General features: G+C 50.2%; 1 long non-coding RNA gene across 1 annotated transcript; it reads right to left on the bottom strand.

Annotated features, from left to right (window-relative positions):
- Positions 1-37830: 37830 nt before the first annotated feature.
- Positions 37831-68716, bottom strand: LOC131569602 (uncharacterized). Its single transcript, XR_009275802.1, has 6 exons — positions 68369-68716; positions 65951-65997; positions 52675-52723; positions 46993-47079; positions 46282-46607; positions 37831-38197 (listed from the first exon to the last, which is right to left on the bottom strand). It is a non-coding gene; the product is annotated as an uncharacterized LOC131569602 (long non-coding RNA).
- Positions 68717-71707: the final 2991 nt, after the last annotated feature.

Below are 71707 nucleotides of genomic sequence, written 5' to 3'. Positions count from 1 at the left end.
ATTCAAACCTGTGTGACTTTCACATCCTTATACAAAGTGGGCAACTTGCTCCAGGGGTCAAAATCAAATCCCCAGGTGGTCTGGGCTGTGTGCCAGGGTCTCCAAGCCCCCTAATGGGGTCCTGGGCAAGTCTGGACACCCAGAGGGATGCACTGAGTTCCAACAGGGCATCTCCCAGGTTTCCTGCTGGAGGGACAGCAGGGCCAGCACTGCATCCACACCCAGCTCCCAAAGCACAGCCCAGCATGGCTCCAATGGAACACAGAGCTGCCAAAAGCAGTGCCCAGCACCAGCCCTGCCAAAACAACCGTGCCACAGCCCAACCCTCCTGTTGTGTCCTCCTCAGACAACTTCACCTGCCACTGGTGCAGAAGCAGGGAGATGCTCCCACCATCAGAAACCTGCTATTAGTGGCAGGTGCTCCGTCCACCCCTTTTCAGCTGCCGCCAGACTTGCAGTAATTCTCAGTGACCTCGTTTTCACTTCATTTTGTAAATCATTTTTGGGTTGTTGTTTTTCATTTTACTCAGTTTTTAATTTGTTGTTGTTTCCCTCTGAGCTGGAGTTTGTCATTTAATCAACTTAGACCCAGATATCCTGGAGGGTGTTTGGGGAAGGGGGGTGGGGGGGGAAGAATGAAAACGCTAATGTCACATCACCTCCCTAAAATGAGTTTTAATTGTAATCCTTTAATCCCTCTCAGATGGCCCTCTCTTCACTGATGTTTTTCATAATTATTCCTTGCCATTTTCCCATCGGTCTAAGGAGTGTCTTCAAGAGGGAGGGGGTGGAGAAAAGGCCCTTTTATAAAATAATAATAATGGGCCAAATTAAGACACAAAGAGGGAAATAACAAGGGGGCAAGGGCTGCAGAGACAGAATGGGGATTATTAATGCCTCCCCCCTCAGAAATTTCAGCGATGGTGCTCTCAGCCACCCCAATCAGTGGGCAATTGAAGCTTGTTTGCTCGAGTGGCTGCATCCTCCTACAATGACCCACATTTAGCCAAGTGGCTGCATTGACAGAGTACCAGGTGCGCAGGGTTGGGAAAGCGCCTCGAGGCAGAGGCGGCGTCTGGGCAGCCCAGCCCCGAGGGTCTGCACGGGCCTGTGCCCACCTCGGGGACAGTGCCCACCACTGGGGCAGTGCCCACCACTGGGACGGTGCCCACTCTGGGACAGTGCCCACCTTGGGGACAGTGCCCACTATGGGGCAGTGCCCACTCTGGGACAGTGCCCACCTCGGGGACAGTGCCCACCACTGGGGCAGTGCCCACCACTGGGGCGGTGCCCACTCTGGGACAGTGCCCACCTTGGGGACAGTGCCCACCACTGGGGCGGTGCCCACTCTGGGGCAGCGCACACCTCGGGGACAGTGCTCACTATGGGACAGTGCCCACCTTGGGGAGAGTGCCCACTATGGGACAGTGCCCACTATGGGACAGTGCGCACTCTGGGACAGTGCCCACCTCGGGGACAGTGCCCACCACTGGGGCAGTGCCCACTCTGGGGCAGCACACACCTCAGGGAGAGTGCCCACTCTGGGGCAGTGCTCACTCTGGGACAGTGCCCACTATGGGACAGTGCCCACTCTGGGACAGTGCCCACCTTGGGGACAGTGCCCACCACTGGGGCAGTGCCCACTCTGGGACAGTGCCCACCTTGGGGACAGTGCCCACCACTGGGGCAGTGCTCACTCTGGGACAGTGCCCACCTTGGGGACAGTGCTCACTATGGGACAGTGCCCACTATGGGACAGCGCCCACTCTGGGACAGTGCCCACCACTGGGGCGGTGCCCACCACTGGGGCAGTGCTCACTCTGGGGCAGCGCACACCTCAGGGACAGTGCCCACTCTGGGACAGTGCCCACCTTGGGGACAGTGCCCACTATGGGACAGTGCCCACTATGGGGCAGTGCCCACTCTGGGACAGTGCCCACCTTGGGGACAGTGCCCACCACTGGGGCAGTGCTCACTGTGGGACAGTGCCCACCACTGGGGCAGTGCTCACTCTGGGACAGTGCCCACTCTGGGACAGTGCTCACCTGCCTGAGGATAGGGGCAGTAGGTGTTGGAATTTAGGACATCCTTCTGGCTGCCGTGGATTCCAGAGGGATGTCCTAAATTGTCCCAGCTCCAACCCCTGCCAGGGGGTTCAGAGACCCTGGCACAGAGCCCAAAATGCCCCTGCGGGTTTGATTATGACCCGTGGAGTAAGTTACCAACCTTAGATGAAGATCTGCAAGCCACAACAGTTTAATAGAATAATAGTGAAGTTGTCACAGGGTGAAAAATAGATTTTAGGGTTTTCAGAATGGGGGTTCAGGGGGCAAGATGGAGGGAACTGGGTGTGCCCAGCCTTTCTCCTTCTTCTTCTTGGCCTCCATCTTCTGCTGTGATGGTGACACTTTTGGATTGGGTTACAGTAGAAGCTCACTGTCTAACATAGGTGATAGGTATTGGGAAGTAATTGTAAATACTGTACATGTAGTTTTTAGTATAAAAAGATAACACCACCCTGCAGGCAGGCAGAGTGCCTCTGTCTGTCTTGCTGAGCAGACCTTGGCTGGACAGGAGAAAAAAATTTATAGATAAGAAACAATAAACAACCTTGAGACCGAGAAATGAAGAGCTGTGACTCCTTACTCGACTGTCGGGCTGGGAAAAGAGACTTTCTAACATATCTTGGGGTCACTCTGACCAGCAGAGACCCCAAGAAGGGGGAACCTCCCCTGCAGAACTGGTGAGCCGCAGGGCCCTCTGCCACTCTGGAGGGCATTGAAGGGCATGGTTCCCACTGCTGCTGCCAGTTCTCAGCCCCATCACCCTCTCAAACCTGTTCTCACCCGGCAGGATCCTGAAGGATGCTGAAGAGGGGAGGCACTGACTTCCCCAGCAGCAGCACAGAGGTCATGCCTAGGTTGGGGAGGAGGAGGTCAGAAAGGGTTTTCAAGATGGTCCCAGTCCTGCCAAGGGGCACTGAGCCCTCCATGTGTGGCATTCACATTCTCTGAACACACAGAAACATAATTCTCTCTCTCAGGTTTTTTCCTAAGGGAGCACAGAGATCAAAACAATTATTATCTTATTTGCTGCTCCTGTGTTTGTGTCCATATAGAATGTGTTCCAGAGATTGTTTAACTGAGGTGACCAATTGGAGTATAAATCAAAACTCTCAAGCAGACAGTCACAAGTTTTGAGTAGTTAGAAGTATAATGCAATACTAATATAGTAGAATATAATGTAATATATAGAATATCATGGAATATAGATATAGCAGAATATAATGTAATATAGATATAGTAGAATATAATGTAATATATAGAATATAATGTAATATAGATATAGTAGAATATAATGTAATATATAGAATATAATGTAATATAGATATAGCAGAATATAATGTAATATATAGAATATAATGTAATATAGATATAGCAGAATATAATGTAATATAGATATAGCAGAATATAATGTAATATAGATATAGTAGAATATAATGTAATATATAGAATATAATGTAATATAGATATAGCAGAATATAATGTAATATATAGAATATAATGTAATATAGATATAGCAGAATATCATGTAATATATAGAATATCATGGAATATAGATATAGTAGAATACAATGTAATATATAGAATATAATGTAATATAGATATAGTAGAATATCATGTAATATATAGAATATCATGGAATATAGATATAGTAGAATACAATATAATATATAGAATATCATGGAATATAGATATAGTAGAATATCATGTAATATATAGAATGGAATATAGATATAGTAGAATATCATGTAATATAATTTTAATATAATGAGTGTTCAGCGTTCTGAAGCCTTGGAGTCAGATGCCAATCATTCCCAGAGCTGGGGTCACCTGATTTTACATTATCCATGCCATCTCAGTGCTCTTGCCTGCACCCCTCGGGGGATCCACTCCAGTCCCCCTGCAAAGCTGAGCCAGCAGGAGACCAAAGCAACCCCTGTCCCTGGCCAGAGCTCTGAGCACCCACCCCCACACAGGATTTCAGGGTCTCTGCTGCTCTGGAATGCCAAAAAGCATTCAAGTGTCCACGTCAATGTGGCACTCGGGGCTCTAAAACACAGGGGTGTTGGTTCAGGGCAGTTAAAGGAGCACAAAGAGGAGCTGGGATGCTCTGGAAGTTGGGTCTCTAACACAAAGTGCAGAGCTTTCATTCCAGAGCTGCTCCGGGGAGCGTTTACAGCCCACTGAGCTTGTGTTTAATCTGGGAAACCTCTTGTACAGGTCTGACAGGGGTTAATCCAGCCCTAACGTCTCTTTCACCCTCTCTCCTCCTCCCCAGCCATCAAGCTCAGCAATCCTTGCTAATCATCCCATTACTTCAATGAGCTTGACCCAAAAGGCACCAGCAGTGCCTCAGCTCCCGTTCCAGCTTTCCCCCTGCTGCCACCTGCCCCATCTCAGCCTGACCATATTCCAGCTTCCCACCTGCCCCATCTCAGCCTGACCATGATATTCCAGCTTCCCACCTGCCCCATCTCAGCCTGACCATGATATTCCAGCTTTCCTACCTGCCCCATCTCAGCCTGGACATGACATTCCAACTTCCCACCTGCCCCATCCCAGCCTGGCCAGGACATTCCAACTTCCCACCTGCCCCATCTCAGCCTGGACATGACATTCCAACTTCCCACCTGCCCCATCCCAGCCTGGCCAGGACATTCCAACTTCCCACCTGCCCCATCCCACCCTGGACATGACATTCCAGTTTCCCACCTGCCCCATCCCACCCTGACCACGACATTCCTGTTTTCCACCTGCCCCATCCCACCCTGGACGTGACATTCCAGTTTCCCACCTGCCTTATCTCACCCTGGACATGACATTCCAGCTTCCCACCTGCCCCATCCCACCCTGGTCAGGACATTCCAGTTTCCCACCTGCCCCATCCCAGCCTGCCCAGCACATTCCACCTTTTTCCTTGCTCCACCTGTCCCATCCCAGCCTAACCATGATATTCCAGCTTTCCACCTGCCCCATCCCAGCCTGGCCAGAACCAGGCATCTGCCTGAAAGTGCAGGATGACCCTTGGGGACAGCAGGTCCTGGCCGCAGTGACCTCAGAGGGCAAAGTGATTCTTGCAGGAACAAAGAGCCCCTGTGTGCCAACAGGCCAGAGTTTGTGTGTAATTAACTCAGGACAAACCAAACAGAGCGAGTTGATGAGCACAGAGGCCGGGAGAGGCTCGGGGTGTATGGACTCCCAGCTCCCATGGAAGGGGGATCAGCAGCCCCTGAGCTGCATGAGCTGAGATGAAGAGAGCCCTGCACACAAAGGAAGGGGAGCAAAACCAGGATTACAGCAGGGTTGGGCTGACAAATAGTGTCAGGCACCAGGAGCAGGAGGGGGAAGAGCTGGAAGAAAAGGATCTCTTTAATTATTTGAGTGTCAGAGGAGGAAGTCCTGCATGGCTGAAGGGGATGAGATGGTCAGTGGGAGCTTCTCCTCCACCCTGGAGGGCCACCACTGGAGGTCAGCTGGACACGGGTGTCTGTCCTGCAGCCTGACTCAGGCGCAGGAATGGGAAAGGTGGAAAAACCTTGGCTGTGCCACAACCTGGGGCTGGTCAGGGTCCTGAGCTTGGCACAGAGGGGCTGTTTTACCTCTCTCCAAATCCCACCCTGCTGTGGGATCTCAGCACCTCAGGATGGAGGTGCAGAGAGGCCGAGACCACCCCTGGGGGGCTCAGGAATCCTGGAATGTTGCCAGAAGTGTCTGGTGGCAGGATTTTGATCCTACACAGGAGATGAGACCTGTATGAGGACTGGGAGGAATTCACTGGGTGAATGGTGAAGGGATAAGTTAATTAGAGTGTAAAACACAGGGTTTAGGATTTTGGTACAGGGGGGTCTAAAGAAGTAAGATGGAGGAATTGGGGCGTGTCCTGTCCTCCTTCTTCTTCTTCTTGGCCTCCATCTTCTGTGGTGGAGGTGGCACTTTGGGATTGGTTATTACTAAAAGTGCACCGGTTAATAAGGGTAGAAGGTATTGGGGAGAAATGATAAATATTGTACACGTAACTTAGAGTATAAAGATAGGTGACCGTCCAGGGGCTTCGGCAGTGTGCCCATGGCTGACTTGCTGAGCAGACCTCTGTCGGGCTGAAAGAAAATCTTTTAGATAAACAATTAATAAACACCAAGACCGAGACAAGATCAGAAGTCTCTCCTCGTCCTTTGAAGCGCCGGGCTCTTCAAGGCCATCCCTGGGCCTTTCCAGGCCACCTAAACAGCTCACAGAAAACCTTACACCCTGCCAGGGAAAAAAAGAGGAGCTCAACATCACAAAAGGTCCCCTTCCTTCCCAACACATCTCCCTCAAACAGCATCTGTTCCTCCTAACAGAGAAGAAAAAAAAAAATTAAAATTGCTGAGTGGAATTCCTCAAGAGTTCCCACGCAGGAGCAACAAAGTGTTTGGGTTTGAATTGAACTGGAACATGACAATTACATGCAGAGTTTTCAATTATTTGTGCAGTGCAGTGTCACTGGAGAGGTAACAGACAGCAGAAATTTACTGAAAGTGAAGTACTAAGGTACTTTATGGTATGTTATGTTACCAGACCTCAATAAACACATTGGAATATCATATTAGTGGGGTTATTCTGCTGCTGACAGAGAAATATTCTCATAAAATACATCAATTTCAACAAAAGTGTGCTTTCCTGTTGATGTATCACCAACGATATGAACACATCCTCTCCTGTCAGCCCTGAGCTGCTGCCAGGCACAAATGAGCTCCACTGGGCTGCACCCAGAGGCCTCAGACCCCAAAAATGACCACAAATCCCCTTTTCCCCCCTTCTCTCACATGAAATTCGTGCTCCACCTGCAGCTCTGTCCACCCCCTGCAGCACCCTTTCTTCAGGTGACACTTTTGAACAAAGCCACACCACCAGTGATTCCAATCCCCAGCCTCAAATATTCCCTTTGAGCTGCCTTTTTCCAGGACAAATGCCTTTTTTGACTCGTGACAACAAGATATATCCATGAAAGAAAAACAAAGGAAGAAGGAAGGCTGGAGAAAACAATCCAGTTTGCTTCTTTTTGAAGCGATTTTTAATTTTTTATTTTTTTTAACACCGATTTGGGAAATTTGGAGCTGTGGGTTCAGCAGCAGCGATGCCACGTCCCTGAGCACCGTTCCCCCTTTTCCCAGCCCCTCTGCAGCCCCCCAAATCCCGAGCCCTTCTCCCAGCGCCTCTCATTGTCCTTGGCATGGAGGTTGGCACCGAGGCGTGGGAAGCAGAGCAGCAGCTGTGTGCCCTGCCAGGCCCCTGCACCCCGAACCCGGTGCCATCCCCACCCCAGGGGCAGCTGGGGATCCTCAGGGAAGAACGGGAGCGAGGGTGGATAAAAAGAGGAGCAAAAGAAAGGGAAAACAGCCCCCTTTAAAATAAAGAGGAGGAGGAGAGAGCAAAGGAGGGGGGGGGAGTGTAAAAATCGTTAGCACTAATTATCAGGCGCAGGGACAAACGATTAATTTGCAAGTCAATTAGTCTCAGATAGGTTCACGTTTCCTGTTCTCAGCCACTGAGGGGGAAAGAAAGAGGGAGACACAACTGCGGCCTTAATCCTCCTCAGAGGCGGCCATGGCGGGGCTGCCTGCCTGTGCCAAGGCGGAGGGAGGGGGGCACAGCTGGCACGGCCATGGCGAGGGGCGGCCGTGGCCAGGGCCGTTATGTGCCACTCATTGTGCCCTCGCAGCGGCCCTGGCACCACGCCGGGCCCTTCCCCGCCAGCCCCGGCCGCCATTTGGGAGCCCTGACGCCATTTTGTTGATGCCAGGGGAGAGCGGTTGCTGCGGTGGATTTTCCACACTTGGGGGCCACAGCCAGCACTGGGGGTGCTCCTGCCTCCCTCCATCCCTCACTGGGGGTGCTCCTGCCTCCCTCCATCCCTCATTGAGGGTGCTCCTGCCTTCCTCTGGGACAGCCATCCCACCATTTGGGAGCCCTGACGCCATTTTGTCGATGCCCAGGCAGAGCAGCTGCTGCTGTGGATTTTCCACACTTGGGGGCCACTGCCTCCCTCCATCCCTCACTGGGGGTGCTCCTGCCTCCCTCCATCTTTCATTGGAGGTGCTCCTGCCTCCCTCTGGCACAGGCACCCCTCTGTGAGGGTGCCCTGGCTCCATTTGGGAGCCGTGACGCCATTTTGTCAATGTCTGGGGAGAGCGGCTGCTGAGGTGGATTTTCCACACTTGAAGGCCGCTGCCTCTCTCCATCCCGCACTGGGGGTGCTCCTGCCTCCCTCCATCTCTCACTGGGGGTGCTCCTGCCTCCTTCTGGCACAGCCACCACTCTGTGGGTGCCCAACCTCCACTGGGGAGCCCTGACACCATTTTGTCAATGCCTGGGGAGAGCGGCCACTGGGGTGGATTTTCCACACTTGGGGGCCACTGCCTCCCTCCATCCCTCACTGGAGGTGCTCCTGCCTCCCTCCATCCCTCTCTGCCCCTGCCAGGCCCGTGCAGCTGCAGGCACCATTGAGGGCATGGTGGTTGAGGATATGGAGGGACCCGGCCGCGCCTGATCGGGCCTGGGGTTATGACAGTGCTGTGGGGACAGGCAGAGCTCTTGCCACCGGGGACAGGTGGGTACAGCCACCCCATTCCTGCCCAGATCAGAAGGGTTTAGCCCAAAGTTGCCCTCTGAGCTGCAGCAAACATCCCCCGGGCTCGGGGCTCAGCTGACGATAGGCAGGAGTTGGGGGGAAAAGACATTGGTGATCAGGGTGTCCCCAGCCCAAACCCGAGTTGTGGTTGTGTGGTTTGTGAGCTGATCAAACAGTAAAATAAATATTTCTCAGGGGTGGCTTGAGGAGCCAATCAAACCTCACCCATCCCTGAGAAACATGGGTGGAAAACTGAAAAAAATACAAGCTCAAACGACGGGCAAAAGCAACAGCAGAGGGAAGCTCCTGGCTCCATCCTGCAGGACAGACAGCATCCAAGGACACACGGACATGCTGGGGAATGGCCCCTGCACCTTTGCCAGCCCAACCACCCTGCAGCTTCATGCAAAGTTGCCCTCTGAGCTGCAGCAAAGATCCCCTGGGCTCGGGGCTCAGCTGAGGATGAGCAGGAGCTGGGGGAGAGAGAGGAGGAGACATTGGTGCTCAGAGTGTGCCCATCCTAAACCCGAGTTGTGGTTGTGTGGTTTGTGAGCAGATCAAACAGTAAAATAAACATTTTTAAAAATAAAGCAGCAAAATAAACATTTCCCAGGGGTGGTTTGAGGAGCCAGTCACACCTCACCCATCCCTGAGAAACATGGGTGTAAAACTCAAAAACCAGCTCAAAGGATGGGCAAAATCAACAGCAGAGGGAAGCTCCTGGCTCCGTTCTGCAGGACAGACAGCACCCACGGACACACGGACACGCTGGGGAATGGGCCCTGCCCCTTTGCCACCCCACATCTCCGTGCCAGCCCCTCGGGGGGGTTTGTGGTGGCAATGCCCCCCGCGCATGGCAGCTGAGCGCGCCCCGCGTTCCCCACGCCCTGCCCTGCCCTGCCCTGCTCTGCGCAGGGAGATTTGTGTGCCTGTGGACACAACATGTCTGGGACCTGACAAAAGGCATCTGATTGACACAAAAAGGGGGCTGACAAAAGGCCGAGCGGGGCTGCAGAGCCCTGCACAATGCTGGGCGCTGGTACCACGCGCAAGGGTGGGCACGGGGTGGATTTGGAGGACACCTCCGCCTTCCACGGTCAAAAAATGCGATAAATATTTTAAGAATTTTTCAGTGCAGAGCGGGAGGTTTGTAAGACCATCCCCAGCAATGCCAGGGACACAGAGCTGTGAGTTTCACACTGTGCCAGGTGAAACTCACACCCAGAGACAGCTGCAGGGCACCAGGCTTTGCCGTCCATTTTCCAGCTTTTCCACAGGGTGAAATCCAGCAAACTGTGAAGCACCATGAATGTGGTTAAAATGATTTTGGATCCAAAGCAGCCAAACTCCTCTGCAGAGGGGCTGCAGCCCCCAGACCAATACCATGCCCTGCCGTGGCCACCCGTCCCCTCCAAACTCATCCATCCCTTCCAGTGCACTGGCTGCGTGATAAAAAACATTGATTTTTTTTTCTTCTTCTTCTTTTTTCTTTTGTCCTTTTGCACCCAGCTGAATCCCTGGGAATACTTGTATTTTTCTAAGAAAATTTCTCAAAACTTTTTAAAGTTTTTTTTTTTTTTAATTTTTCCCCCCTTTTCTTAATGAGCACAAAATATTTGAGATTTAACTTTCCATTGCTGGAATGGATTTGCTGCATGAGCTGCTGAGCAGGGACAGTGAAACACACTATATATCTTTAAAAAGTAAAAACTTTCCACACTTTTATCCTTTTGCTTTAATTTTTAATGAAAATTTCAACCAGCTTCACAATGGATTAATGTTTCTGAGCAGGGCTGACACACGTTTAAAAACTTTTATTCAACTACACACCTGAGATCTCCTGTTTCTGTGTATGCATGGAATAAGTTCCAAAACACAAATTCAATTTTTGGGTAATTTTTTTCTTTTTTTTTTTAACTTTTTTTTTTTTCCAAGAGAAAAAATGTGAACACTAAAAAAATGTTTAGTTCACAATAAAGAATCAATCCAAATTCCTAAGAATAATAGGAAATACCCTGGGATGATGCTACACAAAGGAGCTAAATTGGTTCCCACCAGCTCAGGACCCTGTAAAAGCCTTGTTAAAAATTTTTTTTAATGTGGATATTTTAAATTTTAATTTCAAAATACGGTATTTTGTCAAAAAAATTTCTAATTAAATACCGAAATTTTAGTGCACTCAAACATTTCTTAAATACTGTTCATTCTATAAATGAACAAACATTAGTGGCAGCAATAGTAAAGTGGCTAAAATCCTTTTTTTTTTTTTCAAACTTCTGGGGGAAAACGATCAGTGCCATTTATGCCCCCAGCGAAAAATTGGGGTTTTTTCGTTTGCTAAATTAAGAGGCAAAGTGGGAGAATTACATTTAGTAACTGGCTTAAAACGGGATCCTGCTTGACCCGACAAATCTCGGGTAACAAGACGGCTTTGTCTGAACGTGTGGCAGGAGAGATTTTACACTTCCTCCGGTACAGAGCTGGGAGCAGACCCAAAACCCCCGAAATTCCCCCAAATTTCCCCTCTTGCCTTTTAGGGGACATAATTCCACTTCAACGATTTTTAGAGGAAAAAAACCTCAAAAAATTAAAACACGGGTTAGATCAATTTAAAGAGGTTTTTTTTTTTTTTGGTCTATTTGACGGGATGGAAAATTGAGAGGAGAAAAGGCAGAAAACGAAGCTGAAGTTAGGATGGGAAGGGTGGGGGCGTGGGAAAGTTCTCAAAACCCCCCAATTCTCCCCAATCCTTCCCAGAGCCGGAGGGAGCCAATCCCACCCGGGACGGTGCGGGGAGGCTCCTCCGTGGGAAATAAATCTAAAAAAAAACTAAAATAAAGAGAGAAAAATAGAGAGAAAAGAAATGCCAATGAATATTTTAAAAGGAGGAGGCACTGCGCGCTTTGAGCCCGAGGTCCAGCGCTGCACCCCTCCCTAAAAATCCCCTTTTTTTTGCAGATTTTGGGTTTAACCCGAGATAAAACAACTCCGCTCCTGCGAGTTCAACGCGGATCTTTCCGCTGCCGGCAGAACCGTGGTTGCAAATGAATTATTTGAGTTGTTGCGAGCCGGCTGCACCCCCGCAACCTCATTGCCGGGTCATCCCCCCATTCCCAGCTCGTCCCCCCCATTGCCGGGTCATCCCCCCATTCCCAGCTCATTCCCCCCATTCCCAGCTCGTCCCCCCCGTTCCCATCACGTCTCCCCCAATCCCGGCTCATCCCCCCCAATTCCCGGCTCATTCCCCTCATTCCCAGCTCGTTCCCCCAGTTCCTGGCTCGTCCCCCCCATTCCCAGCTCGTGTTCCCATTCCCAGCTCATCCCCCCCAATTCCCATCACGTCCCCCAGTTCCCAGCTCATTCCCCCATTCCCAACCCATCCGCCCCAATTCCCGGCTCGTCTCCCCCATTCCCATCACGTCCCCCCCCCCTTTCCCATCTCGTCCCCCCCATTCCCAGCTCATCCCCCCCATTCCCGGTTCATCCCCCCCCAATTCCCGGCTCATCCCCCCCAATCCCGGCTCATTCCCAGCCCTGCTCCCCTTCGGGACCCCCCATTCCCGGCACATCCTCCCCATTCCCCTCTCATCCCCCTCATTCCCATCTCATCCCCCCCCCCCATTCCCGGGTCATTTTTCAAAATCCCGGCTCATCCCCCCAGTTCCAGGCTCATCCCCCCAATTCCCAGCCCTGCTCCCCTTCGGGACCCCCCCCCCCCCCCCATTCCCAGTTCATCTCATCTCCCCCAATTTCCATCTCATCCCCCCAGTTCCCACCTCGTCCCCCCCATTCCCATCACGTCCCCCCCCCCCCCCCAATTCCCATCACGTCCCCCCATTATTCCCGGCTCATCCCCCCCCCAATTCCAGGCTCGTCCCCCCCAATTTCGGGCTCATCCCCCCCATTCCCGGCCCTGCTCCCCTCCGGGCCCCCCCAGCAGCCGCCGAGGTGGCACCGAACGAGGGAAGAGCCGACAACTTTTGTGTCCTTTGTTATTTTTATTTGTTGCCTTTGCCTCGCTCGTACTCTGGGCTTACTCCGATCAACTCCGTACCAACTAATTTAATTTTTAAAGCTTATTTTATAATCTGATTTGGGAGGGGGAAATCTCCATTTATGATTTTTTCACCCTCCCCCCCGCCTGCTGGACGCTGTCATTATTCTTACATTTTCTAATGAAAAGCGAGATTACAAATTAATTGAATTGCTTTTTCCCCCCCTCCCCGGCCACCCCTTTCAGTCTGTCGTCTCTGGTAAATTTGGGGCTAATGGTAAATAAATTGCAAATATCCACGGCGAGGATGGAGGGTGGTTTTGGGTTTGGATTTTGGGTTTGGTTTGGGGAAATCCCGGCGAGCCGAGTCCCATTCGGGGCCCCTCATTCCCCCTCGGCTGCCCCCAATCCCTTCTGGGGAACGGCAAGAAAAACACCACGAAAAAGAGAAAAAAAAAAAGGTTTGAAGGGCTGGGAGATGGAAAATGGGTTTCTTTTTTGGTTTTTTGGGGGATTTTTTTGTTGTTGTTTTTTCGTTTTTTTTGTTTTTTTTTTTTTTTTTTGGTTTTTGGGTTTTTTGTTGGTTTTTTTTTTTTTTTTTTTGGGGATTTTTTTGAGTTTATTTTTAATAAACACCACAAACACGGGGATTTCAGCCGATTACACAAAACAAACCAGAACAGGAGCAGCAGCAGAAGCTCCGAAATTGTCCCAAAAGCCGCGACCCCCCCGAGCTGCCCCTGAAGCCGGCGCGGTCCCTCCTGTCCCCTCTCCATCCATCATCCCCCGGCTGTGTCCGAGCTGCAGCCCCCCAAAAACACCCCAAAATAACAAAATAAAATCCATTCCTCTCCTGAACCACCAGTTACAGCTGAAACTCTTGAGAAATAATAGATAATTTGTGGAGTTTAAGCTTTCCATTTGATCCTCTAATATAAATTTCATTTATTTTAATTTTAGTCTTATTTTGTTAACATACCTAAACACAGGTCCTATATTTATAATAATAGATATTAAATCTGATGTTGTTTATTACTATTATTATTATTGCTATTGCTATTGTTGTTGTTATTATTGTTATTGTTATTATTATTATCACTACTGCTAATTTTTTTTTTTTAAACAGCACAAATCTGTTAGAAAACATTGCACCTGGATTGTTTTTATTTTATTTTCACAAAAAGCTTCAAATCTGCCCATTTTTCTTGCTGGTATATTCAGTCACTATTTGATTCTACTCACTGTAAACATGGTATTAATTAGGTCGTTTTATATCACATAAATAATGGCTAAAATTGATGAAAAGTTGTTTATCTACCACATAACCCATCCCTGAAGCAAGAGTCAGGGTTGTGCCTCCTGTACAGGACTCTCCACACTCACAGCAGAGGATTTCACATTTCCCCCTGATTTATTCCATTGGCCTCGAGTGAACAATTTTTCACATTTAACCAAAACCCAGCGTGTTCCAGGCTAGAAAATCCCTTCCTAAATGTAAAAATTTCTGGGTTTTTTTGCTGCTGCTTCCCCAGAAGAGCCAGGACTGTCCTGTTTCCACTTTTTTCTTGCAAGCAACAGAAATAAAAGTTTTGTGGCAGAGCCCTCCCCCAGCAGAGACGGGAGATGTCCCCGTGCTCCCTTTGCATCCTCCCAGCTCCGAGGCTTTTTCCAGCCCCGTGGCTCTCCAGGAGCCCTTGAAATCCCTTTTTTACCCTCTCCCTTCCTCAGTACAAACTCATTTTCTACTAAAATCTGTCACCAATACACAGATTTTAGAGAGGGGGGAAAAAAATGTAAATATTCTGTGTCCTGCAATGCCAGGGGTTTCCCAGCTCTGGGATGGGGAGAGCACACTCAGGGCTGTTTTACTACACAGAAATCTTCCACTGAATATTTGCTTTGGAAGGAAATAAAACTGAAAAATCAGCAAGTGGCATTCAGGGAAGCACTGGAAAGGCAACATCTCCAAAATTTATAGGAATTTAAATGTGAATTTTAATGTTTCTTTTGGAAAGTTTAAACTTTTTTCAAGCTGAAAAAGCCCAGAAGTGACTTTGAAACCGAGCATTGCTCTTAGCAGAGCTCAGCTGAAGGCAGCCCCACATTTTCCCCTCAAATGAATTTTTAGAAAAGCCCAGACTCAAGCTCACACAGTCCCTGCCTCAGCCTGAACCCTCTTCTCCCTCTCTGGAAAATGCCAAGGAAATGTTTCACCTGTGTCAGGCAGGGATTTGGGAGGAGGCTGCCGGGCTCTGCAACCCCCCAGGACAGAGAGGAAAATCTCAGGATTAATTCAACCTCACTCCCAGGGTTTTGTTCTCCTCGGATTTCTCCTCATTTTCTGGGCTCTGAACCCCTTTTTATCCTAATTCTCCCTTAAAAGGAAATAAAATCCATTCTCATTTGGAAATAAAATCCATTCTCGTTTGGAAATAAAAAACATTCTCATTTGGAACCATTCTCTGCAGCCCCCCAGGACAGTGAGGAAAATCTCAGGATAAAATCAACCTCACTAACACCCACTTCCACGTTGTTCTTCTCCTTGGACTGCTCCTCATTTTCTGTGCACTGAACCCCTTTTTATCTTCATTTCCCCTTAGAAAGGAAATAAAAACAAATAAAAATCCATTTTCATTTGAAACAGGATGAAGTCACACATACATGTCCTTTAATCACATATAAACAATTTGAGATTTTAATTTCTTTCTAATCCTGACAACTTTGATTCAATCTTTCCCTCTGGCACCACCTTCAGCTGCAGGAGCAGCCCAGGCCTGATCCTTCCCTCCTTGCAGGTGACACCAACAAAAGCAGCAATTTTTAGAGCCACAGTTGTTAAGCAATGAGGTATTTGGGATAAATGAGCCTGCCCTGGCTCTGGCAGCTCAGGGAGGTGTCCATGAACACAGAAATTCTGATTTCTCTGCAGGACTGCTGGGAGGCAGCACCAAAACCTGTCTGGGGAATGGATAAAGCCAAAATTATAATTTAAACCAAACACAGTTCTGAGCAAGGTGCTGCTAAAGTGGATATTTCATATTTCACATCCTCTAGAGACTCCCCCTCCAGCAGCAGCTCTGGGGTTGGGCACACAAGGGCTAGGAAAATCCCTGATTCCATTGGAACAGGGAAAAAAGGGGAAGGAAGTGGGGAAAGTGCTACAGCCGCCACCCCAGAGCCAGCAAAGGTGGCACAGATGGGCAGGAGGAGCCCCAGGAAAGGTGGCACACAGGGCAAGAGGTGACCCCAGAACAAGGACAGGTGGCACACAGGGCCAGGAGTAGTCTCTGACCGCAGGAAAGGTGGCACACAGGGCAGGAGGAGCCCTGGGAAAGGTGGCACACATGGGCAGGAGGTGACCCCAGGGCCAGGAAAGGTGGCACACACGGCCAGGAGGGCAGAAGGAGGCCCTTGGTCCCTGCCCACCGACCTGCCCAGAGCTGGTTCCCAGCCCTGCCCACAGGAAAGGGACACGGGCACCCCCATGAAAGGGACACAGACACACCCTGAAAGGGACATGGGTACACCCTAAAAGGGACATGGGCACACCCTGAAAGGGACACGGACACACCCTGAAAGGGACACGGACACACCCTGAAAGGGACACAGGGCACACCCTGAAAGGGACATGAGCACACCCTAAAAGGGACACAGGCACATCCTGAAAGGGACACGGGCACCCCTTGACAGGGACATGGGCACACCCTGAAAGGGACACAGGAACACCCTGAAAGGGACATGGGCACATCCTGAAAGGGACACAGGACACACCCTGAAAGGGACACAGGAACACCCTGAAAGGGACATGAGCACGCCCTGAAAGGGACACAGACACACCCTGACAGGGACACAGGCACGTCCTGAAAGGGACACAGGAACACCCAGAAAGGGACATGGGAACACTCTAAAAGGGACACGGGCACACCCTGAAAGGGACACAGGCATCACCCTGAAAGGGACATGGGTACACCCTAAAAGGGACATGGGCACACCCTGAAAGGGACATGGACACACCCTGACAGGGACACAGGAACACCCTAAAAGGGACATGGGCACACCCTGAAAGGGACACGGACACACCCTGACAGGGACACAGGCACGTCCTGAAAGGGACACAGGAACACCCAGAAAGGGACATGGGAACACTCTAAAAGGGACACGGGCACACCCTGAAAGGGACACAGGAATCACCCTGAAAGGGACACGGGCACCACCCTAAAAGGGACACGGGCACCCCCTGAATGCCCAGGGGATCCTTTCTCTCCCCACTAACCCCAGCAGCATTTCCCAGTGCCAACACCCTGGCACACAGCACAGGAAAAGAGGGCAGCAGCTGCCAGGCAGTGCCAAAGCCATGGCAATTACTGGGGGGGGGGGGGTCGATGGGGGCAGCTGGCTGCTGATTTTTTATTTATTTATTTATTTATTTTTAATTCATCTCCCTTTAAATAAGATCGTTCCAGTGAACAAAGCGCTCGGCCAGAACAGGTTTGGGAGGAGAGGAGCAGGCGCAGGACGCGCCAGCCCCACACACAAACAACCTAAAAAAAGGAGATTCCAAATCTATTTTTATATCTCTGTCTCTCGCGTGGGCTGCTCCAGGAGCCCGGCATGGAGGCTGCGGGGCGGGATTTGGGATTTCACCTCCGGGATTTCACCTCCGGGAGGTGCCCGGCTCCTTGGCTGGCAGGGCGATGCCCAGGATGGTGCCAGCCCTGCATCCCTTCCCCACCTCGACCTGCTGTACCTGCCCCAGCCTTTTGTCTGGCGTTTTAATGCCATTAACGTGCAGAAAATAAACGGAAAATAAACACTTTATTCACAGCTGAGTGCCACATCCCACTCCTCCAGCCTGTTAATACAACACTGAGCCACTGACAAATATTCCCTTTAAAATTCCAGCGCGGCTGGGAAGGGATTTGTTTTCATTTAGGGGAGATGGGGAATTTTTACCTTAATCAATGTTTTTCCTCGTTTGCACTGGAACAGGATATTTATGAGGGGTCAGCTGTGGCAGCAGCAGCTCAGGCTGCAAAAACAGTGGAAGGGCTGTGGTGCCACAGCATCACTGCTCTGTGCCACAATTTTAAACCTCAAAACCAGCTCTGATGCTTAACTCGAAGATTTATTAATACTTCATCATATCTAAAAATTACTTTTTTAAATTATCTTACCTAGGGAGCAGAGAGAATTGCACAGCAATTGGTTATATTCAAAATATTTTCAGCTTTTATTTTTGGTGGTGTTTTTCCTATATTTGTGCCTATAAATATCCTATATAAATACTAGAAACATATCCTATATAATGCTATATATATCCTATATAAATGCTATATATATATCCTATAAAAATCCTATATAAATGCTATCTAGGACTATGTGGATATTACATGACAAAAATAAAAAATCTGGTTTACTCAAGGAGGTTTTTTCTAGTTTAAATACAAGAAACTATTGGCTTTGTTTTTTTTTTTTTTTTCCTTGACAAAAGTTTAACAGAATTCTTGTGTTCCTTTAAAAAAATTTAACTGACATCCCCCTTTCTCCTCCATGCCACTTTTTTCCTGACATTTTTTGCAGGTGAAGGCAGGGATCCACTGCCTCACCTGGAAAATTTATTTCAGAAATTCCACCAACATTACCAAACCTGCCCTGTGCAGCAGAGCCCTCCCTCCTCACAGCCAGAACAAGGGAAATAAATGTATTTTATTGAATAGTTTAGGTCGGAAAATAACTTTAAAATCAATCCAACATTAAAAATTCAGAAGTATTTGAGTCTTCACTGACAATCCCTCAGGCAGGGCAGAGCCCTGTGGCACAGGGAGGGACAGACGGACAGACAGGGACAGGATCTGCAGCCCTTGCCCCAGCAGTGCCTCTCACAGAGCCAAATTGTCCTCACTGTGCCCACTGCCCACCCAGACACCACCCCTGTTTAAATCTCCCCGAGATTTTCAGCACGAAATCAGCAATTTTAACCCTTTAAATGCTCTCCCAGCATCCTCCTGCAGCCCCAGAGCTGAATTTGGGGTTTCTTTTCCTCTGGATTTGGGGTTTCTTTTCTTTTATCCTGGAATTTGGGGTTTATTTTCTTTTCCTCTGGAATTTGGCGTTTCCTTTCCCCTGGAATTTGGGATTTCCTTTCTCCTGCAATTTGGGGTTTCTTTTCTCCTGGAATTTTGGATTTATTTTCTCCTGGTATTTAGGGTTTTCATTCCCATGGAATTTGGGTGTTTCTTTTCTCCTCACATTTGAGGTTTCGTTTCCCCTGGAATTTGGTATTTCGTTTCTCCTCCCATTTGAGATTTCTTTTCCTCTGGAATTTGGGGGTTCTTCCCTTTTCCACTGGAATTTGGTATTTCTTTTCCCCTGGCATTTGGGATGTCTTTTCTCCTGTAATTCAGGGTTTATTTGCCCTGGAATTTAGGGTTTCTTTTCCCCTGACATTTGGGCATTCTTTTCTTTTCCCCTGGCATTTGGGGTTTCCTTCCCCTTGTAATTTGGGGTTTCATTTCCCCTGGAATTTGGGCTTTCTTTCCTTTTCCCCTGGAATTTGGGGTTTCCTTTCCCCTGGCATTTGGGGTTTCTGTTCCCCAGGAATTCGGGATTTATTTTCCCCTGGCATTTGGGATTTCCTTTCTCCTGGCATTTGGGGTTTCCCCTCATTTTCCCCTCTCTGAGGATGCAGGGCTGCACTGCAGTTCCAGTTCCAGGGCCAGCAGAGGCTCCCAGAACCACCTCCTGCCCTCCCTGGGGCTCTGGGCATTTGTGCCACCTCCTAAGCCCCAAAGTGGGGTCCCAGCATGGGGGACCCCAGCCCCAGGCAGGGTGGGGGACTCTGCAGCACAGCCAGCACCTCCTCCATGGCACAAAGCCACCACTGCCGCTCTGCTCCCCACTTTTAAACCCTTTTGTTGCCAGCCAAAGGGCTCAAATACTGGGGCACAGGAAGGCCCAGCCCCATCTGCTTCCCATCTGATTTTTTGGGGGAAAACCCCGAAAATTATGCTTTTAAAAATAATCCTGTTTCTGCACTGAGCCAAGCATTTGGCAAGAAGAACTGAAGGAGTGCTGGGCCTTCCTCCTGAGAGCTGCTCCTTGCTTTCTGGAGGTGAATTATTTACAATTTTACCTTCTCCATGCCCAGGTTTGGTTTGGGCTCTTTCAGAGGACACACCTCACCTCTGCTGGGGCAGAAAAGGAGCCTCCTCTGCACTCTCCAGGTGCTCAAAATGCCCAGACAGGCAAGAAATGGCCTCATCCCTTTCACCCCAAGCCCTGGAGCACTGCTGGGTTCTCAGGTCACAGTGGGGACACCAGGAGGTGCCTCTTTGGTCACCTGGGTAACTTCAGTTGCCACAAAACCCTTCAGGAATCACCTTCCCCGAGCCTGGAGCTGCTCAGTTCTCCCCCAAACCCTGACAGAGGCAGGGGGAACCTTCATCTCCTGCACCCTGGGGTGAGTTGGGTGTTCCAGGCCGCTCCAGTGGGGTGCGGAAGTGCTCAGAGGTGAAAATATCTGAGTTTGGACACAAACACCCCAAACCCAGCCAAGCCTCAGCAGCCAGAAATGGCCCCAGCACTATTTTGTGTTGGGAAGGATGAAAGTTTGACAAGAAAGTCTCACAGATATGTGTGCTTAGCTTTAAATGTAGAGTCTGATGAAGGAATAAAGATGGAAGCAAGTTTTGATATAGAAGAAAAGAATTGCTGAGCCAATTTTACTGGATAACCAAGGAGACGAAGGGTATTTCATGTTAGTTATGAGGGGTTTTATGGCTTAGAGCAAAGGATAAACCCACCCCAAACAAGGAGATGTTTTTACCAAGCAGAAAGATGGCACGGGCAAACAAGTCAGCAAAGTTGCAAGTAGAAGAAAGGTCTCAGAATTTTCCCCTGCAAGAAAACCGAAAAACAACTTCTAGCTTAAACTGTAATGTACTGACTTTTAGTGATTGGAGAGCAGTAACATGAATATGGTAATTACAGTAGTTATAATAGGCTATAGATAAAAGTTAAGGTATAGATTGGTTCTACTGTATGAAGATGCTCAGCAAAGAAAAGTATATAGTGCATTGTAAGAAAAAGAAAAGTTTATAATGCAATGTAACCAAAAGAAAAGTTAATAATGCACTGTAACCAAAACCAAAGGGTCTCCAGGTCTACGTGCAGCTGGAGCTGACAGCTGTAGGCACAGCTCTGTCACCCATGACCCTGGACTGCTGTGATGTATTGGATACAATAAACTGCATTTTGAAGAGGCCCTGGAGTCCCACATCTCTCAGTTCGGCTCTTATGGTGGCGCCCAATGTGCGGCACCATTCCTAAGAGCCCAAATGAGGGATGCAGGTCTCCAGGCCTGCCTGCAGCTGGAGCTGACAGCTGTAGGCACAGGCTCTGTCACCCATGATCCTGGACTGCTGTAACTCTTGCATCTAATAAACTGCATTTTGGAGAGCTGCCTGGAGTCCCACATCCCTCATTTCGGCTCTTTAAGTGGCACCCAACGTGGGGCACCATCAGTAAGAGCCTGAATGAGCGACATGGGTCTTCTGGAGCTCACAGTTGTAGGCACAGGCTCTGTCACCCACAACTCTGGACTGCTGTAACACCCTTGATACAATAAACTGCATTTTGGAGAGCTGCCTGGAGTCCCACATCTCCCATTTAGGCTCCTGCTGTGGCGCCCAATGTGGGGTGCCATTAGTAAGAGCCTGAAGAAGGGATGCAGGATTCCAGGCCTACCTGCAGCTGGTGCTGACAGCTGTAGGCACAGCTCTGTCACCCATGACCCTGACTGCTGTGATTCTTGGATACAATAAACTGCATTTTGTGTACAATAAACTGCATTTTGAAGAGCTGCCTGGAGTCCCACATCTCTCATTTCAGCTCTTACAGTGGCACCCAACGTGGGGCACCATCAGTAAGAGCCTGAATGAGGGACACGGGTCTTCTGGAGCTCACAGTTGTAGGCACAGCTCTGTCACCCACAACCCTGGACTGCTGTGATTCTTGGATACAATAAACTGCATTTTGGAAAGCTGCCTGGAGTCCTACATCTCTCATTTAGGCTCTACAATTTTGGATTTTGGAGATCCAACTCTGGACTGGTGCAGGGATGGCAGCAATCTTTTAATCCTGATGAGCTCCCCTCTGCAGTTGTGCACTGAGGCTGTTGGGGATATCACCATTAGTGGGTGGAGTTGGCTGGGCATTTTTCTGATGGAAAATGAAAATTCATCAAAAGCAAGATGTCATGCCTAAACACAGTCAGTTCCTACAAAGAGCTTGTTTGGAAAGAGAAATTGTGAGGGGAGAAGCACTGAAACGAGATCAACACATTTTGCTTTGGGCTTTTCAAGAAGGAACACTGAGCTTGTTGAAAAAAAAATCACTTTTCATTTTAATATTTCACATTATAGAGTCTAAAGTAATTTACTTTGCAATTTCACTCTGAGAAAAACATTGAAGTTTCATCTCTTGTTTTCCCTCAGAAGTGGAAGAAAGGGGGGAAGGAGAAGGGAAGAAAAACTCGAAGTGTTGCCAATGAATTTAAAACATTCTCTTCCCCTTTTGGCTGCCTTCATGAGATCAGCCCTGAATCTACAGGATTCAGGAAAAATCTCATTCCAAATGTTTTCTCAACAACAACAAGAGATAAGGGATGGAAATGCCCACGGGAAAGCAGAAGGTGACCACTGGTGACCATTTTTTTGGTAAGGGAGAGGGAGCTTTTGGTGAGGAGGAGCATGAGGAGTCCCCTGGGATGGGGGAAGGGCCCATCTGGAACCACTTGTGGTCGATCAAGGGGAGCAGCAGCAGATGAAGCATGGGGGGGTGCACCAAACCTTTCCTTTGGGTGGGAACAGCCTGAACCACCCCCAAAAACCAGCCCAAACCCCTCCTTTCAGTGGGAACAGCCTGAAGCACACCCCAAAACCCACCCAGAGCTCACCCAAACCTTCTTTCAGTGGGAACAGCCCTGAACCATCCCCCCAAAACCAGCCCAGGGAACCCCGAAATCCCTCCCTTGAGTGGGAGCAGCCTGAGCCATCCCCCAAAACCCATCCAGAGCTCACCCAAACCTCTTCCCTTGGGTGGGAACAGCCTGAAGCACACCCCAAACCAGCCCAGGGCTCACCCAAACTCTTCCCTTCAATAGGAACAGCCCTGAACCCCCCAAAACCAGTCCAGGCCTCCCCCCAAGAGCAGCTCCCGTCTCTGGCTACCCTGGGGAGCTCCAGCTCCAAAGCTCCAGCCCAGGCACTGCTGATGGAATAGGAAGAGTTGGAGAAAAGCAAAGTTCTCCGGGATGAGGTGGAGCAGCAACTCAACCTGCAGCTGCTGCTGGAGAGGCACAGCTGGGCAGGGCAGCTCCAGCTGCTCCCTTGAAGGAGAATTGAGGTGCAGTCACCCTGATTTTTGAAGATTTTCCAAGCCTTCTGATGTTTACATTCTTGTGAGGAACTTTCTCATGCACTTTCTGTAAATAACTCATTGTTTTGCATTCTTTTATGGAGGAGGAGAAATTTGATGGACTGTTGGATTGTCCAGTGTCATTGGAGGGGTGGCACTGTCACCCTCCAATCCACTGTCGCTTTTGGAAATCTATAAATGTTGGAGTCAGAATTAAACTTCCCCTTTTTGCCTTGGAAAATCCAGTGTCTGCATCTTTCTGTTTTGTGTCCTAGAGTGTCCCCAGTGCCCCTGGCACAGCTTTGCACAAACAGTGGCACCACCAATGCCCGTGGCACAGCTCTGCACACACAATGGCACCACCAATGCCCCTGGCACAGCTCTGCACACACAATGGCACTGATGCCCCCCATGCCCCTGGCACAGCTCTGCACACACAATGGCACTGATGCCCCCCATGCCCCTGGCACAGCCCTGCACACACAATGGCACTGATGCCCCCCATGCCCCTGGCACAGCTCTGCACACACAATGGCACCGGTGCCCCCCATACCCCTGGCACAGCTCTGCTCAAACAGCCTTTCAGAGCTCTCCTGGCTCTCCCTGCTGCCATAGAAACCCCCGATCAGCTGGAAGTGCATTGAAGGGTGGTGCTGAGTCCATCACATTGTGTTCCACCAGGAGAAAAAAGGAGATCCCACCCCTTTGTGCCTCTCCTTCACTTGCTGTGCTCAGGGGATGGTCCCTGTGGGGTTCATTTGGTGTTGGCAGTGCCATCCCCCCTCCCCAGGCATGGCACAGCCCTGGCAAGGAGCACTTCACCCCATCAGGCCTCTTGGCACTGCATCTCCCAAACAGCACCAAGGAAGCACCAAAAGGTTCTTCAGAATAATTTCAAAAAGCAGATCTGAGAAAATGTGGGAGTAAATCCTTCCCTACTCCCCCAGCCTGCCCTTCTCCCTCATTCCTCCCCAGTGCTGCTGGACAGAGAGGGATGTGCAGCCAAGGGGTCCCAAAAGGGTTTTTTGGGAAGCAGAGACAAATCTGGGCACACACATCCCTGTCCTCACAGAACCAGGCTCAACAGGGAATTTCCAGCTTGACCAGCAGCAAAAATGCCACAGAACACACCTCAAATAGAGATTAAATCATACTTGAGGCATGATTTGAAGAGGAATAAACTCAATTTTCCCGAATTGCTGAGTGAGCTCACCCCCTCAAAAGGGACAAGGCCGTGGCACAAAGCCCCTCTGAGCTGGGCAGAGCAGCTTTGCCCACCCTGAGCAACCCAGGGGTAATTTAGTCAGTTCAGAGGTAATTTAGTCAGTTCAGAGGTAATTTAGTCAGTTCAGAGATAATTTAGTCATTTCAGCACGAGCTGGGAATCCCCGATTCAAGCAGATTTCGTGCCCTGCCCCTGCCTCTATCTCTCTATGACATATCTGGGCACACACATCCCTGTCCTCACAGAACCAGGCTGAACAGGGAATTTCCAGCTTGACCAGCAGCAGAAATGCCACAGAGCACACCTCAAATAGAGAGAAATCATACATGGGGCTTGATCTGAAGAGGAATAAATTCCATTTTCCCAACTGATGAGCAAGCTCACTCCTTCAACACGGACCAGGCCTTGTCGCCAAAGTCCCTCTGAGCAGCTTTGCCCACCCTGGGCAGCCCAGGGGTAATTCAGTCATTTCAGAGGTAATTTAGTCATTTCAGCACGAGCTGGGAGTCCCCAATTCAAGCAGATTTCATGCCCTGCCACTGCCTGGATCTCTCTATCAGGGAGGCCAGCAGAGATCCTGCAATCCATGGGAGACCTCCAGCCTGCCCTGCTCCACCACAGCCAAGGCCTGCTGAGCCCCAGGACCTTCCATGGTCATACCAAGTCCAACTGTGCCAGTCCCAACCCAGCACTTTGGGGCTACAACCTCAGTTTTACCTCTAAAAAGGGAAAACCTCCCTGTTTCTTGCAGAGTTTTCTTGTGTTTTTTAACAAATTCTCCTCCAGGGTTTTTGTGTCCAGTTCCACCCCCACCCCTCCCCACCCTGAGGATTTAATTTTGTTGGGTAATTCCTCCCAAGGCTTTCCATTCCAGCAAAAAGGGATCAGTTTTGCTCCAATTGATTGGCCTTTGTTTTTAGGCAGAGCAGTGCTCAACCCTAAACTGACCTCACTCCTCATTGCTTCACCCACAGAGGTGCCTGAGCACAGTCCCTGCCTCAAATCTGCCATGAAAGCATTGCTTAAATTTAAAAAAAAAACCCTCGCACCAATTTAATTTTTAAACCATTTATTTTACCTCCACTGCCAATAAAAGCAGAAAGGATCAAAGCCAAGGCCTTTTGTGGCTCGGGGTGCCCCTTCCATCAGCGTGCTTTGTTCGAAACACCCTCAAAGAAACTCTCATTTTGGTCAAGAGCCAATTATAAAAATTGGGTTGGGGGGTTTGCTTAGCTTTAGAGGTGCTAAAATTGTCATCACATCTGTAAAGCTCTCAAATGGGCCTGCACAGGCTGTGCAGGAGGCAGAGGGAGGGGAGGCAGGGGATGCTCAAAGGTTGATGCAGGAAGGCAATTTCTGCTCTGTCCTCATCCCTCTGTCCTCATCCCTCCTGCACAGAAGCATCTCTGTGTCAGTTTAGGGTTGAGCACTGCTCTGCCTAAAAACAAAAGCCAACCAATTGGAGCAAGACTGATTCCTTTTTGCTGGAATGGGAAGCCTTGGGAGGAATTATCCAACAAAATTAAATCCTCAGGGTGGGGAGGGTGGAATGGGACATGATCTCCCCTTCCAGGCCTGGCTCCTCAGGATCACAGCAAAGGGTTTCTGGCCTCTCACAGCTCTGTTGGTCCCCACACACACCCTGGGGGTCTCAAGGTGAAAGGAGATCCCACATCACCCCACACAGATCCCAGCAGGAATTGGAGCTGACACCAGTGCTGGAAAGAAAACCCCAAAGCCCACAGACCCACCCGTGGGCAGGGGGTGCCCAATGTCCCATCCCATGGCCAGCTGTGCCCCAAATGTTTGTCACCTCACCCTCCTTGTGCCCACACCTGCAGCCCCCACCCATGAACCCTCAGGGTCCACAATTTCAAAGTAAATTGAACTTCTTGCTCGAAAAGTTTGTGGGCAGGCCAATGGATAGAAATCTGTCCTGAGTAGGAATCCAGAGCAAACTGCAACGCCTCATCTTCCTGAAGCAAATGTTTCAACATTTTCTTAGTAATTTGGCCCAATTTTAACTCAATTGGAATGTGAATGCACTCAAATCACATCCTGCCAGCTCCCCGATCTGGGTCCTGGCTTTCCAGATCAGCTCTATCAGCTCTTGGAGCTTTGTCATTCTCTTGGACCTTTGGTGACTGAGGAAAACCCACTCTATGATCAAGAGAGGGTCCCTCTGGTCTTGACCCTTTTTAGGTGTTTCCTTTTTAGGTGTTTGTTTTTTCTGGCAACTCACCTGAGATGATAAATTTGAACGGCAGCTCAGGCCGACATCAGTTGGTCTGTCTTGTGGACATCTCCATCTGAACTTTTTCTAGAGCTTTCTGAGCCCTATTTCAACTCGATTGGAATGTGAACGCACTCAAATCACATCCTGCCAGCTCTCTGATCTGGGTCCTGGCTTTCCAGATCAGTTCTGCTCTTGGGGCTTTGTCATTCTCTTGGACCTTTCGTGACTGAGGAAAACTCACTCTATGACCAAGAGAGGATCCCTCTGGTCCTGGCCCTTTTTAGGTGTTTCCTTTTTAGGTGTTTGTTTTTTCTGGCAACTCACCTGAGATGATAAATTTGTTGGTCCCCACAGACATCCTTGGGTCTCAAGGAGGAAAAAGCTCCCACATCACCCCACACAGATCCCAGCAGGAATTGCCTGCACCAAGCTGACAGCGATGCTGGAAAGGAAACCCCAAAGTGCCCTTTTTATTGGTGTTTCCTTTTTAGGTGTTTGTTTTTGCTGGCAACTCACCTGAGATGATAAATTTGAACGGCAGCTCAGGCCAGCATCAGTTGGGCTGTCTTGTGGCCATCGCTGTCTGAACTTTTTCTAGAGCTTTCTGTGCCTCTCTGGGGTGACAGCCCCAGGAGAACCCGGGTCCCCTGTCACCGTGGGGGGACCCTGCCACGCTCGTCTGGCCGCTCTGGGCCCATCTGCATCACAAAAGCTCCATTCTTGTGAACTTGGGCGACCTCCCGACCCCGCCAGCTCGGGGAGTGAATGGCTTTAGTCTGCCACGACCATCATGTCACTTTGATTAGTGCGTGAATAAACTCTCAATCCCGGCCTGCCCGGGGGAGGCAGGGCTGACAGCGGCAGCAGCTCTGCTCCTGCACCCCGGGGTGGCCCCAGGGTCCCCCAACCGCAGCAGCGTCACCCCCGTGCCAGGCAAACCACCCTGCCCTGCCCTGCCTGTGCCCATCTCCAACCCTGCCACCGCTGCCACCTGCCCACGGCACCTTCATCTGGGCAGAATGAAACGTTTAAGGATGTTAATTTTAATAATTTATTTAAATTAGCCCTGCCCTGCCTGTGCCCATCTCCAACCCTGCCACCGCTGCCACCGGCGCATGGCACCTTCGGGTGGGCAGAATGAAACGTTTAAGGATGTTTATATTAATAATTTATTTTAAATAGCCCTGCCTGTACCCATCCTCAACCCCTGCCACCGCTGCCACCTGCCCATGGCACCTTCAGGTGGGCAGAGTGAAATGTTTAAGGATGTTTATATTAATAATTTATTTTAAATAGCCCTGCCTGTACCCATCCTCAACCCCTGCCACCGCTACCACCTGCCCATGGCACCTTCATCTGGGCAGAGTGAAATGTTTAAGGATGTTTATTTCAATAATTTATCTTACATAGACCTGCCCTGCCCTGCCTGTACCCATTTCCAATCCTGCCACCTGCCCACAGCACATTCAGGTGGGCAGAGTGGCAGAATTCAATGTTTAAGGATGTTTACTTTAATAATTTATTTTAAATAGCCCTGCCTGTACCCATCCTCAACCCCTGCCACCACTGCCACCTGCCCATGGCACCTTCAGGTGGGCAGAGTGGCAGAATTCAATCTTTAAGGATGTTTATTTTAATGGTTTATATCAAATAGCCCTGCCTGCACCCATCCCCAGCTCACCCCAACCCCTGCCACCACTGCCACAGCACCTGGGTAGGTGGGCAGAGTGGCAGAATAAAATGTTTAAGGATTTTTAAAAAATAATTTATTTAAAATCAATTCATTTATTAAAAATAAATGTATTTATTAATATAATTTATTTAATCAATTTATTTGTTAAAATCATTTATTTAATCGATTTATTTATGAAAAATCAATGTAATAATTGAAATAATTTCTTTAATAAATTTATTAAAAATCAATGTATTATTTATTAAAATAATTTCTTTAATCAATTTATTTTAAAATAAAATGTTGAATTTTAAGGGAAATACTGTGAGTCTTCCCCATTAACTCAGCGCTCAAAACTCAGGCAGCAGCTCCAGAAGCATCGAGGGAAGCTCCCTGTGCAAGCACTGCTGGATCAGACAGGGCTGGAGCCACCCAAAAGTGCCATCAGCACCTGGGGGGGTTTGCAAAGGAGCCTCTGGAATTCCTCCCAAATTGCACAGGGAGAGGGCAGCAAGGGCAGGGCAGGATCTCCTGAGCTCTGGGTCTGGGTGAGGTTCAGTTTCTGTGCCAGCGGGCACCCAGGGCAGGGATGGGTGCTGTGGGCACACCTGGGTGCCCCAAGGACTTTTCAGCTCCTCCACATCCAACAGCCATGAGCAGCTCCACAGGAAGGGCCACACAATCCCCTGCAGCAGCTCCAAGCATCATCCAGGGCATAAAAAATTCCTCAAGAGCTGTTACAAGCTCCTGGGCAGGCAGAAATTTGTGATTTTGGGGGGAACCTGAGGAATCTCGTGTGCCAAGAGGAGTGTACCTCAATTCAGGAGGCAAGCTGGGGTGTGGAAAAGCTGAATTCCTGCATTGAACTCCAGCTTCAACTGAAAAATCAAGCATCAACCATGGGATCAGAAATTCCCCAAGAGCTGCTGGCAAGCTTTTGGGCAGGCAGAAATTTGTGATTTTGGGGGAAAACCTGAGGAATCTCATCTGCCAGGAGTGCGGCAGCAGCTTTTGAGGAAAAGCTGAACTCCTGCGTTCAACTCCAGCTTCCACTGGAAAATCATCCAGGGGATCAAAAATGCCCCAAGAGCTGCTGGCAAGCTCCTGGGCAGGCAGAAATTTGTGATTTTGGGGGAAAACCTGGGGAATCTCATGTGCCAAGAGAATTGAGAAGGCAAGCTGCAGTGTGACAGCAGCTTTTGAGGAAAAGCTGAACTCCTGCATTCAACTCCAGCTTCCACTGGAAAATCATCCAGGGGATCAAAAATTCCCCAAAAGCTGCTAGCAAGCTCCTGGGCAGGCAGATATTTGTGATTTTGGGGGGAAACCTGAGGAATCTCATCTGCCTGGAGTGTGGAAGCAGCTTTTGAGGAAAAACTGAACTCCTGTGTTCAACTCCAGCTTCCACTGGAAAATCATCCAGGGGATCGAAAATTCCCCAAGAGCTGTTACAAACTCCTGGGCAGGCAGAAATTTGTGAACCTGGGGAATCTTATGTGCCAGAAGTGTACCTCAATTCAGGAGGCAAGCTGGGGTGTGGCAGCTTTTGAGGAAAAGCTGAACTCCTGCATTCAACTCCAGCTTCCACTGACAAATCAAGCATAATCCAGGGGATCAAAAATTCCCCAGCGGCTCCTGGGCAGGCAGAAATTTGTGATTTTGGGGGAAAAGCTGGGGAATCTCATGCGCCAGGAGAATTGAGGAGGCAAGCTGCAGTGTGGCAGCAGCTTTTGAGGAAAAGCTGAACTCCTGCGTTCCCTCCCACACCACAACATCCAATAAACCCCGAGCTGCTCGACACCCATCAAGCCTGCCAAAACATCAGCAGCTTTAAGCCTAAAAAATGCAAGATCCGTAGAAAAGAGTGAGGAAGACAGTAAATTAGGCCCTGCACGAAGGGTTCTACATGGGAAGCTAATGACCTTTTGTCTCTCCTGTCTGCAGACGGGCCTCATTTGCATGTATGCACTTGGAATAATCTCGTCCATATTTCAGCGTGTGGCTGCATCCCCGAGTCCTCCTCCAGAGAGGTTCCCTCCCGCTGTGCATCCATTATCTGAGTGCAGCCACTTCAGGCTGCCTTTAAAGCCACCTAGACACCAGGCAGCCTCTCCCTGGGCTGGAGAAAAGAGAGATTTGAGGCCCCAAGTGTGGTAAAATAGAGAAATCCCGGTGGGGTGGATGGGGGACGCTGTGAGATCCCAACATCTCGGCTTTGGGGAGCATCCCTGGGTTTTGGGGGAGCTGCTCCAGCCCACGGCCACCCCTCTCCTGCCCTAGGGACCAAGGTTTAGGCTGATCTCAGGTTTATGGGCTGCAAACATTGCACCAGATCCCTCTGCTGCAAGCTGCCCTTTATTTGGTGCTTTAGGATAATTTTGGTGCAATTCCCGAAGACAGCAGAAAATCCAGGTGTCACTTGAGGTCTCTCCTCACCTGTCCCTCCTCACATTGCCCCTCCTCACAGCCTGGGGGTCTCAGATCTGGTTTAGGAGCCCAAGGGGAAGCTGTGACCCTGCCTGGGGGCACCTGGTGTTTACTGGGGCCAAAACAGCTCCTTGCAATGCCCACAAACCCCGGGGGAAGGGCAGCCAGGTCACTTTGGCAGGGCACACCATGCCCAGCACAACCAGGGGCAGATTTTGGCCTCACCCACCTTGCCCAGTACAAGCAGGGGCAGATTTTGGCCTCACTCACCTGGCACACCTTGCCCAGCAGAACCAGTGGCAGTTTTTCGCCTCACCCACCTTGCCCTGAAGAATCAGTGGCATTTTTTTGCTTCACCCACTTGGCACACCCTTGCCCAGCAGAACCAGGGGCAGATTTTGTCCTCACCCACCTGGCACACTTTGCCCAGCACAACCAGTGGCAGATTTTGGCTTCATCCACCTTGTCCAGCACAACCAGTGGCAGATTTTGGCTTCATCCACCTTGCCCAGCACAACCAGTGGCAGATTTTGGCTTCATTCACCTTGCCCAGCACAACCAGTGGCAGATTTTGGCTTCAACCACCTGGCACACCTCACCCAGCAGAACCAGGGCCAGATTTTGGTGTCACCCACCTGGAACACCTTGCCCAGCAGATCCAATGGCATTTTTTTGCTTCACCCACCTGGCACATCTCGCTCAGCAGAACCAGTGGCAGATTTTGGTCTCCCTCACCTGGCACACCTTGCCCAGCAGAACCAGCAGCAGATTTGGGCTTTACCCACCTGGCACACCTTGCCCAACAGAATGAGGGAGAGATTTTGGCTTTACCCACCTTGCCCAGCAGAACCAGTGTCAGTTTTTAGCCTCACCCACCTCACCCAGCAGAACCAGGGGCATTTTTTTTGCTTCACCCACTTGGCACATCTTGCCCAACAGAACGAGGGGCAGATTTTGGCTTTACCCACCTTGCCCAGAAGAACCAGTGGCATTTTTTTTGCTTAATCCGCTTGGCACACCTTGCCCAGCAGAACCAGTGGCAGATTTTGGCTTTACCCACCTGGCCCAGCAGAACCAGTGGCAGATTTTGGCTTTACCCACCTTGCCCAGCAGAACCAGTGGCAGATTTTGGCTTCACCCACCTGGCCCAGCAGAACCAGTGGCAGATTTTGGTCTCCCTCACCTGTCACACCTTGCCTGGCAGAACCAGTGGCATTTCTTGTCCTCACCCACCTGGCACACCTCACCCAGCACAACCAGGGGCAGATTTTGGCCTCACCCACCTTACCCAGGGAAGGATCAGCCCCAGCTCAGAGCACCCTGGGCTGCAGGAGCCAGAGAAATGCCACCCTGTGTGCCAGCACCCCAGAACTCTGAGCCCTGGTGTCCCCCCAGTTCCTCCCCAGCCCTTTCCAAGGCTTGCAGCAATAAAGATAAAATCGCTCCCAGGGTTTTGGGGTGCTCCAGGGAGCCCCAGGAGCTGAGCCCAGGCGCGCACAGAGCACCCTGCTAACAATGACTCCTCCCGTGCTGGGAAGGCAGAGCCGTGGCAAACACAAACCCTCAGACAGGCAGAGCTGTCAATCCAGCCCCGAGCTCTCAAAAGATTGATTAAGGACCAAAAAAAAAAAAAAAAAAAAAAAAAAAAAAAAAAAAAAAAAAAACAAACAAAAGAGAAAAGAGAACTTATGGGCATGAGCTGAGAGGCGGGGAAAGAGGGGAGGGGAAACGAGCCGGGCCAAGTTAAAATTCCGACAGAGAAGTTGCAGCTGAACTATAGAGTCTAGACAAGCATTCACAGCCCCGGCCCCGATTGTTAGAGAGCCTCTATTGTCTTAATTAACCATTTTAGCCGCAATGGAAGCAGACAAACCTTTTCTTCTCCATCCCACCCCTCCTCTGCCGCACACTCACGCAGACAAACAGCACCAAGTCAAGTGCTTTGATTTAAAAACCCCTCGGCATATCCACACACACCTTCTTTGGGGCAGAGCTTTGCAGGGCTCGTTGAGAAAATCACTCCCAAACAAGCGGAGGGGAGAGGGGCGAGCTGGAGGTGGGGGAAAAAAAGAAATGCAAATCCTGACGCAACGTGAATGGGAACAAATGGGTTGATTCTTTTAATCTCCTAATGTGCTTAATAAAGCATTATTGCAATGCAAATTTTATTTTAATGCTGTACATATTTTATTTGACATGCTGGTAATTTTAGTTGGCTGAACAGTCCGTTGCTTTGTTTTACTGAGTTATTTCTGGTTTTGGGGGGTGGGATATTTTGGGGGGTATCATGGGAGCTCTGCCAGCCAATACCTCCTGGGAATCTCTGCAGCACTCTCTTCAGAGGCTTAAGCTAAATAACAAATAAATAAATAAATAGATAAATAAATAAATAAATAAATAAATAAGAGGGCCAAATTCTCCTCTGGTGACTCTGATAGAAATGCAGGAGCAATGCAAAAGCTCATCTCACCCCCCTTTCTGAACCCTCATGAGCTTCTCAGCCACTTTTCACTCATCCCACCTTGCACTCCTGCCATCCCATCCCATCCCATCCCATCCCATCCCATCCCATCCCATCAATCCCATCAATCCCATCTCATCTCATCCCATCAATCCCATCTCATCTCATCCCATCAATCCCATCCCACCAATCCCATCCCATCCCATCCCATCCCATCCAATCCCATCCCATCATTTACACTCATTAAATGGTTTTACTGTGAAAAGAAGGGGTTTGAATGAGGCATTCCCACTCCCTGCCCATATTTTTATTAATATTATCCCTCTCCCACCATCAACCAAAATTTGGCATCAGCAGGAGCTTCCCTGAAGGAAATCAGGGGGATACAAACATTTCAAAAGCCAGCCTGGAATGGGGGGATTCTGCCTCGTTTTATGCCACAGTGTCAAGGTACAAACCTGATTGCTAAAGAAAGAAATTAGTGACAATTATAATCACCGTGCTGGGCTGCAGCTCTCTAATAGAAAACTGTCACTTTGGAGGATAAATACAGCTCGGGAGCTCTGTGTGTGTGTGTGCAGGCCTGGGAGCGCTCCTGAGTCCACTCAGGCTTTTATTCAGGACAGCTGAGCATGGAACAGCCTCCCACATATCACAAGAATTTTGTATTTGTATTCAAGACCTTAATATTTGATCTAAGGAAGGAGGTTTAACAATGAGGGTGGTGGTGAGGCCCTGGCACAGGTTGCCCAGAGAAGGCTGTGCCACCTCTGGAAGTATCCAAGGCTTGGTTGGGACAGTGGAAGAATGAGATGGGTTTTAAGGCACCTTCCAACCCACACCATTCCATGGTTCCATGCAGTGAACCCAGGGATTTTTGCTCTTCTCCCCTTTAAGATGAGCTGAAGGTCAGAGAGAAACCACATGAGGCACTTTAGGAGACACAAAGTGGACAAGCACAGAAGAAAAGGGAGGGAAAAGCACTCATGGGGTCCCCAAGGCAGAGTCTGCAAGCCCTCCCTGTGTCACTGAACTGCTCCTCAGGGCAGGGGGAAGCACAGATTTGATGGTTGTGGCTGGGGAGAGGAGGGAGACAAATCTTTTGCAAAAACCTTGAGTGCAGAGGGAGAATTCCTTGCTGCAAAGCTGGAAATGCAGCCCCCGAGTGTGTGTGGCAGGTTTGGGAGCAGTCAGGAAGCTCTCCCTGTCCCTCACTCAGACCCACAAGTGCCCAAGGCTTTGCAGCAGGAGGTGCGGCAAGCAGAGGCACAAAAGGGAGGCAGGGCTGGTCCCCTGACTCTGAGGAGCTGGGATCCCTCTTCAGGCAGCTGCAGCACTTGAGAGATGTGTCAGGAGCCTTTCAGTGCCTGAGCACCAGCAGGGAAGGGCCGCAGGAAGGATTAAGGGGATTAACGTGGTCTGGGAGCTACTTCCAGGAGATTTGCCACGTTGGAGAAATCTGGAGGGCTGAGCAGGGAGCCTTGCCCTTGCTGAGGGAGTTTGAGAATCAAAGGAGGTCCAAAACACATCCTGCCCTGCACTGGTGCTCCCTCAGGACCTGGCACAGCTGTTCCAACCCACTGAGCTGCCCCTGGTGAGCCCAGGATTTCAGCATTTCTGGGGAGGAAAAATCAGTTCTGACCAGCCACGTTCAGAGCCAGGGCTGCAAACTTGTGAATTCCCACACACCTCGTTCCTACAGGGGCAAGGACACCACAGAGAGCCCTCTGTGGAGAGCTTGGCCTCCAGCCTCCCACCACAGGGTGGCCAACAAGCCCAGTTGGCGCATCCCACCCACACCACCTCCTCCGGGTGGTGACCACACCAACCAGAGCAAAAGGAATTTCCTGATGGTCTTCCAGAAGTGGAAATCCTACAGAAATGATTGGGGTCACCAGCACCCTCAGTGAAACCTTTGACACCATCCTCAACATCAGCCAGAGCTTTTAGGTCATAGAAATAGCAGGGGCAGAGCTGCATGCAGGACAGGCTATGGCATGGAGACCCACCAAGGCATGGACACCAGCCACAGCACGGACACCCACCATGGACACCCACCACAGCATAGACAACCATGGAAAAACTCTTCAAACCACAGCATGGACACCCACCATGGCATGGACACCAACCACAGCATGGACACCCATGGAAAAACCTCTTCAAACCACAGCATGGACACCCACCACAGCATAGACAACCATGGAAAAAACTCTTCAAACCACAGCATGGACACCCACCATGGCATGGACACCAACCACAGCATGGACACCCACCATGGACACCCACCACAGCATGGGCACCCTTGGAAAAACCTCTTCAAACCACAGCATGGACACCCACCATGGACACCCACCACAGCATAGACAACCATGGAAAAAACTCTTCAAACCACAGCATGGACACCCATCATGGACACCCACCACAGCATAGACAACCATGGAAAAAACTCTTCAAACCACAGCATGGACACCCACCATGGCATGGACACCAACCATGGACACCCACCACAGCATAGACAGCCATGGAAAAAACTCTTCAAACCACAGCATGGACACCCACCACAGCATGGACACCCACCATTTACAATCATCATGGCCTTGACACCCACCAGGGCACGGACATCACCAGGGCATGGACATCCACCATGGCCTGGGGACACTCACCATGGCATGGATGCCCACCACAGCCTGCAGCATGGCCAAGGACCCCCCATGCCTTCCTGGCAATCAGGCTGGCCCCTGCCCTGATGGCCCATGGGTCCCAGGTGGCATCTCCTCAGGCCCACAGGTGGGATCATGGTGTTTTTCTGCCACCCAGCTGCTGGCACTCTGCTCAGTGACCACCGAGAGGGTGGGGTGAGAGGCCTGGAGCAGGTGGACCAGCTATCACATGCCAAGTCCATGTTGTGCATACTCCAACCATCACCTGTGTTCTACCTGTGTTCTACCTGTGTTCCACCTGTCCCATGTGTCCTCCAGCCATCACGTGTGTGCTCCATCCATTACAAGTTCTCCACTCACCATGAGTGTTCTCCAGCCGTTACACGTTCCAACCGTCACGTTCATGCTCCATCCATCACCTGCACTCCCCATCAATCACATCCTCCAACCATCACATGTGTCCTGCAACCATTGTGTGCATCCTGCAACCATCACATGCGCCCTTCAACCATCACATGGACCATCCAGCCATCATGTGCATCCTGCAACCATCACATCCATCTTGCAACCATCATGGGCATCGTGCAACCATCACATGGACCATCCAACCATCATGTGCATCCTCCAACCATCACATCCATCTTCCAACCGTCATGTGCATCCTTCAACCATCACATCCATCCTCCAACCATCATGTGCACCCTCCAACCATCACATGCACCCTTCAACCATCACATGGACCATCCAACCATCATGTGCATCCTGCAACCATCACATCCATCCTCCAACCATGTGTCCTGCAACCATCATGGGCATCCTGCAACCATCACATCCATCCTCCAACCATCACATCCATCCTGCAACCATCACATGCACCTTCAACCATCACATCCATCCTTCAACAATCGTGTGTCCTGCAACCATTGTGTGCGCTCAGCAAACATCATGCACATCCTCCAACCATCATGGGCATCCTCCAATCATCACATTCATCCTGCAATAATCACATGTGTGCTGCAACCATCATGGGCATCCTCCAACCATCACAACCATGCTCCAACCATCACATACATTCTGCAGTCATCACATCCATCCTGCAATCATCACATCCATCCTCCAACCATCACTTGCATTCTCCAACCATCACATCCATCCTCCAACCATCACTTGCATTCTCCAACCATCACATCTATCCTCCAACCATCACATCCATCCTGCAACAATCATGTGTCCTGCAACCATTGTGTGTGTTCTGTAAACATCATGCACATCGTCCAACTATCATGGGCATCCTGCAACCATCACATGCATCCTCCAACCATCACAGCTATCCTCCAAACATCACATCCATCCCGCAACCATTACATGCACCCTCCTGCAACCATCACATCCATCCTCCAACCATCACGTCCAACCTCCAACCATCACATCCAATCTCCAACCATCACATCCATCCTCCAACCATCACATCCATTCTCCAACCATCACATCCATTCTCCAAACATCACATCCATCCTGCAACCATTACATGCAACCTCCAACCATCACTTGCATTCTCCAACCATCACATCCTTCCTCCAACCATAATATCCATCCTGCAACCATCGTGTGCATCCTCCAACCATCACATCCAACAACAGCCTTGCCATCCTCCAACCATCACATCCATCCTCCAACCATCACATCAATCCTCCAACCATCACGTCCATCCTCCAACCATCATATCCATCCTCCCACCATCACATCCATCCTCCCACCATCGTGTGCATCCTCCAACCACCCAGGCCTGGCCTGAGGAGGGCACACACAATTCCTGTGCCCTGGAAAGGGGCAGGAGTGGCCCCAAGGATGGAAGGCTGTCGTTGGCCCTGCACGGTGCACGAGACGTTTCATCTTTGTTAAAGCCTCCAGGCATGCTCTTAATGTTACCCCTCTAATAATAATATTTCATCTGCCTTATCTGATTAGGTTAGGCTCATTTGATTTTTGCAAAACACCTTTAATCACCTTGCAAATTCCCCATCATTACAAACAGAACCACCACAAACGTTATCGGCAATCTGAGTTTTATTTTCAGCAATCTTTTTTTTTTCATGTGCAAGAAAGACAGTTGTAAAAAAATAATTTTAAAAATATGAACAAGACAGAGGCTGAGAAAACATTAACAAGGCCCTATGCTTTCTGCTAAAGTGCCTTCATTTCATTATCATTAAATTTGCCTAGTAATTAGATTTCGGTGCATGAATATTTTAAAAAAATGTAACAGACAGGCTGTCAAAAAAAAGCACGACAACATCAATTCGATAATTTTGTAGACAGAGACATTCATAAGCAATTAACACAGATTTCCTGGGGTTGGAGACTCTTTTTCTTTCTTTTCTTCTTTTTTTTTTTTTTTAATTTTTCCTATTCTTCCAGCCTTATGCTCTTCACCTGAAATTCAAAGAAAAATAAAATTACTGTAAACATCAGCTCTTTCTGCCCTTTTTCCCTGTTTGCTAACACGATTTCAGTGCCATTTCCCCCTCGCTTAGCATGCTCCAGCACTCCTCCCCCCGCCTCCCACCCCAGCCTTGCTAAACACGGGCAGGCACAAGGTTGGGTCATCCATCAGACCTCCCCACTCCTGCAGGACCAGATTAAATTAAGGTTGCATGAAGCTTCTGTCTTGATCTTCAGGCATTTCTGCTGAAAACAGTGATTTTGATCACTATTTGCATAATGTACAGTTACGTATTCACTGGCTCCCTAATTATACGATCTGTGTTCGACACCGCTCCCGACGTGGGGAGGCTTGTGCAGGGCATACCAACCACTGCTCCAGCATTCCTGCTCCTGCTCCAGCTCCAGGTGAGCCCAGGAGGATCCATGCCCTCCCCACAGCTCCTCCCTGCAGGTTGGTGCCACCTGCCAGGGCTGGCACCGCCCTGTTTGCCCTTCCCGCCTTGTTTGTGGTGCCAGTCCCTGCTCTGAGCCATTGTCCTCTCATTCTCACCCTCTGGGGTGCACACGAGGCCCACCAGCCTCTCTTGCTCATCCTGCACATTTCCAACAGCATCAAAAGGTGGATGGAAAGCAGCACAGTCCCAATTTCCCCCCTTTTTTATGTCCTAAGAAGAACCTCACATGGCAGAAGAAAACCCAGCCAGGGGCTGTTTGCTGAGATGATTCAAGGGCTGAGCTGCTTTGGAGGTGGGAGAAGGACATGGGAGTTTTAGCCCATGCCTGGAACCAGCACAGACCCCAGCCCACACTTCCCACATGACTGATGCAGCACCACTGACCCCATGGAGATGCCCAGGAAGGAGCTGGTCGCTCACATCAGCTTCTTGCACTTGCAGGGGCAAGTTCTCACTTTTTCCTGATATCTTCATTTGGAAACCAGCAACAATTGCAGGGATTTCCATAGAATTGAGGAATGGTTTGGATTGGAAGGGACCTTAAAGCTCATCTCATTTATCTCCTGCCACGAGCCCTGTCCAACCTGGCCTTGGATACTCCCAGGGATGGGGCAGTCACAAACTGTTTAATTTCAGACAGAGCTTCCCAAGTCCCTGTGTTTAGCTCTAAATCAGGTCCAACCCCTGAAATATCCAAGACACTGTGCACAGGTCCAGCCCTAATTTCAGTGGAGCCCTTGGGATTCCAGCAGATCTGGTTTTAGGGGTGTGCTCTTACAAGAGCAACATTATTCAGTGAGCCCAGCCTGCAGACAGGAAGCCAAAATTACATTTTCAGGTGCTAAAAATCATGATCCAGAGCTAAGAGGTGTGCTGAGAAGGCAATAAACAAAACCCCAAACCACAATTATTTGACCTAAACATAGGTGGATGTTTAAAAGCCATGTCTGTGTTATTTTTTTATTCTTGTTATCATCATGATCATCATCTCTGGCAAATTAGGAATTCACAAAACAGCCACACACAAAGAAAATCCTGGACCTCAACTCAGGTCATACCTTCCTAAAATCTCCTTTGCAAGGTTTTATCGGCAAGAGCAGGGAGTAGAAGCAGTTGGTACAAGCAGCTGAAAGACCAAATCAAAAGCATGTGAGCAGATTAAAGAATCAATCTCTCCGTTTGATGCAGAGGAAATCCCACTAATTATAAGGAAGGGGCTTATTTCCTGGAGTCACTCTGTTTGAAGTCATCAAAACTAGTAATACTTAATTACTCTACTTTATGGAATATATAACATGGAGGCCCTTTGCCACTCGCCAGCCCACTGCTGCCATGGCTGGTGCTGGGTTTCCAGGGGCTGTGGTGATGTTCCTCCTCTACCTGTGCCCTTATTTATTCAAATGAAGCCCTTAACAGCCCTCACGTGAGCCTGCAGGGAAGCATTTAAATGTGCTTTAAAGGGAGGTTATAATGAAAAAAAAAAAACCCAGAGTGATTTAGCCCTGTGAGTTACCTGGCTATTACTGAGATGTGTGTGTGCTGCGTGTGTGCCTCCTGCAGAATCAGGTATTGAGGATTAAAGCAGACTGGAGGTATTTGCCTCATCCTAATCCTTGGAAAGGAAAGGGAGCTGACAGGGGTGTGGCTGGAACAGGGCCCTTTGGACCTTGCTGAGCCAGCTTTGAAGGTCCAAGAGCGAGCTGGTTCATGGGCACATCCAGGTGACATCTGTGGATGGGTGGGAAAGCACAGTCAGGTGTCCTGAGGAAATGAAAGGAGGCACAGGATCTTCTCAGAGCTGCTATGAAGAGATCTAAAATGGAGCATTCCCTGATTGTCCTCATCTCTCCAGGGCAAATCTGATTGGATGTGCTTTGCCCAAGAGCCAACAACCCCCAGTCTCCTCAAACACCATGGCAGAGTTTGAGTTTCTGGGTGATTCACATGGAGGGGAATCACAGATTCCCTTAAAAAGTAGTGATAATCTTATTTTTACAGGTTGAGAGAAACCTTGGAAAATGTGACCAAGAGGTTCAGGCAGGAAAAGGCAAGTTAAGTTCCTTTTTGCCATTCCTGGTGTGGTCTCAAGCAGATCTGAGTATTCCCAATTGCATCCCTGGCCCTGATGCTGCTCCCAGCACCTGACTCTGCAAGCAAAGACTTTCCTGTAGGGAACAAAACCTCAAAACTCTCTCCCAGGTTACCATGAGGTTCCCTAAGCACAAAACTCTTCTAAAGGCAAACTCCAGGGAGCAGGTGTGGTGAAGAGCTGCCCAATTTCCATGGCTGGAGAGCACCAGAACAACCCAGTATGGATTTGATTTGCTCAGGTCTGGCTGGTCATGAGACTTTTTTCAAATTGCTCTTTTTCCAGCTAAGCTGGTAAATATTGCTGAGGAGGGACAGAGGCACAGCTCTTTCTTCATCAGCACCTGCACACACCCAACTGGGGCCACAGGAGCTGCACAGACACCACCATGAGCAATACCAATTATTAAATTATTACCAATGGTAATCATGAATCTCCTGCTCCATCCTGGACCTTCTCCCAAATAACAGAGTCCAGCAGGCAGAGCACATGGAGATGTGGAGCCATGAGCCTCTGTTGGAAATTCTGCACATACCATGGCACCAGGAATGTCCCAGGAATGCTGCTTTGGAGTCATGGGGCCTCACAGCCAGGAATTGTGGGTGAAAAGGGTTTGTTTCCCCTAAGACAGAAGGGAAAGAAATCTGCTAAGCCTTGGTTTGACCCGACTGGGAAATGCAACTGGGCTCCAGACTAGCTCAGCTGGCCTGAAAAAATCCCTTTTAAGATGTCTGAGCCTTGTAGAAGCATAACAAGTCTCTAAAAAACCCTCTGCCTGCATGAGGCCCCTTGCAATTCTGCTGCTGCTGGGAGAGCAGGTGGGTGCTGTGGTGAACAGCACCCACAGGGCAGGGATCATCAGCACCTGCTCTTGGCTGTGCCTTTCCTTGGTGGAGATCAGGCTCCAGAGAGGCCCCAGCAGTGCTGGGCGCTGGGGGAGGATGGGAGAGCACTGAGGCATCCCCACAGATCTGGGGGATGAGGGCTCAGAGTCCAGCTTGGTCTGCTCTGGCTCCCAAGGACTGCACAGCCCTACCAGGACCTTCCCTGCTCGGTGGAGAGCAAGAACCCACTTGGAGGGACACAGCTCAGAGCTGTCTTTTCTCTTTTACAGGCTTGGAGGGCATGAATCAAAATATTTCCCTGAGCAACACACAGAATTCCAGCATTTCACCCAGTGAGGGTGGTGGGAATAGCTCGAGCAGGACCTGAAATAAAACTCTCACATTTCAGTCCCTCTGCAACTGAGAAACACCCACAACAAGCCTATAGCTGGTGGTTTTGCCTCATTTCTTCAGCTCTAAGATATCAAAGGAGAAAAAGGATCTGCTGCAAGGCAAATATCCCTATCTTTGCTGCCTGGCAAGAGACCAGCCAGGAAGGGACTGTGTTTTATCCAAAGAGGTTTTCTAGGGCTGGACACGTCCTCCCCTGTGATCTATCATGGCCCAGGCTGCTCAGACCTGGGATTCAGCCCTGCATCTCCATCTCAGCCATGGCAGTGATGCCCTGCTGCAGGTGGGATCCCTCAGGGCTGCATCCCTCAGGGCTTTGGGAAGGATGGGTTTAACCCCCTGGTCCTGCCCTGTCCTAGGTCAGAGCTTTGAGCTGTTCTAACAGCAGAGCACAAACTGAACTTTGGGAGCTGCTCTGAGACCACAAGCAATGGACTTTTTTCTCTAAAACCTCAAAATGTGAGCTCAGGCAGAGGTGGGTTCTGTGCCTAAAAAATAAAAACACCCACAAGAGCTAAACCTTCCTGTAAGAGAAGGACAAGGGCTGAAATGCTCTGCTCAGAGGGCCGTGTGAGGGGGTCCAGCTCTGCTGCTGGCTGTCCCTGGAGGAAGGGGTGAGTTGGTCCCCGCTGCCATCACAGAGAGAAGACCTCACCACTGTTGCAGGTGAGAGGAGCCTGGACTGCATCTCACAGGGCTCTGGGCAGGATGGGTTTACACCCCTGGTCCTGCCCTGTCCTAGATCAGAGTTTTGAGCTGTTCTAACAGCAGAGCACAAACTAAACTTTGGGGGCTGCTGCTTTGCACACTGCTCTGTGACCACCAAAAAAGGCAACGCACTTCTTTTTCTAAAACCTCAAAACGTGGGTTCAGGCAGAGGTGGGTTCTGTGCCTGGAAAATAAACACACCCACGAGAGCTAAACCTTCCTGCAAGAGAAGGACAAGGGTTTAAATGCTCTGCTCAGAGGGGCGTGTGAGGGGGTCCAGCTCTGCTGCTGGCTGTCCCTGGAGGAAGGGGTGAGTTGGTCCCCGCTGCCATCACAGAGACAAGACCTCGCCACAGCCTGGCTGAGGTCTGTTTGTCACTTTTCCTTCATTATTTGCAGTTTGTACACAGGCGTCATTAGGGATTCATTCGGTTTCCCTAGCAGCAGGCATTAGTCTGGCTTCCCTTTCCCCCTTCCCTCGCCAGCGCCCTTTATTTTTAGTGTCTTATTTACAGTTTGACAGAGTAACTGTAACCCTTGCAAGCTACTCCAGCGGCTTTAATCGGGGGAATAATGAGTCCTGTCTGGCGATGAATAGAATTTAGGGGACAGATTGTTCCACACTCGCCCGGTGGGGTAATTTATTTATGTGCGCACTTGTCAGGAGGAGAAAGGGACGGGGGATCTGTATGCACCGAGGACATTGCCGGCGCTGAAAGGGAAGGGAGAATGGAGCCAAACGCCCCAGATCCCACTGCCCGCACCCCCGCCCCCCGCTCTTCCAACAGCTGAATGCCTCCGGTGGCCGTGAACTTGGATGGGCCCAAAGCCCCATTCCCAGGCCCTCGGCACGTCAGCGGGGCCGCCGGGCTGCGGCAGCGGGCCCGGGGCTCCAGATGGGTCCGGGCGATGCGGGCAGCCCTCCCCGGCTCTGGCCCGCATAGCGGCGGCACGGGGAGCAGCCCCATAGCAACCGTACAGTAGCGGCAGCGCCGCGGGGGGCTGGGAAGAGAGGCAAAGCCCTCGGAAAAATACAGGATGGGTCCAGACAATGGTGCTCTCTCTCTCTCTCTCATATCATAAATTACACGGCAGCCACAAAAAAAAAAAAAAAAAAAAAAAAACCAGCGGAGGATCTTGCCCTCTTCCCTCGCTCCCACAGCTCGCTGGGCATCCCCGGGCATGGGGACGGCCAGAGGGGAGGTGTGAGGAGCTGCATCTCCCAGCCCACGGCATCCCCTTCGCCCTTTCCCCGTCCCCTCAAAGCACGTTTCCTTTGCTCCACAGCTTTTCTGCTTGCTTTTCTGCTTTTTTGTTTTCAGCACCAGTCGCCTGTTGCACCACGACTCTGGTCCTTCAGCCAGAAGCAGCTCCTGGTGCAGAAGCAGGAGGGTTTCTCTTTCTGCTTGGAGAGAAAAGTCCCTTTCACTCCCTTTTGATTCTCTCTGTCTCAAGGCTGGGAGTGTTTTGCACCTAGAGCTGTCAGCAGCAAGGTCTCAGCTCAGCAACTTCCAGGAGATGGTTGGAGCTGGACCAGACTGCCCCAGAGCCATCCCTGGGCTCCTGTGCAAAGCAGAACTGGGATCCACCAAACTCCAAAGCCACCAAGCCAGGAGCTGGCCCCCATTAGCAGAAAGGATCCACCTTGCAGGGACACTAAGAGACAGCACAGGAGTGCAGGGGTCTCTTTGCACCCCCAGAGTAAAAGAGGGGAACCCAGGCTGCTCACCCCCACTTAGACATGGAGGTGCTCAAGCTCCACCTGAGTCCCTTAAACCCCTCCTGCCTGGCCCAGCTCCCGCCTACACTTGGTAACTCACCTTTACAAAATCTCAAAGTTAGTCTAGAATTACATTTGGTAACTTTCCTTTACAAAATCTCAAAGTTAGTCTAGAATTACATTTTCTACCTAAGTGAGGACTCATTTTAAGCAGCCAGTATGGCATCAGGACACTCCAGCTCTGTCAACACCCTTTTCACACCAGTGTGGCCATTCTGGCTGCAGGGGATTTGCCTTCACTGCCCTGTCAGTAGAGTCAGGAATGAGACTGATTCCCATGATGGTGCAGAGCATCTTGCTGTTCCTGGAGTTTTACCATTTACCAGCATACTGGGAGAGAACTGGGTGATCCACATGGCTCTGAGCCCAAGCAATCACCCAGACACCTCACCCAGCCTGGGTTCCTCTCACAGGTGAGGGGGCTACAAGGAGCTCTGGCTACCTGACACTTCAACCCATGGAAGCAGCAGTTAGTGGGCAGTGCAGGGGACTAAACCAGGCAGAAAGCACTGACACCACATCTCCATCCATGGGACAGAGAACCAGTCTTCTCTGCATGTCCACTGGGGTAGAACTCATGTGATGGTCCTGCATTTTGTCACCGTGGCCTGAAGTCAAAGGTGATGCTCTGGCTGCTCGGGAGCAAAGGTCTGACCAAGGCCCCTCCAGCTGGAGAGAGCCCTCAGGCAGCACAAGTACCTGAGATGCACCTGGGGTTCTGGCAAGGTGGGGACAGTGTCCCCCAGCCAGGACCTCACCCCAGGGACCCTGCAGCAGCCCCTGGCCCAAGGATCTCCAGCCCAGGAGCTGATTCAGGGCAGACCTTCCCCTCGGCAAGGAGGCTGAAACCTCTCCTTGCTCAGCCGAGCTCAAGGCGGGACAAGAGTCCCTAAAACATGCGAGAAAAGGTCTTTGCAGCAGGAACCTGTGTCTGCCCTGCCGAGTGCCCTGCCGAATGCCCTGCCGGGTGCCCAGCCCAGCCCCGGTCGGGGGCAGCCCCTGCCCTGCCCGTCCTGCCGGGGGTGCCGATCCCAGCCAAACCTGCGGCACCGCCGCGCCGGGCCCGGGGAGGGGGAACCTCCTCCGGGTACAATGACTGTCTATTCTGCTGATCACAAGCCTAATCCTCTTTGGTTTTTAATTGGCATTTGGGCTAAGCTGATTTAAACCTCTTCACCTTGTTGGGTCCCCCCCTCCCCACTTCTTTCTTTTCTTTTTTTTTTTTTTCTTTTTTTTTCTTCTTTTTTTTTTTTTTTTTTTTTTCCTGACCAAATAACAACGCTGCCATCACCAAGTCCCCGGCACAATGACAGCTTTGTGCAAGGGCGAGAGGAGAGGAAAGGGAAAGGGAGGGGGAGAAGGGAAATGTGCTGAACACACTTGGAAACAATGCAGAGTTTGTGATTCAGACTTGACCACTGGCAAAGGACCCGCTTCAGCTGCGCCTCCATAATAAACACACTGTCCCTTCCCAGCACCTCTCCCCTGGCCATCAGCTCCTCCTCGGGCCAGCTGCCCGCTGCTGTGGGCTCTACCTGCCATCCCCATCCCTCCAGGTGGATCCCTTCCCCACGCCCCAGTGTGACCCAGCATGGTGGTGCCACATGTCCAGGCTCACCATCCCTCAAGGTGGATCCTTTCCCCATGCCCCAGCATGATCCAGCACATCCCCAGGCTCACCATCCCTCGAGGTGGATCCCTTCCCAAAACCCCAGTGTGACCCAGCATGGTGGTGCCACATCCCCAGGCTCACCATGGATCCCTTCCCCACACCCAAGTGTGACCCAGCACATCCCCAGGCTCACCAGAGAGCGCCCACAGTTCAATGGGCAGGGTGGGCATGTCCTGGTGTCCTCTGCACCCTGTGTGTGCCTGCAGTGCTGCTGTGTCCCCACACTGAGGTCTGGTGCTGGTCAGCAGCTCTGGTCAGCCACTGGTGTCAATCAGGATCCACATCATGCTCCAGGCCAGCAGAGCAGGGAGAGGAGGAGGAGGAGGATGAGATGGGATCAGCCCTTCTGCTGAGGGTCTCTCAGACAAGGTCCTGCTGGCAGTTCCTCGTGGCTTTTGGATGGTGGGGTTTTCCATATAACCCCCGCTCCCGATTCATGTAATTGTGAGACAATCTGAGCTAAAATCAAACACAACAGAACCACCTTTATTATCCTCTTTTCATTTAACAGGAAATCCCCCCCCTGTTTTTGTTCCTGTAAATGAGACAAACACCTCTCCCAGGGCTTGGGCATTACCAGTTAACAAACCCACAAAAAAAAATAAATGTTAAACACAGAAAAAATCCAGATGTTTGACACTTTGGGCCAAATGGTGAGCAAGGAAGGTGCTGGTGACCATGGAGATTTTGACTCCTCTTTTTCCCCACCATGAGCTCTCACCCGTCCCCAAGCGCTTGCCATGGAGACACTCAGCCCATCCCAGCGGCCTGCTGGTACCAGACCCAGTGTAAGTTTAGGGAAATACTTTTTTTAAAAATCCAAAATTTAAAAAAATCCCCTTACCAGGATGTTCCCGTGAACTCTCACCAGGGCCAGAGACAACTTGTCAGCCAGAAAATGAGCAGCAGGGAGGGTGAACCCACATCCAGCCTGGCAAGAGAGAGAAAAGAGGATGTTAAATGTCAGACTCATGTTCTCTGGCTGGATTACACCAGGACAGGGAGATTACAGCCACACTTCTCACATGAGAGGGGAATGAGAAAGAGAATTCATCTGGAAAACTCTCAGCATCTTTGAAACTGGACTGGTTTCCTAATTTAAGATGCCTCTGTGGGGCCTCAGCCTTGTAGGGAGCAAGAGGAGCTGGGGTCTGCTCTGGAGCAATTTGAAATGGCTGTTTGAAATGAAATGAAATTTAAAATGAAATGAAATTTGAAATGAAACAAAATTTGAAATTTCTCGTTTCACCATTCCCTGTCCCTGCCAGCTGTGGTGCCAGCCAGCATCTCACTGTGTCGTGTAGAAAAACCAACTCCAGGTACTCAAAAGCCACAAGCAGGATCAAAACCTCTAAATCTAAGTCAAAAAAACCTCACTTTCTTTATTCTTTCTTTGTATTCTGGGGATCTGTGGCAAAGTTCCAGCACTGCTCATCCCTGCTTGAAAATACCTAAAGTAAGCAGCCCTGACCCTTTGGAGTGTCCTTACAGAATTGGTTTATATTTTAATATATTATTAATCTTCACTTTATGTACTTTCCATGTGTATAAACTCTGTGTAGTGGTTTTGGCTGGCTAATTTAAGATTTCTCTGCCTCCAACCATGGCTACTCACAGGCTACACATGGATTTATATACCCAATGCAGATCTGATGTGGTTTAAACTGAAGAAGAGTCAGAGAAAGAGCTTGTTCTGGTGGCCAATAGTCCCATAAATCATCTCTAACACTACAGAAACCAGAGACAATCTGTGGAAATTCAGTGAGTGGCACTGGTGGCAATGCCCAAACCCATCCTCTCCTTCCAGCCCCACTTCCAACACGTTCCTGTGCCCCATCCCAGGGAAAGAACCAGAAAAAAAGGAAAGGAAAAAAAAATCCCCCAGCACAGCCTGAAGTTTATAAATAAAAGCAGTGAGAAGTGGACTAAGTAGGTGCAGCTTAGCCCAAGAGCTAAGAGCCTTAGTGCATTTTTGCAAGTTTTAGGGAAGTATTTCCCATTCCTGACTAAGCACGTTTGGCAGGCGTAGGGGAGCGCGTGGCCCTTCCCAGCTCCAGCTGAAGGGACACAGCAGTGACATTTCCCCTTCCCCAGCCCCTGCCACCCCACAGACCCCACCGGGACCAGACCAGAGCCAAGCCCAGCCCTGTTCCCCACGGGGCTGCCCCAAACCAGGTGTGTCTGGGAGTCCAGCATCAGCCCACAAGCAAAAAAATGTGATTTGTTTTTCTTCTAGGGATAAATTTTGAGTTGGTTTTAATCTGCTTTCGAAATTCCCGTCACACCAGGGTTAAACTCACTTAGCATATTTAGGCTTTTAAGTTTCCAGGTCTCATGGCAACAGAGGGATGGGGAGAAATTAAAAAGAACAACAAACGCGGCCTCATGGAACACCAAGATTTTCACCTAAACCACACACCCCTTGCAATGGGGCTTCAGATAAAACACCCCAATATATTTCAGGTGCTGTGGTAAAATTAATCACTTCCCACTGGTTGTGTGAAAAGATTTTTTCCCCTCTCTGAGATTAACCTTAGCTTTGTGCCCATAGATCACTTGGACTAGGTGAAGCTTCTCTTGCCTCAGCCCATGGCACACAGGAGGGAATGAAGTCACTCTTGTTTCACATTTATTCTTTCCCCCCTTTCTTAAACAGCCATGAAATGGCTTCAGCCACAGAAAAAAAATGAGGCTATTGAATTTTTCTAGTCCAAAAGAAGGAGGAGGGGTAAAAAAAAATAATTAAACAGCTGTTTCGCTAATGTTATCACAGTACACAAAGAATGAAACATCATCTAGTGCATCTAAGAAAAAATTCGGCAGCCAAGCCTCAAGCCCCACAGGAAGGCACGGAGGGTACTTTGAACAACAATTTTTTTAAAAATACGGCAAAAAAATATGATAGAGCTGCCTTTGGTGGTGCAAAACCTGAAGATGAGGTGAAAATAGGCTGATTTTGGGGTGTGGGTTGGCTGGTGGGTTTTGTGGCTGAGACACCCAGTGACGGCGGGAAGAAGGAAATCCCAAATCCCAGTGAGGCCGGGATGAGCCCCTCAGGGATGAAGGCTGGGATAAGCCCCTCGAGGCCAAAGACCGGGATGAGCCCCTTGAGGCCGAAGGCTCCCTGGCAAGGCCGGGATGAGCCCCTCAGGGCTGAAGGGTCCGTGGGAGCCCCTTGAGGCTGAAGAACCTGGGATGAGGCCAGGATGAGCCCCTTGAGGCTGAAGGCCCCACAGTGAGGTCGGGATAAGCCCCTTGAGGTCGAAGACCAGGATGATGCCATCAAGGCCGAAGGCCCCATAGTGAGGCCCGGATAAGCCCCTCGAGACCAAAGGCTCTGTGGCGAGGCTGGGATGAGCCCCTCAGGGCTGAGGGCCGGGGTGAGCTCCTTGAGGACAAAGGCTCCATGGAGAGGCTGGGATGAGCCCCTCAGGGCTGAAGGTCAGGATGAGCCCCTTGAGGACAAAGGCTCCATGGAGAGGCCGGGATGAGCCCCTCAGGGCTGAGGGCCGGGATGAGCTCCTCACGGCTGAAGGCTGGGATAAGCCCCTCGAGGCCGAAGACCAGGATGAGCCTCTTGAGGCCAAAGGCCCCATGGCAAGGCTGGGATGAGCCTCTCAAGGTTGAAGAGCCGGATGAGCCCCTCAAGGCCGAAGGCCCCACAGCGAGGCTGGGATGAGCCCCTTGAGGCTGGGATGAGCCCCTTGAGGCCAAAAGCCCCGAGATGAGGCTGGGATGAGCCCCTCAAGGCCGGAATGAGCCCCTCAAGGCTGAAGACCCCACAGCGAAGCTGGGATGAGCCCCTTGAGGCCGAAGGCTCCATGGCGAAGCCGCAGCACCCGAAGAACTGCAAGCAGTTCTGTCCCATCCCACAGAAGCAGCTGGAACGCGATGGAAGCCGCTGGAACGCTCCTGCCCGCGTGGCTGGGCCCGGCCGAGGGGAATCGGCCATTTTACACAGCAGCTGCCTAAAATGGTGGCTCCCACCTTGCCTTCCCCTCAGCACGCATGCACCCACAGGGAGGGGAGGGCCGGGACCGCAGCCCCCCGCTCGCGAGGGCGCCGGGAACTGGAGCCAAGATGGAATTAGAGGCAGAAATTAAAGGAGGGGAAGGGGGGCAAGCGGGAGAGGATGCGCCTGGCCTCGGCACGGCCTAGGCAGCGATGGCTGCCTTTGTGTCCTGCGGAAGGGAGAAGGGAGGAAGGCCTCGAGGGGGGAAAATGGGGGGAAAGAGGGGAAGGAAAAGAGCGTTTGGGTGAGGATGGCGAGGGGCAGGGATGCGCGGGGGTGCGGGGAAAAAAAAATCTCTTCCGTTCTTTCTTCACCGACCCCCCTTCACCCTCCCCGCAATCCCGCTTTGACTTTTCCCACAGAAGTAGCCAACCTCCAAGAATGCAAATGACATTCATTATGCAAATGCATGCAAATCAGGTTTAACTATCGGAAGAAGGGCTCGGAATTTCTAATGGGTTAACTCTTTCCTGCACGGCCAGGATAACAAGAACCCTCATGTCTTCCTTGGGCCTTTGTGCTTCCCCATCCATGGTGGGCACCCCGACCCGCACCCCTCCATGGGCACTGAGATGGGGAGGGTGGAACAAAGCACCAGGAAAATACCAACAACAACAATAAAATAAACCCTACTGGCGTGGGAGCGGCTGGCCCTTCGTTAAACGTTCCAGAAGGAGACAAGACAAAGCAGGCTTAAGCGAGAAATTAGGGGGAAAATGGAAATTAAAATGGGAAAAGAAAACAAAGGGGAAAATATAGGAAAATCACAGCAGCAACAACAACAAAAAAGGAGAAATAAAATGAAAAGGAAATGAAATATTTAAAAGGAAAATTAAAAGGAAAACTAAAAGGAAATTTAAAGGAAAATTAAAGGAAAATTAAAAGGAAAATAAAGAAAGAGGAAAATTTTAAAATAAATTGAAAAATAAAATAAAATAAATATGAGGTAAGAAAATAAAGAAAAGGATAGAAAATAAAAGAAAAGGAAGGGAAGAGAAAGAAGGGGAGCAGGCCACTCTTGGCAGAAGGTGAAACCCTCCGGAGGTGCAGCAGAAAAGGGTCCTGGCAGCCACAAGGATTTGGCTGCTCACATCGAACCCGCTTGCTGGGCTGGCCTTGGAGCCCCTGGCTCTTCTTCTGCTGGGAACAAAGTCACAAAATGCACCAAAATCCCATTCTTCTCCCCCCCCCCCTTTTTTTTTTTTTCCTTTCCAGTGTTTTCATTGAGGAAAAAAATTAAATTACAATTTCCCCCCGTGCTGGGTGAGCCCGTGGTTCTCCGAGGAGAGAGGGAGGGAGGAGCAGAGGGTGGCAGTGGTGGCACTGGGGCCTCAATCCACATCCCTGTGACCTGTCCAGAATCCTGGCATGCCCAGAGTGTGTTCAAAACCTGTGTGGCATCAGTGCCCCACTCCTCCAGAGCTTTGTAAAAATTCTGATTCCTCATCCCTGCCCCAAAGATGGAAGGCCCCAGTGCTGGGAACTGAAACAAGGAAATTCTGGGTAGTGGCCTTGTGCTCACTGAATGTTGGGATTGCAGGAATTATGAATTTTACAGAGAAATAGATGCATGGCAGAATTCTAAATATTTTATGGCAACATTGTATTGATTCACAATAATAAAGCACTTCAGGATTATTGCTGTGTTTTGTCCAAGAATTATCTCTTATCTGTTCCAAAACCTCCTGATTTTTCTGTTCTATTCTATACCTCCTTTTACATTTGATTTTTTTTCGCAATCTGCTCAAAATCTCTTGTTATTTGAGCTATAAGATATTAAGTGCAGCAGCAATAATCTGTGCAAGGACAAGAATTTCCCACATTTTAGGGGTTTGGTTTGAGACATTACAAAGATTATTGGTTTAGAGTCACTTTGCTGTGCTCTGAATTGCACGAGTGCAGAAACTACTGGTCAGTTATAAAAAAAATAAACCCTTTTATTTCATTAAGCTGGTTCCAGCATAATAAGACCTCTGCAGAGGGTAAAATATACGTGAGGTGTGCACTTTGGCAAACCTCTTTCCTTACTAAAAATAATTTTTTAAAATTAAAAATATAAAAAGAATAATATTTTTTTAACCAGTAATTCGGTTTTCTTTATGTTTTCTGGTCTCCAACCCATTGGAGCAGGAGTCTTGCTTTGCTCCCCTCATCTTGTTTTGACTCCAAACCCCAATTTCCAAGTTCACACATCATTCCAAAAGTGGAATTTGGTGATTTTTCTCTTTTTTAATTAGCTATTGGAAAGCATATAAAAAATAACTAACAAACAAAACCACACACATTAAAAAAATTAAAATACAGAAAAAAAAATTTAAAAGGGGCTGGGGGATGCTGGGGGTGCAGCAATGCCCAGGCGTGCCCGGGAGCTGCTCATCACTGATAACCAATACTGAATTATCCTGGCATGGGGCTGACAGGACAAACTCCTCAGATGCTGCCTGATGAGCACCCAAATACCCCAAAATTGTCATTTTCTGGCCCAGAAAGGAGTCAGGGTGCATTAACACATACCTGGTGTTGTGGGCATCCCAGGATCTTCAGCAGGACAGACCTCGGGCAGCTGCAGGACACAAAACCAAGGTTGGGTTTAGCACAATGTTGGCAGAAAGCAGCGCAGAAATTGCTGGATTTAAAAACTCCAAGTGGAGTCACGTGAAAATAGGGTTTGGTTCCGTCTCCAAAAGTGATTTTTAAATTTTTGATTTCTTTTTTTTTTTTTTATTTAGAATGCCTCCTGTTCATTCAGCTCTCTTTGCCTTCATCTTCCCTCTCTATAAAATTTCACCACTCTTGTCTAAATCTGTTTCAAACCCGTTTGTTCTGGTTTGCCCTCGTCCTTGATGCACCTCTTTGGCCCCGGAAAACTCCTGAAGATACCCTTGGGCACAGGGTGAGAAAAGAGCTGCCCTGGGCATTTGCAGCCTCTACATCACCCCATTAAAAATACAATTTTCAATACATTTTAACCCCTTGTTGTTAGATATCAAAATCCACACAGGGCATGGAGTGGACCCTGGCAGCTTCTACAGTAATTTTTTTGTGTGGAGAGACCTGCAAGATCTCTGAAATAAAGGAAGAAAGGGTGAGGAGAGGTGTTGAGAAATTACAGTGGAAATATATTTATTGAAAATATATTTTGGAAAATCATTTCAAGCAGCTTCTCAATGAGGTGCAGGGGCTGCACATCCCATGGGAAACAAACAACAGGAACAAAGTGATCCCATACAGCCACTTTCTTCCCCATTTCTCCTACCAACAACCTAAAAAGCCATCTTTGCCACATGTCAAGAAGTTTTGTACCTCAAAAGCCATTTTTTCCTCCCAAACCCCACGTTCCCTCCTTGCCAGAGGGTGTTTTCTAGGAGAGGCATTTAGCAGTAGGTTTTGCACAGCCACACCATGGGCAAAATTCAGGCTGGAGACGGTCTTTGAAAGAATTCAGTATCGTGAAAAATTACCAAACAAAGCAAGAAAATCTCCTGGACACATGGAAACACCAAATTCTCGTGATGGGAAAAAAAGTGCCGCAGGAGATACCAACAGGGAAGATAACCCAGGTATCCCAAACCAAAATTCCCAGTGGAAAAGAACCTTTAAATTCCCAAATTGCTGTGGAAAAACCTCTTGGTTTTCCTACCAAGCAGGATGTTGGGTGTTTTAAAGAGGATAAAGGGTTGGGGCTGTCACAGGTAGAAGAAAGATCCCTTCCTGATGCCCACACTGCCACTGGTGCTGCCAGGAGCCACCTGGGCATCACCTGGCACCAATTTAAGGCAGAATCCCAACTTTTCAGCACTCCTGTTAAGGCCAAAAGGAAAAGAGGAATTTTGCAGCTGCCACTTGAACTCTCTTGTGATGGCTTGGTGCTCATCTCCTCTCAGGATGCAGCGGGATGTGAAAGCATCCTTGGACCACAAAGGAATTTCCCATGGAATCCTGGAGAAGATTTGGGGTTGGATTATGAGGCTTTAAAAGCTGCAGGAGGCACAGGCTCTCGATACTGTTATTTTTGGAGGCAAGAGCTCTCGATACTGGTATTTTTGGAGGGCTTCTGATACTGTTATTTTTAGCCAGTTTTTAACTCATCTCACCAAGCCCTTTTTTTTACAGCCAGCTCACCAACCTTCCGGGGCCAGGGTGATTTTTATTTTATTTTTTTTTTTTGCCAGACTCAATTCTCCAGCGCCAATAGCGCTGAAAAAAAAAAAAAAAAAATCAGCCCCCAAAAACCCCACACACCACACAAAAAATCCAATCCCACCACCCTTTTTTTTTTTTTTCTTATTTTCCCAAAGAACTGGGAGGCGTGAGCACTCGAGAGTCAAATTTGCCCAGGAGCCGCGTTCCCTAAGAAAGCAGAGCTCGTTCTCCTTCCACAAACTCCGCAGCGGCAACAAAAGTCCCTTTCAAGCCCTTCCAGACGCAAGTCCTTCAGCTCAATTAGTCAGGCACACAGAGACACAAAAAAGCCTCCCATTCAGGCTAGTGGCTGGCTGTGGAGGACAAGGGCGAAGAAAGGATCTTTCTCCCACGCTTTCACTGGGTGTCATAACAAGCAGAAAGCCCTCTTAGGGGGGATTATTGGAGATAAGAGTCCGATGGAGGGGCTGGGGCAGCAGCAGCAGGGGAGGAGGGGATGGGGATGGGGTTGGAGGTTGGAGCTCCCAAGGTCGGGTGAGCACGGCATCGCACTCCGTCAGAAATTGGGGTTTTTTTGACAAAAAAAAAATTACGATATCCCCCCCCCCAAGCCTGTACACACACACGCGCAGAATAATCCCCGTTCTCCATGGCAACCTGCTCCGTGGCCATCCCTCGCACCAGAGGAGGGAGGCAGCCTGCTTTCACTCCAGAATCGCTGCCAGCTTGTCCCCATCCTGTCACAGCCTCGGCCAGGCTGGGCAGAGGGGCTGGACAGGCTCCATCACCTCCAAAAATCAGAGATTTTCTATAGTAAAGAACATCCAGAAATGGACAGCTCCGTGGGAAAGCTCTGCCTGCAAAAGCCATTCCTGCTCCTGCACATGGGTGGGTTTGATGTTGGAAAGACCTTTTTTCGTGAAAAAGAAGAAAAATATGTGTGTGCGTTTGTTAGTGGGGTTTTTCGAAGGCAAAACAAAGGGAAAGAAGAGAAAAAAAATCTCCCAGGACTGGAGTTTGTCTGTAAAATTGTGGGGTGGGGTGGTGGCCCAGGGCCACCCGTCCTCCGTGTCCCGAGCCCTCAAACCTGTCCCCAGCCAGAGGGGACAATTGCTGCACCTTCTGGCCAGGCCCCAGCAGGAATAAAACTCTGGATACTGACAGTGTCCTGCAGGATTAACCAACATCCCTGAGTGAATTTTGTGCCTAATTCCCTTGAACAATCCAGGTTATATTGCTAATTCCCCATGCCTTTTCCATTGCCTCTATACATGGCTGTGGAAGGCCGTGCCCCTCCAGATCTTTTCAGAGATTCCTCTGCCACAAGCAGAGTCACAAAATTCAAAGCAAATGCCAGAAAATTTGGGGTTTTTTTCCCTCCTGCCCAGCCCCAAGCCCTGCCAGTTGCTGCTGTGGGATTGTCCCCATCGGAGGAGCAGGTGACAAGAACATCCAAGTTCAGCAACATTTCACAAGGATCAGGGAGGGAATAGAAACTCTCCAGCCCAGGAATGGAAAGCCAAGAAACTCTCTTGGAATACATTATCCCATAATTGTAGGGTTTCAAGCACTTTCCTCCCAAGCAGCTGGTGCCTGCTGGTGCCAGAGGAAGGTTGTTTGGCTCAGACACATTCCTGCCTGCTCCAGCCCGGGAATCCCTAAAACAATCCACTCCTATGAAATCCTGAATAGAATAAAAGAATAAAATAATAGAATAAAAGCAGAATATTTCACTCAACCAAAACAGAGAGATTTACTAAAAGACAGGGGGGAAGAGGTAGATAAAACAAAGCAGATTCCCTAGGATAACGGTTTCTTCTTCCCAAAGAGCATTCTGTGCTTCCAAAAGTGTGAACACAATCTGAAGGATCCCCTTTCACATAAACTGGTCCAGAAAAGCTTTTGTGGTTTAGTTGGCTTTTTTTGCTTGGTTTTTTTGTTTGTTTGATTTGGTTTTTTGGGTTTTATTTTTTGGGGGTGATTTTTTGATTTTGGGTTTTTGGGGGTTTTTTGGTTGGTTGGTTTTTGTTGTTTGTTTTGGTTTTTGTTCTGGTTTGGTTTTTTTTCAATAAAAGATGAGTTTCCAGCAGGCAGGAACCTGCTGAAGGTCAAATTAAACCTGATTTACCTGCCTTGACCTAAACAATGCAAGGCCACAAGATGAGCCAACAGCCCCCTGGAGCCACACAGGGCTCGAAACCAGACCAGTCCACCACCAATGAGTATCATTTTTTCATTCCCAATTTATTCCAAATTAATCAGCACTTTTCCCTCCTTCTGAAAACTGCATTTTCTCCCTACCCCAGAGCAAGCTCTACCTCATGCCCTCTGCTTGCCTGTAAAAATGCATCACACCAGACCAAGCAGTTAAAGGCAGCAGATGCACCCAACACGGATGTTCCCTCCTCCTGCACCAGCACCCTGCCACTGCTCCTTTTGTCCCTGCTCCAGCAATATTCAAGCCCCCAAAAGTGCAATTACAATTATTTTTACACCCAGCTTGGGCTGTCAAAGTCGAAGCTCCAGCCCTGGCCACGATGCTGGGTGAGGATTACACAGCTTTAGCTGGACAGTTAGAGATGCCAGGTCTCAGCCTGTCCCAGCTGTAGCAGGATAAATACTGGGGTTACACAGTGAGAAAGAGACTGTGATTTACTGAGAACCAGATTCAAGAGATTGTGATCCACTGAGAACCAGGGAGCAAGAGATTGTGATCCCTGAGAACCAGATCCGAGAGACTGTGATCCACTGAGAACCAGATTCGAGAGATTGTGATCCCTGAGAACCAGATTCGAGAGACTGTGATCCACTGATAACCAGATTCAAGAGATGTGATCCACTGATAACCAGGGAGCAAGAGATTGTGATCCACTGAGAACCAGATTCAAGAGATTGTGATCCCTGAGAACCAGATTCAAGAGACCGTGATCCACTGATAACCAGGGAGCAAGAGATTGTGATCCACTGAGAACCAGATTTAAAAGACTGTGATCCACTCAGACCCAGATTCAAGAGATTGTGATCCATTGAGAATCAGATTCAAGAGACTGTGATCCACTGAGAACCAGTAAGAGACTATGATTCACTGAGAACCAGATTCAAGACAGAGACCCAGATTCAGCACGAGTCCCGGTCCAAGACCTCCCCACCAGCCCTGCAGACACACGGACACCCCCAGCCACAATCCCAGCATTCAGGCATCCCTCTCCACAGCTGGCACCCTAAAATAAAGTTTCCCATCTCTTTTCCTGCAAAACCACCCAGGGCCGTGCCAGCCTTGCCCGCGGCCGCCGCCCCTTCCCCAGCTCGGCCAGCGAGAAGCGTCGGGACTCACACGCACACGTCCCTTTCTATATCTATCCATGAAAATCCCTCCGGGCAGTCCGAAATACCCCCCAGGACTATGTTTAGCCCCCCCGGCATGCCGGCAGCACAGGGCTGGGCCAGCAAAAGCTGCGGCGGCCGCGGCGATGGGAGCGCGGAGCTGCCAGCGCGGGCGGCGAGAACCGAGCTCCGCTTTCACATCCAATCACCCCGGCTGCATCTCAGCCACCTGCCCGCTGGCTCCCGTCTCCTCAGCAGCCTCAGGAGCACAGAGCTCATCATTTTCCTTCGAGCCGTCCCCCCCTCGGGGCACTGCTTCCCTCGGGCGGGGTGCGGGAGAGCCGCCCGGCCCCGTGCGCTGGGCACGCAGCGTTTGGGGATTCAAGAAATCTCCTTTTCTGCCATACAGAAATAGGCACTGCCACCCCAAAATCACCCCAGGGCGCTGCAGAGCACCCTGAGAAGTGCCAGACACGATGGGGACAAGGACAAGAGGAGCCTGCCCAGCCTCCTGCAGGCTGAGCTCCGAGCCCAGAGCTCGGGTAATTCCGAGCATCAGCCCAGCCTCCGTTCCCACACACCGCCACTCGCTGAAATTAAAGCAGGGCCTGATCTGATTCCTATGGCGGCTTAGCGCCCACTCAGCCGCTTTATCATAATCCCGACATAAAAATCGCTCCCTTGAAAACGCTCAGGGGTTTGAAGCCCTGATTGTTTGAAGAGGAAAGACTCTGTTCTCAGCACAAAGATGTGCTCCCCTCTCAGCCCCGGACGAGCAGCTGGAGGCTTCCATCAGCATTTCTGAGCCTCTAGGTGCCCGTGGCAGAGCCCTCACGCTTTCCTTGGTACAGAGATGCCCCCAAACCCAGCTGGACCAGCAGCACCCCAAAAAGAGCAGAGCTTTGAGGATTGGTGCTGGGAACAAGTCACCGCTGGCTGCCAGCCCTGCTGTGAGAGCATCTCTAAAAACCATCCCCTCTCCCTCCAAACCCAGCTGCGACTGCTTGTGGGAAGGAATTCAATCTGTGCATTTTAAAATGAAATAGATACATGCAAATTTCTATGGTATTGGTGGGATTTCTTTGTGGTGGCACTGCCGTGCCACTCCACACCTGCCCAAGCCAGGCTGCATGGGACTGGGCTGGGAGGACAAGGGACACTTCATCTACCAGAGGGGCTTGAGCCATCAGGGCCTCCTTTTGTTTTCAGTTTAAAACTGTAAAAGGCCAGCAAAAAAATTCCCTCAATAGGGAAATGTGTTTTCCTCAGACGCTATAAAATCATTATTTTTAAAAAAACATTTTTAAGCTACTTTTCATCATTCTGCGCTGAGAATTTTCAAATACGAAATTTAAGAAATTTAAGAAAGAAAATATACATATTTTATCCATCACAAAGTAAAAGTTTATATCCACTGGCAGTACCAACCAGCACAAGAATTTCTGCCCTTTTGCCAGTCCCCCGACCCGCAGTACAATGAGAGGGCTTTGGCCTCAGCACCAAACTGCTCTGCTGCATTTCTGCACTGCCAACACAAGCATTAAACCCAAAACCTAAAGGAGATCCACTGAGTGAAATTAATAATTTTCAACAATTATATTTGTATAGGCTCGTTCTCCTCAACAACTCACTGAATCACAGAAAAATCAGTATTGCTTTTCCTCCCTTTTTCTCCCCAATTCCAAACTGCTGCTAAGCAAGAGAACGCTGTGGAGAGCTGATACCTCGCTCCCAAACGAGTGTGTCTCCTATTAATGTCTCCAGCAGTTATGTGGCCAGAAGGGAGAGCAGAGTAGACAGTGCTGAGTGTTAACCAGTCAAATCAGAGTGTCCAAGCAAGCTTAAACGGCCACATGTAAACTGCAATTTGGATCAATGTCACGCAAACACACAGGGCTTACTGCTACAGCACTCCAGGAGTAAATCAGGGAGAAAAAAAAGGGGAAAAAAATTAAAAATCAGCTATTTGCAAGACTATTCCAAAGCCCTTGGAGAGAGAGCCCAGCTCACAGTCACACAGACAATTCTACCACTGGAAATGGTCACTCCCCACAACAAAAACTCAAATTAAAAAGAAATTCTATCCAGGCAAAGAGTGACATGCTCCAACTGCACCCAGAAACTGCAGCAAAGCTTGTGGCACCAGAAATCCCCCAGGGACCCATCCAAGGGCTGAGGGGGCTGAACTGGTTCCATTTCCCCCCCAGGCTGGGAGCACAAAGGGATGGGTGATGAACACGGAGGTGCTGTAGCCCCACAGTGTCACCACGTCCCTGAATGGCAGTGGGGGTCACAAGCATCTTAAAGAGAGATTTTTGCAGCTGGGAATGAGGTGCAAAAGCTCCAGAGAGGCAGCTTGGGCCTGATGGGCTTGAAACCCACCCTCTCCATCACCAACCAGCACAGGCACCTCCTGCCCCTGGCTCCAGGCCCTCCACACATGGTTTGCTAAATTCTTGGAGGAGTTTCATCCTTGTCCCAGTTTACATCCCCCCACTCCTGCTCATGCCTTTGTTAGAGCCAAGAAGTGACACCATCCAAAGCAGCCTATGGCAGCGCCGCAGAGCCCGCGATTGGTCACCCAGGAACACCAAAAGATGCTCCCACAGCAGCACTCCCAGCCCCTGATTGGAGAAAAAGGCTTTTTTCCCCTCCTTGAGGGAAGCCACGGGCCAATGGTGGATGGCACATGGCACCTTCCCAGGGCTCAGCCTGAATAAAAGTCCCTTGTCCCCTTTCACGCCCAGACCTTGGGCCACCGCTCGGCGCCGACATCTCAGACACATCCTGGAGCACCAGCACCCAGGAGTGGTGTGGACACCCAGCAGGACTTCTCCTGGCCTGGGAAAGGATGAGTGAGGAGACTTCCGTGCCGAGAGCTTTGTCACCAAAGCCAAGCCAACGTCACCCTGAGGTGCTCAGGCTGTGAGCATCCATGGAGGAGGTCTCCCCTTCCTTGGAGGCTGCTCTCCCTGGCTGTGAGCATCCATGGAGGAGGTCTCCCCTTCCTTGGAGGCTGCTCTCTTTGGGTGTGAGCACCCATGGACAAGGTCTCTCCTTCCTTGGAGGCTGCTCTCTTTGGGTGTGAGCATCCATGGAGGAGGTCTCCCCTTCCTTGGACGCTGCTCTCTTTGGGTGTGAGCATCCTTGGAGGAGGTCTCCCCTTCCTTGGAGGCTGCTCTCCCTGGGTCTGAGCGTCCATGGAGGAGGTCTCCCCTTCCTTGGAGGCTGCTCTCTTTGGGTGTGAGCACCCATGGAGGAGGTCTCCCCTTCCTTGGAGGCTGCTCTCTTTGGGTGTGAGCATCCATGGAGGAGGTCTCCCCTTCCTTGGAGGCTGCTCTCCCTGCCCATGGAGCTCATTCCCTGTTGTCCTGCCCTCTGCCATGTCCCTCTCTGGCTGGGGACAAACAGCCTGGCCAGGAGAGCAGCACCTCACTCGCCCCAGGGAGGAGCAGCACGATGGCAAAGGAGAGCAGGGAATCAAACAAGAGCCTGTAAAAACTTCCCTACATCCCTGCCAGCACCAGGAACAATGGCAGAACCTCAATGGGAAGAAGGAAAGAAGGTTCTCCCTAAGCTTTCCCCAAGCAGATCATCACAGAACTCCGCTTAACACACGTGCTAAATTATTCTGAATTAAAGGCCATGGGTGAGGGGGAATAAAATCTTGTTTATTAATTTCAAGCATTCATATGAGCAGGATAAATCTGTCGCATCACACCCAGCACCACAGCCCTTCCCTGAAGGAAGGGCCAGGCACAGCTCCTTGTGCCCTTTTGGGTTTTTTAGAGATCCCAACGAGCACACGAGCGAAACGAGCGGGTCCAGCACAGGTCAAAAGTCAGCTCATTTCTACATCTCTCACAAGAGGGTTTGCATAAAGTCACAAAGCTATAATTGCTCCTTTCCAAAATTAGTTCAGGTGCCATCACCCACATTAGCTCTTTATTATTATAAAGTCTTTTTTGGTTTTAGGGTTTTTTTTTCCCTCCTTGGAATCACCGTTCCGATATTATTTTATCTTAATCACCATGAGATCTTTGTGCTCTCCTAAGCAAGATCAAGACACCTTTTCAAATAGGTTGCTGTGATTTGTAGGTGGCATCTCAGGCACCCAGTTTGATTATTAAAAGCAAGTGGGAAGCACCCAGCTCACCTCTTTGACTCAAAACTCCCTTCTAGGGTAGAGCAGATTTAAAAAATCCCAGTTTCCATAAGGAATAGGTTGATACATAATCCATTAAAGAGGGATAAGAACCAACATCAATTGGCAGAGAAGATAAATTAAGCAAAATCAAGTTCCTCAATTAGTCTCATGTGGTTCCACACACAAGTTATATATATATATATATATATATATATATATATATATATATATATATATATAAAATCTCCCTTGTAAATCCCCAAATTAGAATCTTGAGTCCATTCAAGGCAACATTCATAAACAAAGGGTTAAAAGAAGAAAGGAAGCATTTGAATAGAGACACAAGGGAAGAAAAACAAAGAAAACTGCAAGAAACCATTTTACAAATCACCATATCCCTCTTTCTAATACTGATATCAAGTTATAGCTGTCAGGGAGGAAAATTTATGTATCTGTATAACAAATAGGGAAAAGGGGGAGGGAAGGTAGAAAAAAGGAAAAAGAATCCAGCACTCGTATTTGCAAAACAACCATTAATAAACATTGCTCTGTTGCTGCTTTATTAAACAGATAATCCAACACAGTAATCTGTATTGATTTATGGATTTTCTGATGCTCTATGACTGGTTATGCAATGAAAGTTCATCCTTGATCTGTAGTCTGGGTCCTGGACTTAACTAATTCATAATCTGATTGGAAGTTTTACTTTGTTAATTCAATTACAGTTAACGGCCGAGGAGAGAGCGGCAACATCTTTGTCTTTCTCAACACAGATGGTTTCTTCACATGCCCAGAACCACTAAACTCTTAAAATCACAGGAGGCAAATAGGTTCTTTAAAAAAAAAAAAAAAAATCCTACCTCAAGTTTTAATTCCAGTCTCTGAAAGTTGTCTTTCCCCCATTTTTTCCGCCTCTCATTTCCTTTCTCTTCTTTTTTTTTTTTTTTTTTTGGGGGGGGGTCTTTTTTTTTTTTTTTTTATATATTTTTCTTTTCCTCCTCTTCCTTTTTTGATGAATTTCCTTTCTTCTCCACATCCTCCTCAGGCGTGTAATGGGGTTATTTTTACTTTCGGTTATCTAGCTTTATGAAGAATCGACACCACTCATACAGCTAGATAACCAAAGATAACAACCAACCCCTGGAGTCTACAGCATCAGCAGGAAAAAGCCAACCTCCTCTTCTCCAGGGGCTCGGGGGCACGTGGCTTTTAAGGAAGGAACGAGGGAGGAAAACGAATAAAAAGAGATGCAAATATTAACAGCCAGATCCGGAATATCTTCACAGAGCTCCAGCCCCGGCCCTGCTCCTGCAGCCCGAGCAGCCCAGAGTGCTGAGCATCGCTGGGACAGGCAGGATCAGGCCCCTAGGAAACACAATTTGGAGCAGAATTACAGGAGAACCACGCAAGGGCTGCCTATTTTCTGCCGAGTTTCAATTTGTTTCATTTGCAAACCAAATGATGTTCTGCAGGTGCCGAGAATTAAGCCCACATTATTTTTAATAACTATCAAATTAATGCATTCAAACTGGTAATAATCAAAGCAAATAGAATTTGCACCCACAACTTAAAATATGCATAAAAGACCAAAAGGACATTTCCCCACCCACAAATGCGTTGAACGCTCTCTAAACAAAATGACTGCGAGCAAAACCTGCCGGTTAATATAAATAGTAACTTGTGATGCTTTGGATTCAGCCAAGATCTGGGGGAATAGCAAGGAACAAACACAGAAAACACAGAGGAAATGATGAAAGGGATGCAAGGGAGGAAAGAAGGAAGGGAGCGACTCCTGCTCGCGGCTCAGGACCCCGGCCCTGAGCAAGGACCGCGCATCTCGGGCAGGGAGCGGGACCCGCATCCCTCCGTTCGTTCAGGGGCAGAGAGAGCGCAGCTTTCCCCCGCCAGGGAACCGCATCCCCGGCTTTGCTCTCCCCGCATCCCCGGCTTTGCTCTCCCCGCATCCCCGGCTTTGCTCTCCCCGCATCCCCGGCTTTGCTCTCCCCGCATCCCCGGCTTTCCTCTCTCCGCATCCCTCCGTCCTTTCTTCTTTCGCGGGGAACACGCATCCCTCCGTCCTCGCTTCGGCGGCTCCGCTTCCCCCCATCCTTCCTTTCCCCGGGGGCGGCGGGGAACCCTCATTCTCCTTCTCCAGAGTGACCCGCGTCCCTCCACCCTTTCCCTCCTCCGGGGCGGAACGCGCATCCCCCGCACCGTTCCTCCTCTCCAGGGCAGCCCGCATCCCTCCATTCCGCGGGGAAAGGAACCCGCATCCCCCCTCGCAGCCCGCATCGCGTCCCTCCCTTCTCCCCTCCGCTCCATCCCTCCTTCACCTGCGTCCCTCTTTCACCCTTCTCGCTGCGGGGAGCGCGGAGCCCTCGCTCCGCCGAGACCCCGCGGCTCCTCCGCCCCCGCGGAGCGCAGCTCGGGTAGCGCGGGGGGCCCTGCCGGCGGCTCGGCCCGGCTCGGCTCGGTCAGGCTCGGCTCGGCTCGGCTCGGCCCGGCTCGGCTCGGCTCGGCTCGGCTCGGCTCGGCTCGGCTCGTACCTGGTGCCCGCAGCCGCTGCCCGCAGCCTCTGCGCCGGGGGGAGCGGCGCGCGGCACTTTTCATTCATGCTTTCACACTCCCGGCCCTCGCCGCGGCCGCTGATTGGTCCGCACCCGCCTGACGTCACCCGCGCCGTTCCCACCCCTCTGCAGCGCTCCCGCTTCATCAATGGGCTGGGGAGGGGCCGCGCGCGACCTGGCACCCCCCAAGCTGGCACCCCCCGAAGCTGGCACCCCCCAAGCTGGTACCCCCAAACCGGCACCCCCCAGCCTGGCATCGCCGTCCGTCACCCCCGCCTGCCCCATCGCGGCCACCGCCTCCGCCGTTCTGGCCTCTCCCCGCCATCGGCGCGTCCAGCATCGCCCTGAATCGCCAGCATCACCCTCATCATCATCATCTTCATCGCCACGCTCATGGCCTGGGCTTCACCAGGCTCAGCGCGGCGCTCCTCATCACCACGGGCATCGCCACCACCCCCAGCGCCACCGCTCATGGCCACCAGCCCTGGGCAGTGCCAAGTGTCCCCTGCCCCAGCCGTGACCGCCCTGCCAGCACCGATGTCCCCAGGTCGCCACCTCTGTGCCCACCAGAGGCTCAGCCTGCCTGGCTTCCCCTTCTCGGGGAGGCGAACACCACCCAGTGCCAGTGCCAGTGTCAGTGCCAAGGCCTGGCCGCGGTGTGCAGATCCCAAATGGAATAAAATGCTGGTTTACTCCTCTAGTTTTAACCCCACCGTTAATTACCCTTTGATTTCCCTGCTATAATATAGATCCCATTAAAAAAAAAAAAAAAAAAAAGCAAAAAAAAAAAAAAAAAAAAAACAAAAAAACCCAAAAAAAAACCAACAAAAAAACCAAAACAAAAAGAAAAAAAGCCAAAAAACCCCACCATGATTTTTCCTTGAGCAAGAACAGAGGACTGGGGCTGGTTTTGTTTTGTTTTGTTTTGTTTTTTCATTTTCTCTTATAGGTTTCTTTACCTTGGAATTATTTTTTTCCCAGCTGGTTTTTGGGGTCTGTCAGTTTGGCCTGGGAAGTTACTCCTGGCTTTTGTCTCTTTCTGGAGCTCGATTCTGCTGCTCTCGCCACCAGTGCAGCCACTCCGACCTGGCAGGGCCCTCTCTCCCAGTTCCCCCCACTGGGAAAATGGGAACCCACTGGTGTGGCCCCAGCATTGGAGTGGAGAAAGGGGGTTGGGGGAGTGGAAATTACCCCAAAACAGCCCCAAAATAGCCCCAAAACAGCCCCAAAACAGCCCTGGGGCTCTGCTCCTCAGGCTGTTCCACCCCGTGGCCTCCTGCCCGGTTCTCTGCGAGTCCCCCCTTGCACAAAAGGGTTTTTGGGGTGCTGTGTTGCACCTTTCCCCTTTCCCTTCGTCCTTCCAGACTTAGCTGAGAGGGAAAACGCAGATTTCGGGAAGATTTTATGGATGCTCACGGGGTAAGGGAGGGGCTGCAGCACCCATTGGAGGCACCCAGGGTTCCTCCCACCTGCACCCCCATACCCAGATTGCATTCCCCAATTTCTATCAGGGCAGGGACCCTCCCTGACCCCTCCTGGAGCCGCTCGCCCCCCGGGCTGGGCGCTGCCCGTGGTTTCTTTTCTCCCTCCGTGGTTCCCCATCACCCACCTGGGCCAGCAGCGGCTTCTCCGAGGGCAGAGGGGGCCGGGGCTCTCCTGGAAAAGAAACCGAAAAGAGGGAAAGGGTTAAAAAAGCAGCGGTGCCCACTGTGCCCATGCAGCCCCCGGGGCCGTGGGACAGCTCGGTGGGGTCCGGGTGTGACCGTTCCCCATCGCCACTGAAATGGGATTTTAGGCACACGAAAATGAGATGGGATTTTAGGCACACGAAAATGAAATGGGATTTTAGGCACACGAAAATGAGATGGGATTTTAGGCACACGAAAATGAGATGAGATTTTAGGCATACAACCGCCTGCTTGCCCCTCTTTTGATTCTCCTCCTTATTAAATTCACATTTTAAAATTCTTAATTTTTATTCCAGTCCCCTCCAGAAATTATAGTATATATTTTTTTTAACCTGCCAAAAAAGAAAAAAAAACACGACGAATTTTGCGATTTAGCCCGAAAAAGGCTGCAAAGACAGGGATTTCGCTTTCAAATTTGTATTCACCCTGGGATTACCCCGATGACAGTGCATTTTTATTTCTAATTTTATTTAACATCGCGTTAGAACCAACCCCATCTGGGAGGATTTAGGGAAGGGCACGAGCGATTTGCAGGAAATGCTCGGGTGGGTTTTGAGTGTCTAGACAAATAAAAACCTGCTCCGTGCTTTGCTGTCTTTCTGAGGGGAAAAAAGCCCAATCCAAACCGCAAGGAAGCAGACGGCGGGATCTCCCTTTGAACGGCAGATTTGAGGATTTCCAGCCTTAAAACTTCCACGCACATCAGTGCATAGATAAAAACTTAATTTCCGGGGGCTAAAAACGGGGAGGACCTGACCTGGTGGGACCATGGGCATTTTTTGCAGAGCGAGGAGTCCGTGTACGACCCCAAAAATAGCCCCAAAAAAGCCCAAAATAAGCTCGGGTTCGATTTTTGCCCGTGCACTCTTTGAGCGCTGCTTCTTCCCCTCGCTGAGGAAAGAATCAAGGACAGGGATGAGGCTTTTAAAGAGCAAAACCAAAACAACAACAACGACCAAAAAAAAAAGGACAATGAGAACTAAAATATAAGTTAAAATAAAAATTAAAATTAAAATGAAGATTAAAGCTTCCTTGGCAGGAAAAAACAACCAAAATAAACCCCCAAAAAAGCCATGTGGGATTTTCCATCGGCGGCAGGAATGGAACACCCGGGCCCGCTGCGACCGAGAGGCGAATTTCGGCCGGAGCATCACGTTTGGCTTTAATAACTTCTATAAAAACCCCTAAACCCGTTTAATTTGGGTTCCCTGCACGGCCTGAGGAAGAGGAGCCTTAGCGGGGCCACCCCAGGGCAGGAATTCTCGGGGTTCAGGGCTATTAATGAAGAGGCTCCCACCTTGTTATGGTGGGGGGAGAAATTTAAGAAATTCCTCACGGGGAGAAGTTCCCGAGGTGGGGAGGAACCTTTCCCGCTCAGTTCTGCCTCGGAGGATGTGCAGAACCTTTGCTCTGGGCTTATTTCCACTCTCGTTTCATTCATTGGCTTATTCCAAGTTTGGGATCCAGCCCCGCGCATCCCAACCCTCCCCAAATTCCTGCTCGGGGATGGGGGCACCAGGACCCTTCTGTCCCCTCTCCCCCGGTGTCCGTGTCACCGCTGCCCCCTCCCCGAGGCTCAGCCCGACGCCCAGAGCATCCTCGGGCACCCCTATGAGAGCGAGGATTTGGGGGTCCCTCCGAGAGCATCCCCTGGAGCAAAGCACAAAGCGCCGGGGCTTGGAGAGACCCAGACCGCTCCCATCCCCTGCCCCGGCCACTCCGCACCCCAAAATCTGCATTTTCCAGCCGGGAGGAGGTGGAAGAAGTGAATCCCTCACGCAAAGTGGCTTTGGGTCACTTGCGGGCCGAGAGAATAGTGAGGATGGACGCGCTCGGCCGTGCCCAAACTTTCTGCGCTCGGGTGCCGGAATGCGGCGGGACGGGAGGAAAGGGAAAAGGAAAGGGAAAAGGGAAAGGGAAAAGGGAAAAGGGAAAAGGGAAAAGGGAAAAGGGAAAGGGAAAGGGAAAAGGGAAAGGGGAAAGGAAAAGGGAAAAGGGAAAAGGGAAAAGGGAAAGGGGAAAGGGAAAAGGGAAAAGGGAAAAGGGAAAAGGGAAAGGGGAAAGGGAAAAGGGAAAAGGGAAAAGGGAAAAGGGAAAAGGGAAAAGGGAAGGAAGCTCCCCTTGGCCCGGGGATTTAGGAGCAACTCCGACCCCTCATCCCCGACCCCAGGCAGGAGCTGGACCCTCTCCCGGGGCATTTTCCCCGCAGCGCTGCGGCCCCCAGCCCATAATAAAGACTCTTTGAGAGTCCTCTCCCCCCCTCCACCCCCCCGTCCCCCCCTTTACTTTTTTTTTTTTTTTTCCTTTTTTTTTTTCTTTTTTTATTATGGTTTTCTCACCGAGTCCAATAAATCGCGCGGCTCGTCTGGCCTCAGACGTGTTCAGCAACCCAAGCCCCGCCGCTTTTGTTCCGCCAAGTCTCACATTGTTTGTCCGGCTGTGCGGGGGCTCCGCGGGGGCTCCGCGGGCTGGGTGAGCGATGCTCCCCCTTTTCTTTCTCTTGAGTTACCCCGAGTTCTTCACCCACCTGGGGGATGCGCTTGATGGGCAGAGAGTCCTGACAGCTCGGAGCGGTGCCCTCCTCTCAGTGCCCAGGCTGCCCATCAAGCCCTGTGCCCACCGTGCCCACCGTGCCCTCACCTGCCCGGCTCTCCCGCGGCTCCTGGCCGTGCCCCCGAGCCCGGAGCCGCCGGTGGAGCGGAGGAGCGGGGGCCGTGCCCGCCGTACGGATATATAGGAGCGGCCGAGCAGCCTCCACGTAGCCGATACGTAAAGTGTACGTGGGAGAGTTAAAAAAAGTTGGGATGCAAATGCGGGGCCAGCTCCGTGTTGCGAGAGAGAGAGAAGGAGGGGAGGGGGGGGGTTGGCGAGCTCAGAGCCGCGCGATTTCCAAGCTTCCTTAACCTCTGGATCGCTCGGAATCGATCGGCAAAGCGCGGCGAGCCTGGCAATTAGGAGCTCATTACCATATATGCAAATATGGCAACCTCGCTCTCTCCGCAGCTACGGAGAGGAAACCGAGGCGGCTTTGGGGGGTGGGAAAGGGGTGAGGCGTGCGGGGGAAACGGGGATAACGGGGGGGAACAAAGGTGATTTGAGGGGGTTTGGGTGGGTTTGGAGGAAAGCAAAGAGTGCTTGAGGGGCCCGTGAGCCTGCTCCCCATTCGCTCTTTAATTCCAATTAATATTTTCTCCCTTTGCCATTAACGAGCAGCACGGCCCGGCCCCGGTACCGGGAGCCGCTCCCCAAAGGGCGCGGTGCCCTCAGCCCGCCCCGGTAACAAAACCCCGAGAATTCGGAATAAAACACGAGCGGAGGGCCCGAGCCGGGCTCCGAGCGCTCCAGCCCCGGCCCCAGGGAGTGTTTTAAAGGTAACCTCTGAACTTCTTGCGTTTTATTAACAATAAAACCCCACCACGGAGCGCAGATCCCCGGTTCTGCACCGCGAGTTCCCCGCTTTTACAAACAGCGCGGGGGTTTTATTTGTTTTTGTTTTTGTTTTTTTTTTTTGCTCGATAAGCAGAGATTAGGGGTAAAATCTCCCTGGCATTTCCTGAGTGTTGGTTAAAGCTGGGGGGACACGGCAGCAGCAGCGCAAGGCGAGGATTTTTCCCCGTTTTCGCCTTTGGCATCTCGCAAAGTTTCCCCCTGCGCGGGGCTTCCCCCTCGATTTGGGAATTATTTCCCTCCTATCACAAATTTGTAATCACGGCGTATTAAAAAATAACTCCCGTCTCATCTCGAGCTCCGATTTTCTTCCCTACTCAGGATTATTTTCTTTTCCCCCTTATTAAATAACGTTTTCTCCCTTTTGCCCGTGGTTTAAACACCAGGATAACGAGAATGACCTCAAAATCAGGAATCAATTCCCTATTTTTTGGTTTAGTTTAAGTGATAAAAATACAGATAAAAACACCCGAAGTGAACAAAACCTCAGCGAGGGATGGGGGCGGTGGGGGTGGCAGCAGCCGAGCCCTGGGGCACGGAGTTGATAACAGCAATTGAGAGAATTGCGGGCGTCTCTTCCCTTCTTTCTTTCCAGTTTTTCAGATAAAATTTAAATTTTTTAAATTTATTTTTTGGGAAAAGCCTCTTTCTGCAGTTTCCTTTCCATCTCGGCAGCTGAGCCGCTTTTCCCAGCCCCGTGCGGGTCTCTGCATTCCTCTACCTCATTCCTCTTTAATTCCCGACTCACCAGGATATTTTTAAATTGTTTTTTAAACTCTCACCATTATTATTATATTTTAAAAATCCATTTATTTACTGCAAATGGCCAGAAACGACGAGCATCCTGCGCGGCCGCGGGCGGAGGAGCCGTGACCATTTCTGCCCGTCCCGGATATTATTATTATTATTATTATTATTATTATTATTATTATTATTATTATTATTATTATTATTATTATTATTATTATTATTTTCAGCCGCCGTTCCTGCAAACCCCCCGTCAGTTTGGAAGCGTGGGCAGCGCTGGATGGAAAGGAAATTCCAAAATTTGAAATTCCCTTTCTGTTCCCCCTCTCTTGGCAAATCCGCAGCCACCGAGAGGAGCCGATTTCCCTGCAGAAATCAGAAATTCCCATTTCAGCCCCGAGACCCTCTGGCATCACTTCCCACCCTCCAGCGAGGACGGCGGCTTCGCCCACCAGATTCTGTTTAAAAAAAAAAAAAAAAAGAAAAAGAAAAAAAGAAAAGTGGATTTTTATTTTTCCCAAAAACAGTGGATTATTTTTATTTTTTCCAAAAAAAAAAAATAAAATAAAGTGGATTATTATTTTTTCCCCTCCTTATCCCAAAGCAGCAATTCAAGAAGGTGGAAAACCTTTGCCTCCCGCCGGGACACACGGTGATTTTGTGATTTTTGGGACTCAAAGCGCCTCTTTATTTCCTCTGATGGCGAACTTTGAAGAGGAGGGGTTGGAGCAAAGCGGTTGAGCAATTTCTCCCATTTTTTTCGGAATTCTCTCGGCTCCTCCTGCGTGCTCCAGCCCAGGAGCTTTGTGCCCATCTCATTTCGCGTTTATTTTTCCAGTGCCAGGCGCTGCCACCGGGCACGAAAAGCGGCATGAGTGCCGCAAAACGGGAGCTTTAAACTTATTTTTGCGGGGAATTCCTGCTGGAAGGCAAATCCCGCTGGGTCTCGGCTGATTTTAGGGGATTTTCACCGGGATTTTCGGGGAGGGGGAGGCAGCGACCCCCGCCCCGCACGGAGCCATTAAAAATGGGAAAAAACCTTCCAGAAAACCCAAACAAAGGCAAATTCACCCCAAAAAGAGTCGGGTTTGCAGCGCACCAGGGGACAGGGGAGGGATGCCCCCATACCTGGGTTATCCCGAGGGGTTTTTGGGTGCTCCGGTGCCCCCCGGGTGTGCCAGGACGGACCCGGGGAGATGCCACGAACACCAGAGTGGGGATGGGGGGCACCAATGCAGCAGCAGCACCCCCAAAACTGAGCAGAAGGCGCTGGGATGTGCCTAAACCTGGGCGTGCCCTGTGGGCACCTCGTCCGGGTGTGCCAGGGTGTGCCCTGAGCGCGGCACAGAGGGATTCCCATCCACGCAACAATTCCATATCCCCCAGCAGCTCCCTGCAGCGAGGGCACTGCGGGGGGATGCTCTCCGTGCCCCTGAAAATGCAAAATGCCCTCTGAGATGCCCTCTGAAAATGCAAAATGCCCT

The sequence above is a fragment of the Ammospiza caudacuta genome, chromosome 30 (genome assembly GCF_027887145.1).
Source record: "Ammospiza caudacuta isolate bAmmCau1 chromosome 30, bAmmCau1.pri, whole genome shotgun sequence".
Lineage (NCBI taxonomy): Eukaryota > Metazoa > Chordata > Aves > Passeriformes > Passerellidae > Ammospiza > Ammospiza caudacuta.
This window is presented reverse-complemented; position numbering and strand designations above follow the sequence as displayed.